At 60.7% G+C, this 69,243-nt stretch overlaps 2 protein-coding genes across 2 annotated transcripts; both read right to left on the bottom strand.

Moving 5' to 3' along the window:
* Positions 1 to 3,927: 3,927 nt before the first annotated feature.
* On the bottom strand, positions 3,928 to 4,907 carry NRARP (NOTCH regulated ankyrin repeat protein). The gene has a single exon (XM_079706145.1). The coding sequence runs from the start codon at positions 4,823 to 4,825 to the stop codon at positions 4,481 to 4,483; it is 345 nt and encodes a 114-aa protein (XP_079562271.1). The 5' UTR covers positions 4,826 to 4,907; the 3' UTR covers positions 3,928 to 4,480.
* Positions 4,908 to 10,190: 5,283 nt separating this feature from the next.
* Positions 10,191 to 63,133, bottom strand: EXD3 (exonuclease 3'-5' domain containing 3; the record flags this gene model as incomplete). Its single annotated transcript, XM_079706328.1, is given in 23 exon segments — positions 10,191 to 10,582; positions 10,881 to 10,919; positions 12,611 to 12,704; positions 26,218 to 26,349; positions 26,565 to 26,618; positions 34,573 to 34,633; positions 34,635 to 34,795; positions 36,404 to 36,559; positions 37,026 to 37,192; positions 37,272 to 37,434; positions 37,951 to 38,060; positions 38,175 to 38,385; positions 38,665 to 38,788; positions 39,186 to 39,352; positions 40,850 to 40,888; positions 40,994 to 41,067; positions 47,542 to 47,639; positions 55,498 to 55,637; positions 56,703 to 56,756; positions 61,625 to 61,792; positions 62,130 to 62,303; positions 62,725 to 62,870; positions 62,965 to 63,133. Coding segments are annotated over 23 exon segments (3,015 nt in total). The 3' UTR covers positions 10,191 to 10,268.
* Between the last annotated feature and the right edge of the window lie 6,110 nt (positions 63,134 to 69,243).

Below are 69,243 nucleotides of genomic sequence, written 5' to 3'. Positions count from 1 at the left end.
ACCCAGGCCGGGGGGCTGCGGGGGTGTCCGGCCCTCCGTCTCCGGCTCAGACCCCCCGCCCGCGCGGGGCGCACCCAAGCCCCACGCGCAGCGGCGTCTGGTGGGCGGGGGGGGGGGGGGGTGGGCGGCCTCCGGAACGAGCCGCCCTCCAGGCCGCGACCCCAGAACAGAGATGACAGCTGGTCTCTACTCCTCGCACCCCTCGCTCGGCGAGTGGGTGCGCGGGGCGGGGGCGGCGGGGGCGGCGCCCTTTCCCAGCGCCCGAGAGTGGCCCCCGCCGGTTCTGAATGCAGAGATCGGGCCTCTGTGAGCGCCCGTCCCTCCCCTCTCTCGGCCGGGCCCCCACTGCTGAGCCCCCGGCCTCCCGACGCTGGTTTCCCCTGCGGGTGCCCCCACCTCGTCCCCCCTCCCCCGCCGATCCCCCGCCGCCCCCCACCCCCTTCTCATTAGCATAGCAGCTGCTCGCCGAGCGGAACCCGCTCGCAGGAAAGGGCAGAGGCCTCGAGGATGAATGGGGCCCGCGGCTTTGGAGGGGGCGAGAGAAGAAAGACCGACAGACGGACGCGCCGAGGGACAGTCCGACGTACAGCCAAGCAGAAGAATGCGCCGGGCAGAGGGAGGGGCGTGTTGGCGGCGAGCGGGGAGCCCAGGCCTGCCGAGGCGGAGTGGTGGGGGAGGGCGGCCTCCCCGAGACCTGGGAGCTCCGGGAGGGGCTGCGCTGGAGGCCTCGGGAGGAGAGGAGCCGTCGGTGATTCCCAGACTTCCCAGGGCCTGCACCCGCAGGCTTTGTTCCCAGTTGCACGCAGCGCCGGGCCTCCTTTCCTGTCCTCAAGGCCCGGGTGGACGCCGGCCTCCTCTCCGCAGGCTCCACTGCGACGTCAGGAGGCACTTGGCCTTCCGAAGGTCAGAACTGCAGGGCCGCGTCCCTGTGCCTGTGTGCGACCCGGGCTGTGCCTCCCTGTGCTGAGCCAGGGCCTTTGAGGGACAGAACCCAGAAGGCAGCCCCTTCCCTCTCCTCCTCCTAACCCGTCTCTTTGGCCCTTCGCTCTGGCCGGCTCTGTCCTGGCTCCCACGCCTGCTGGCTTTGGACATCACTCTTTCTGGCTGACCATTTTCCTGCATTTCCTGGTCTCTCTCTGGCATCCCTTCCAACAGTAAACACTTCCTGCGTCCGGCCAGGGTCAGGTCAGAGAGATGGATAGTTGGACAGGAGCTGCCAACACTCCTGGCCGGGGGGTGGGAGGTGGGGGGAGTGGGGCGGGCCCTGCCCTTGCCCATTTGGCCTGTCTGCTTTCTCCATGGCAGCCACTCCAGGGGTTGCCAGAGGCCCAGCCCCAGAGAGGGTCAGCTGCGCCTTCTTTCTCACCCTGGCCACAAAAAGGCTTGAAGAGCTGTTCCCACCCCTGAAGGCCTGCCTGAGGCGGGGTGGTGGGGACTCCCAGGTGACAGCGTTCGCGCCCATCCCTGACTGCTGAGCACTGGGCCCCGGAGCGGGAGCCTGCACCCTCTGCTCATTTGTTCATAGCTTTGACCCGCCTCTCCTGCGCGAGTGTCTGGGGTGGGAAGTGGAGACGAGGTCCGGCCCACCTGGGGTCCAGGTAGTGCCCAGGCCTTATGCCCCAACAGCGTCCAAGTTCTAGCACCTCCTCCTTTGGGGCCAGGCACCCCCAGCACCCTCAGCCACTCCCCCGAAGGCTCAGGTCAGGCCTTCCCCTGGGGCCTCATTTGCATCAAATATTCCACTCACTTCTGTGACGTCTAACGAGGGAGCTGGTCCATCTAGTGGGCCAGCTGGGGGTCAGTAAATGCTTGTGTAACCAACTGAAAATTCACTCGGAAAATCCTCAGGGCAGAACAGAGTTGGAGATGCAATGTAGGAACAGGGTAAGGGCAATGCGTCTGTCTTCCGGTCTTGGGACAAAATGTAGCTGCACCCCAGGAGGGGAAGCTGACACCCTCAGGCTTCTCACAGGGGGCTCTGGAAGCTTTACAGGAGAAAGTTATCTTGTAACTCTTGAGTCCCAGTAAAGTTAAAACTTCCTTGGCCCACTGGCTCTCCCAGTCTCCTCTGGGCAGGCTACTCTTGCCTCCGGTGGATGTCCTCCCCTGCACCCCCTCCCATGCAAGATTCGGGGGTGGACCCAGAGTCGAACTCGGGGTTTGTGCTCTGGGGGAGTGGCTGCCTCATCTCCCAGGCACCACCAGGGACCAGAGCAGAGGAAGGGGCCCTTTACTCACCAGAAATTCCCCCCAATTTAAAAGGTACCCTTTCTGTGCAGCAGGTGGTCCAGCAGAAACCCAGTAGCCGGGAGCAGGGAGACAAGAGGGGCCTGAGCCCTCCTAAGACCCGTGGCATCTCAGGCTGGCTTTGGGAGGGGGGAGGGCGGGAAGAGCTTCAAGTAGAACTTTCCACGTGGAGGCCTTTGCCAGGGAGCAGAGGAAGTGGTTCTGGCGCCCTCAGGTGTCCCACTCCCATGGCTGGAAGAAGGCAGGCGGGCCCTCACAAGTCCTGTGCGTGGCCACTGCGGTGCCTTTGAGCTGAGCCAAGAGGCAGCTTACCAGGCTCTGTCTTCAGGTGGAAACAAGCCAAGCGCTGCACAGCCGTCACCCGCAAACAGCATGTTGCAGCCTGACCCTCGTCCCGGTGCCAAGCCCAAGAAGAACCAACAAACTTTTTTTTAATATAAAAAGATCAATGAAAAATTTATTTATAAATTTTTCACGCTGGGCTACAAGTCTATATCGTACACTCAGGAATGTGCTGCAGACTTCATCCAGTTAAAAGTGATCACACCGGGACCCATACACAGCTTCCATGTAAGCCTAGAAAGTCTTAACATTAATTAACATAATTAAAAAAGGTATTTGCATCTAGAAAAAATATACAGAAAAACTCCTTTTGGAGTAATCTGTGCCTCAGTTTCAATGTCTGCTTGTTTCACTGACATTATCAATATATTCTTCTCACACAAAGTTTTATAAAAAGCCACAGATGACTGCCCAAATCTGACCAGCCACGCACAAAGGGCCTCCACCCACCTGTGTCCTCAAGTGCTCCCCATTTTTGCACGAAGGGTCAGCAGCACTTCTACCCAGGGGAAGCCTCATTTAAATTTGAATAATTCAGCCTCCCTTTTATTTCTCAGGATCAAAACAACAAGGGGTGTGGGGTTGCATAGAAAATTGGAACCTCTGAAACCAGGAAGGGCGCCTTTCGGGACAGAAAGTGACGCAGAAGCACCGCCTCCGTCCTAGGTCCTCGCGCGGCCCCTCCCGGCGGCCCCTCCCCCGTGGCAGGATTTTCGGATTCGAATCGGGTCCTTGAAGCTCCGGGAGGCTGAAGAGGGGCAAAGCGGCCCTTCAGCTCACTCAGCAATTAGCACAAGAGATTCACAGTCTTATAGGCATTTTATAAAAATATAAATATGGGTACAGTTGCCTTCACAACGCTGGATACAACGCCCTTTAAAATTGGGTCTATAACCAAGATTCAAAAAATACACCTAAAACTTGGCTTAAAATATGTTAATATTTTATATTCTGTCATAAATGTTATGACATTTAATCGTGGCAAATCCATTTACTTTTTTTAAAAAAGTGTGCAATCGACTGTTAACTATAATAGAACTCACTAGAAAAGGCTTGATCCCCACCCCCACCCCCCCATCACCGCCACACCCGAGCACCCAGGCTCCCGCGGAAGCTTTGCAAACCGGCAGGCTTGGGGGATGGTGGCCTCTCACCGGACAAGGCGGAGGGAGGCCGGGGGCTTCCAAAACTCACGCGGAATTGTGTGTGTGAGTGTGAGAGAGAGGAGGGAAGGGAGGGCGGGGAGGAGGGGAGAGAGGTGAGGGAGAGAAGCCGGAGGGAGACGGAGCAGCATGGGGAAACCATCAGGCTGGGCGGTATTTCAGTGCAACCAAGAAATGACAGACTCAAGTTTTTAGTTTTAAGACTAGAAAAAAAAAATGCATCTTCCCCCCCATAACCACATTGACCACGCGAAATATTTTCCAAACAAAAAAATCAGGCGCACAAACATCACCCACAAATATGCACACACGTGATAAATAGTTTAGAACCCCGGGAAGAGCAGAGCGTCGTCTCCGTCGCGCATCGGCCACGGGTCCTTCCACCTTCAGGAGAACATTTTGAGCGGAGGATCCGGTGTCTCGGGATTCCGAACTTGCTGGTAGCGAGACTCAAATTTCAAAGGGGCTGGAGCCCGCGCCCTGCCCCCACCCGCGCGGCGGCGGGCGGGGCCGTGGGAAGCGCTCCGGCCGGTCCCCGGCGGCCGCGGGGGGCGCCGACCCCGGGCCGCGGGTGGGCGGGCGCAGCTCCCGTGGGCACCGACTTGCGCGCCGGACTTGTGGTGGCGCGCGGGCGCCGAGGGCCGGGCGCACACCGAGGTAGTTGGAGGGAAGGTACAGCAGGGAGGACACGCGCGGGGCCCGCGCGCGGGTCGGGGTCCGGGCCGGCATCACCGGCCGCTGCCCGCGTACTTGGCCTTGGTGATGAGATAGAGCACGATGTCCTGGTGGCCGCCGAACGCGGCGATGTGCAGCGCGCTCCAGCCGTCGCGGTTGGCCAGGCGGATGTCGGCGCCGAACTTGACCAGCAGCTTCACGAGCTCCAGGTTGCCGTCGATGACCGACTGGTGCAGCGCCGTCTGGCCCTCGGGCCCGAACGAGTTCACGTTGAACTCGCAGTTGGTCATGTTCTGCAGCAGCGACTGCAGTTCCTGCGTGTTGCCCTTGCGCACGGCCTCCTGGAAGATGCGCTGCGTCTGCGGGGCCGAGCAGGTGGACAGCTCGGCCTGGCTCATGCTGCCGCCGGGCGCTGGCCGCAGGCCGGGCCGGGGCTCAGCGCGGGCGGCGGCTTCGGCGCGGGCCCCCGGCTGCGTCGGGGCGCGCCGCGGCGCATGGAGGGCGCGGCGCCCCCGGGCCCCGCACGCCGCCGCTAGGCGCTCCGGGCAATGGGGGCCAGGGGCCGCCGCCGCGGGACCCCCGCCACATCCAGCCGCGCCCGGCGGGCGGGCGACGGGGGCGGGCGCTGCGCTCGCGGGGCCGGCCGGGCCGGGGCGGCGGCGCCGCGCGCTCCCGGTCCTTGCTCGCTCCGGCTGCGGCTCCCACGCGGCCCCCACGCGCCTCCCCACGCGCCGCTGCACTCGCCCGCCCGCCCGCCGCGCCTGGGCGACTTTTACCTCCTTTATATTTGCATAACAATAGGGCGCCCGTGACGCGCGCGCCGGCGGCCCGCCGATTGGGCGGCGCCCGCGTGGGGGCGGTGCCGGGGCGGGGCGTGTCGGGGGCGTGTCGGGGGGGGTGTGCAGCGCGGCAGGGGGCGCTGGTCGCCGGCCGCACGGGGCCGGGAGCCAGGTGGCCGTGTGTGTGTGTGTGTGTGTGGGGGGGGGGGTGTCCGCGTCTCTACCGTCGTCCCGCCCACTCTCCCTCCGGCCACCTGGGGAATTCCAAGCTCCCTGTGAGGACAGAACAGGCCCGGCCCAGGGCCGAGCGCGACCCCGAGGGGATCCGAAGGAGGCCTCCCCTGGGGGGGGGTCTTCGCGGGCATTTCAGACTCGGGGGGGCCTGGGTAGAGACCCCGGGTCTCACTCTGCTCTCCTGGAGCGCTGGCCACGGACCCTCAGCGTTCCCAGCATGCCGGGCCCTCGCGGTGACGAGACCTGCCAAGCCCGGCCCGTGGGAAGCATTTCCACGAGGCTGACACCCCCACGAAGAGCTCGGGCGTGTGGCCTCAGCCACGCAGGGCCCTCCCGCTCGAGGACGGCTCCCCTGGCGGCCCGGGTCACCCCGAGTTTGCTCCCTAACTTGACTGGCATGAGGAGCCAGACCCTGAGGCTTCCGCCCTGCCCGGAGAAGAAGCAGGTCTGTGGGTGCGGAGGCCCAGGGCTGGGGGCGGTTTGGCAGTGGGGCTCCTCAGTGGGGGCCTGCCGCGCTCTCCTGGGCCACCCCCATTAGCACGAACGGGACCGGTAAGGCCTGGCCAGGTGAGCAGCCCCAGGGCAGGTGCCAGTGCTGCTCTGAAAGAGAACTCTGAAACGACTCATTTCTAAACAGTAAACCCATCTTTTATTGACACTCTAACACTGCGGCCCCATTTCCTCGATAGGATTTAACAGTCTAGAGCTCTGCTGTGGTCGTTGGAAATTAAGGAGGAATGAATCTCGGAGCAGTAGGCCTGGGGAAGGCACTGGAATTGTTTCAGAGGCTGCTGGGAATTCCCGGGGAGGCAGCTCAGGGCCTCAGCTGGGGAGACCACCCTGTTAGGCCTTGTTTGGGGAGAGCTTGGTGGGTGTCTGCCCCATGCCCCCCAGGCCTCGAGACTCACATGGATGAGCCCTCACCTTGCTCCGTGACCTGGGAGGAGTTGCAGCCAAACCGAAGGAAACACTGGGCAAGACCTCAGGCCTGACCCTGGCTGACTCCCTTGGGGTCCTTCCAGTGGCCAGGGAGGGCCACCCGAGCCCCTTGCTTAGCTCTTCTCTTCCTGTGGCTGGTGGTCCAGCTGCTCTGCTCAGACATGCCCCCACCCCCCACCCCCAGGAGCTCTCCACTATGCAGGTGGGTAAGCCCGGGGCTGTGCTTGGCCTGGCCGTGGGTGTGACGGGGGTGCTGCTGCTATTGGGAGCCCCTCCTTTGCCCCACTCATCCTGTGGGGACGTGTCCCTGGGCGCAGTAAGGGGGCCTGGATTAGTGGCTGCTGAACTGAACACCTTGCGGGTGGGGTCCCTGACTACCTCCCCAGCACGAGTCAAGGCATGGCTCAGAGGGAGGCCCAGCCGAGGCTGTCCTGGGCTCTGTGCACCCAGGCCCACGTTCACCTCTGGGTAGGGACCCTTGGAGTGGGGAGGTGTGACCCTGTGCAAGGCCATGACCTGTTTGTTGGGCAACCCTGGAGCAGCATGGAGGGGAGGGAGCTCTGAGGACGTGTCTAGGGCAGGACCTCCTTCCAGTCACGTCTGTGGTTTTTGTGTATCTGCCAGGGCCTGGCTGTGCGCAGGGCCGTCCCCAGAAGGTGGTAGGTTCACAGAGAAGCCCCAGCCCAGGTGGGCGGAGGCCCCCTGGCCTGCAGAAGAGCATCTGGAGACCCCGCTGGGGCCGGGAGCAGAGCCTGGGAGAAAAGTCCCATCGACACCCCTGGCGGGCGTCAGACAAAGGGCCCCTGTGAGCTCAGTGTGGGAACCTCGAGCCATGAAATCGTCGGCTCGGTGCCCCTGGCAGGGACGGTGCGGCTGGAGTGGCCACAGGGGCGTAGCCTGAGGTCGCTGCCCGCCCCACCCTTGCTTCGGAGCATGGGTCAGACAGGTGTAGCCCCAGTGACCACCTGAGCCTCCCCCTCAACGCGCTGCTCGTTTGTGGGGCTGGGGTGATGGCCACCCTATCCACATGTCCATGGGGAGCTGATGGAAGGCCCATGGCTTCTGCTCCACCGCGGCCGAGGGTACTTTTTCTCGGGGTCGCTCTGGTCCACACCCCATGTGCCAGGAGCTGCCCTGTTCAAGGACAGGAGAGGGAGAGGGACACGTGGGGCATGGGCTCCGGGAAGCACTTGCTCATGTTTGCTGAAGGACACGTCCAAAAGGAGGACGTTTGTTCCAAATGCCTTGCGGGGGGCGGGGGGAGGGCAGGAGGAGGCTCAGCCCTGCCAGACCCAGTCCTGGGGCTCAGAGAAGCCCCCTCCCACGTGCGTGGCATTCCTTGGTGATGTGGACACTTCCACAAACAGGCAAGGGGTTCACTGGCTCTGAAGGAGAAGCCCTCAACCTGGATCGGGGGGGACAGACCCAACCCTGACTACAAGGCTGGACCCCTGTCCTCCTGGGAGCTGGCCCGGGGTGACACCCTGGAAGGCCATGGTGGGATGGAGTCCAGGGCTGGAGAGGGCTCCCTCCTCCTTCTGGGGACCCCCTTCCTTTAGAGGCTCAGAGCAGTGGGCGGTGGGACACACCCAGGGACCCAAGCTGGGAAGGTCTGGGAGGGGCGGCCGAGAGAGGACAGTGTGGAAGGGGCGATGGCCAGAGCTGGGCCGAGGCCCGTGGCCACCTTAAAGCGCTCGGCAGGGGTGGGAGGGTGAGCGGGCAGGCGGGCAGTGGGGGCGGGGCTTCCAGCTAATTCATTAAAATGTGTCGGGGAGCGTGGGAAAGAGGAGAGTGTTTCTTCCCAGCAGCCCAGACACCTGGTAGAAGGGCCGAGAGGATAGAGATCAAATAACAAACACTCAGCCCCGGGCCAGCGGCGGCCTGAGCGGAGGAAGGACGCCCGGGGCAGGAACTGCAGCAGACAATCGCTGCAGCGGCAGGCCTGGCACCGGGGCCACAGCCCACCCTGTCGGCCTGGCGTCTGACCCCTAGCCCAGAAAGGGGCCTGAAGCGGTCACGGGGCAAGGAAGGCACTTCCCGATGGGCCAGGACCAGGGTGGGGGCTGGGGCCTAGGATGGGCTGGCAGTGAGCAAGTGAGCCCGGAGGGTCCCCGGACAGACGCAGCCAGTCTAGGCAGCAGAGGGGTGGGGAGGCGGGAAGCCCAGCTGGATGGGGCGGGCGTGGCGTGAGGACCAGGTCCCAGTCAGCTGTCCTCTCCTCTCCCTAGAGGGCTGCGCAGGGGGAAGGGCAGAGTGGAGCTGGGGGCGGACCTGCCTGGCGGGTCTGGAAGGACACGGGCCTCGTATCCCTGAGCCTGTGGTCCTGGCCTCTCCCTGGCTCCGGCCTCTGTCTGTCCAGGGCTGGCTGCGACACCAGGGCCTCGGGTCACAGAAGAGTCTCCAGGATGCAGCTGGGCTGGGGAGTGGGGCCGGCACCCCCGGCTGCTTCCTCTTAACCCTACGGGGGGAAGGAGTGTGGACGGGGCTGCCGTCCCAGGACAGGACGTGCGGCTGGAGGTCCCGCTCTTGGAAGTAGCACCCTAGCGCAAAGGGTCCCCGCCCTGGTAGGGGCCCGCTCACCCTGGCACCCCTGCCCGCCCCTTCGGCTCAGTGGCCTCAGGGTGGAGGAAGGCTGCAGTGGCAGAGCTAGCCCTCGCACGCAGCCCACGTCCCTGGGCTGGCCTTCCTCTCTCCATCTGTGGGGCGACGCCCTGGCCCAGCAGGCCCCTGGGTTGCTGGGGAGCTGAGTGGGTCAGTGCTGGGCACCCAGCGGGGGTCTGCACCCTGGGGGGCTCAGAGGCATTGGCCACCCTCGTGTGGTCAGGAACAGAGGGACGGGGCAGAGGCCGGCATGGCACTGCCTGTGCCCCGCGGGCCTGCAGACGTGCCCCGCCCTGGGGAGAGGCGGCACCCTCCCCGGCCCCCAGGCCCCGCCACTCCGAGGCTTCCGCCTGGCTCCTCAGCAAATCTGAGCTGGTTTCCGCCCCGGGGCAGGAAGGACAGGAAAGGGATGTGAGCCGGGGTGGGTGCGCATTCCTGGGGGGGAGCCAGGAGGAGGCAGGCGAGGGCAAGACGGGTCTGCGCCCAGGCCCTCTGCTCGCAGGAGCCCCGACCCGGCTCCACCGCCCGGCCCTGTGGGCCCTCTGGGTGTTGGCACTGGCTCTGAGCCTTAGTTTCCCTTGATGGGGGGGCGGCAGCAGCTACTTCCTGCCGTTGGGAGGATGGAGGCTCAAACGCACATGTGCTCAGGGCCCTCCAACAGTGCCGACTGCTGGTCTCGCTCACGCGAGGAGGCCACCCAGCCCTGAGCCTGCGTGAAGGAAGGAGGCCCTGTGGGGACATGGCCCAGCTGGGGCCTGTTCCCTAGGGAGGGCCCCCAGGACCCCCGTCCGCGCTAACTGGAGTCTGAAGTGCCAGGAGGGTCTCAAGGGTGGCCCGGCTGGGCCCTGGGCCCACTGTGGGGAGTGAGTGGTGCGGGGGCCGGCACGTACCGCCACAGCAAAGTGGGTGGACCACGCAGCACATGGGGCCCAGCCACCCGTCCTGCACCCCTCCAGCCCCGCTGAGCGCCAGCAGACTTGGGGAGCCCCCCGGTGCGGCCCTCGGGCCTTTGCCCAGGCCGTTTCCTCCTCCAGGCATGCTTCCCGAATGCCTCCTTGCTGAGCGTTGGGCAGTTCTTGGCTCAGGGTCCAAGCCTCCTGACCACGAGGAAAGCTCCGTCTTCCCGGGATGGCTGCGAGGCGCTGAGCACGCTCGGGGGTGTGGGGTGAAATGGAAACCAGCAGGAGTCCACGGCCACCACCCGTGCAGCTTTTCCACTTTATTGCCGGCTGCCTGGGCCCCCAGGGGTGACGCAGGCCATGGGGCCATGGGGCCATGGGCCCAGTCCTCAGGAGAGGCTGCCGGCCGGGCTGGGGGCTCGGCTCGGCTCGCGGGAGCCGGGGACACCTTCCAGAACCTCTCGGAAGTTCTCGGCGACTCGGCCCAGGTGGGAGCCCTCCCAGAAGACTTTGCCACAGCCCGTGCAGCAGTAGAAATGCCGCAGCCTCGGCCTCCGCAGCACGCCTGCTGGGACCCCCGACAGCTGCAGTCGGGTGCCATTGCCCAGTGTGGCCGGCACGCGGCTCTGCAGGTCCTCCTCCTCCAGCCAGCGGCAAGAGGGCTCGTAGGTGCAGCCCCCGGGGGCCTCCTCTGGGGCTGAGCCTGGACAGGCGGAGCAGCCACCCTGAGCCCCCGCCCTTAGGCATGCGGCCCCCACCCCACTCTCTCCAGGGGCCCCTCCTTCCATTTCCCTAGCCACCCCACCCCCTACCTCTCCTACCCAGGGACCTCTGGGTCACAGGTGACTGACCCCTCTCTCTTCCCAGCCCTCCCTGACACTGCCCCCCAACCCCCCAGGGCACAGGGACCGTCCCCTCAGAGCGGTCCCCTCTGCCCCATCCTGGGGTGCGTCCAGATGCCAGGGCCCCTTGTGTCCTTGGTGGGCGGTCCCAGGGCTCACCTGTCTCCTGTTCATCCTCAATTTGGGCGGCCTCGTCACCTGTCAATGAAGGTTGTCAGGGTCTGTTCTAAGGATAGACTGGCAGCCCCAGTGCCCACAGGGCACCTTGAAGTGCCCAGCCTTTCCCCCACCCCCAGCAGAGAGGGCAAAGGGCAGGGGGCCAAGAAGCTTTGGCACCAGCCCAGTCCCCTCCCATGGGAACTCACACCTTGGGAGGTTCTTGGGGCTCAAAGGTCCCTGGGAACCATGTTCTGGGCGTAAGATCGGCCGATTAGGGCACTTGGGGGCCTGAGAACTGGCGGGCAGGGTGGGGCGGGGGTGGCCCGTGGGTGGTGATGAGCAGATAAGCCCACTGCCAAGGAGGGAGTTTCGCAACCAGCCAGCACCAGGTCGGTGGGCGGGCAGGGGCCCAAGGGACCGCTGGAGCTCAGGGTGTGGGAGAGACCCTGCGAGAGGGCCCCACCCGCACTGAGGGCACGGTGTGACGGCCAGGCCGGCAGCAGCCAAGGGTCCAGTGCGGGATGGAGGTGGCGATGGCCGAGGAGCCCTGGCCAGCAGGTGGGAGAAGCGTCCCCCAGGCCCGTTGACCCTCGTAATTTGCTTGGCAAACATTTCTTTGCAGATGGTTCCAGATTAACTGCAGCCAGATCTGAATGGATGAGGCGCCCACCCCAGCCCTGCTGCCCCCGTGGAGCCCAGAGAGGCCATGACCTCCGTCTGGCCTCCCTGCTCTGCCACAGCCTGTCTGGCCCCAGCCCTTACCTGCCAGCTCGTGAGGGTGCTGCCCAGGACAAGTGTGAGCCTCCGGGTGGGGTGTCGGGGGCTCGGTGGGGCTGGAGCCCGGGGGGGCCCCTGTGGGGTGCACTGCTTGTGCCCTGCCCCTCCCCCCAGCCTCCAGCACATCCTGGCCATGCTGTGGAGAGCTGAGAGCTGCACAGGGCCAGACACAGGCCGTCATGACAGCTCAACCACTACGTGGGTGGCCCCAAATCTCCGAGGGAGGCGGGAAGGACAGTGAGAAGACAGCACCCTGGAGGAGCACCAGCTGTGCAGAGGGGCCCGGAGGCACCCTGGCCTCAAGCTCACCCCTTCGGCTGTCCCAAGATGCCCTCTGTAGCCACCCTATCCCGCCCTCCACGGAGGGAAACTGAGGCCGGGCCCCTGAATAGGACCTGCCCTGGTGGGGGCGGACAGCAGGGCTCGACCTCCTTCCTGTGCACCCAGGCTCACCTACGTTCAGACCGCTACTTGGCGAGGCCAGCAATGCAAGTGTATGCAGGTGAACGTGTGCGTTCTGCCGGTGTGTGTTCATCTGTGTGCGCACGTGACCGAGTGTGCACGGGCACGTGTGTGAGAGCGCATGTGCCAGTGAGCGTGTGTGTCTTCATGTGCAAGATACACGTATGTGTCCGTGTGCGGGTGCGCTCCACGTATGGGGCAGGGTGATTAAGCAGGGCCCACTGCAGAGAAAGTGGGGGACACTATCCCGGGGGCCCTGAGTGCCGGAGCTTCCCGGTCTCCTGGATGAGTGAGTGGCCTGCACACCACACAGAGGGGAGCAGAGGCCGCGGCCCTCATCCCGGCCCTGGACACTGTCTGTCCACCCCCACACCCACCCCTGGCACTGGCCCCTCCCTGGCTGTCCCCAGAGATTAGCCCTGGGAGCACCCAGTAGCTGGGCCACTGCCCACAGACTCCACGGAGCCCTCTCCTGAGCGAGGCACACTCACCTGTACCGCTAGGGCCTTCTGGGTGGCCGCTGAGCCACACAAGCTGCTTCATTACATCCTTGGGGACCTTCAGGTACTGGTGACAGTTGCAAGCCTAGGGACGGAGGAGGTGCTGAGTCTGCGGAGGTGCTCTCCGTCCCTCCAGCCCCAGCCCTGTGTTCCTTGCAGCTCTGGGTCTGCCCAGGGGGTTTCACAGAGACGCACGACACCTCCCTTCCTCTTCCTGCAAGACCATGGGGCGCGCCACGTCCTAGGAGCCCTCCCTGACTGCATGGGCTCCAAGTGGGCCCTGGGCAGCCTCTTCTAATTCCTAAGATGCTAGAGGTCTCTGCCATCACCCAGCTGTCCTCCCCAAATCCAGAGCCAAGCCTAGGCCCCCTGGGATGGCTCAACATCGGTGGGGGACGCAGGCCCAGCATCAAAGGGTCAGGGTGGGCGGCCCTAGAGCTGCTCTGACCCCTCAGCCCATTTTGGGGCATGCCGGGGCCATTTCAGTGTCCACGCTTCTTAATGACGCCTGCTGCCTGCCCTGCGCCAGGAGCTGGCATGGTCTGGCAGCTACTGGGCACCGAGTGTGTGAGGGGCAGGGAGCAAAGCCATTTCCACTTCCACGCAGAGTCCGGGTCGAGGACACGGAGCGGGCTCAGCCCCACCCACCTTACTGTCCCCGAGGGTGGGGGTGGGGCTTGTGGGGCCCGTCCTGCCCTCGCAGTGTGGCCACCCCGGGGCTGCTCCATGACAACCACTGCCTGGCAGGGTGTCAGGTCTGGACATAGGATTCCCAGAGCGAGGCAGGAAGATGGGGTGGGGGGCCCGGGCGCCCGCTGAAACCCAGCTCCCAGGCGGGTGCATGCAGGTGTTCTGTCCACGGGGAGGAGGGGCCGTGACGGGTGCTCCAGCGACGGCTCCGGGCCCCTCTTCACCTGGTGAGCCCTGTCAGTGCCCTGGACGACAGCGCCTGGGGTGGGTAGTAGGCGGTGGCCATGGGCTCCTGGAGCCACGGGCTTGGGGCGGGGAGAGGGCTCCTGCCCTGCCCCCCCACACCCTCTTCCCACGGCCTTTCGTCACGGAGCCTGCTTTACCTGTGGCCTCACTGCTTGGCCTCCAGCATCACAGCCCGGGGTGGCAGGGGGGTGGGCAGGCGCCAGAGGGCAGGGCCGCCTCTGCTGGGAGGCTGGGGGTGCGAGGCTGATCCTCACGCAGGACCCTCCCCTGGGTCTCTCTGGGGGGCCTCCTCCCACTGACCCCGGCCAGACTCTGGGCTGGCCTCCGGCACAGGGAGACCGCTGTGGGCTTTGCCCTCCTGGCTGCAGGTCCAGGGGCTCTTGGGGCAGGAGTGAGGGCAGAGCCCCGGCTGCAGGTCAGGCCCGTGGTCACTCCAGGTCCAGCTGGGGAAGAAGCTGAGAAAAGGCGGGCCGTCTAGCCTCCGGCCGCTGCCCTGGGCTGCCTGCCACAGAGGCCCAGGCTCCCCCTGTCCAGGCCACCCGAGGGGACCGCACCAGCAGGTGTGGGAGGGATGGCTCAGCGGGAGGAGGGTGGGGTGGGGTCCTCTGCAAGGGGTCTGCCAGCCTTCCCAGGACCGGTGGTGTGCACGCCTGGGCGGGGCCGCCAGCTCATGCTGAGTCACTGCGCGCAGACAAACGCCCGGTGCTGTTGTCCGCGAGGGCCGGCCCCACCCTCGGGAAGCACCGGTGCTAGTTTTCCCACGGCCGCTGCCCACTGTCGGGTCTTGCTGTCACCCTGGCCCCCACCCCCACTCCCGGCTGGAAAAGCCGGTTCTGGGCCACCTGCCCACCCCCTGTCCTGTGGTCCCCATCTGTAGGAGGGCCTGGCACCCAGGGCCTCCCTGTCCATCTCCTGTCCACCTCACGGCCCAGCAACACTTGCCTGACCACCTGCTGTGGGTGGCTGCGGCCCTGCCCTTGTGGGGCTCGGAGCTGAGCACACACCTATCACCCTCCCCACGCAAAGGGGGACGGAGCCTCTGACCTCCCATTGTGGAGAAGGGGCCTCCGAGGGGCTGAGTAGCTTGCTCATGGTCACACTTTGGCTGGCCAGGACCCCACACCTGGCAGGGTCCTTACCCCGCCAGCCCCCAGCCGAGGGGATGCGTGCAGGTGGTGTCTGAGCCAGGTCCACTTCCTACAGGGGGTGTGCAGACCCCAGCCTCAGATGCCAGCAGATCTGGGCAGACGCCAGTGGGGGGCCATGGGCGCCCTGGACGGGTGGACAGTGTGGTCTTGTTGGTCCCGCTCAGTCTCCTTGCCCCCATCCAGCCTGGGAGCCTGGGGGCAGGGCGGGCCTCCACCCCCAGAGCCTGGCTGGGTGGGAGGGGCCAGGTGAGTCGGGCAGGAGGGGCTGGGAAGGTTCCTGGCTCCCCTGTCCCAGGGGTCCACCTGCATGCCTGGTTGCCACAGCTTCCAAGGGTGCTTGGGGCCAACGTCCACCGTGACGCCCAACCCCAGGGCGTGAGGCGGCCTCTCCGGGGCTGGGCTGCCAGCCGGGACTGGCCCAGGAGACTGGTGGTGGTCCGGGACCCAAAGCCAGGCGGGCCAGGCCTGGTGGCCCACCCTCTACGGCCTGTTCCCTCCCCCCAGGCCCAAGGAGGGCAGGAAAGGCCACTTCCCTGGGAGGCGCCCCCAGCCCTTCGCTGGGCTTGGCGGGTGTGCGAGCTGGCACCCTCCGTTCCTCTAAGACTGGGACTTGGGGAGGGGGAAGCTGGAGGGCTGAGGGGTCGGTTCCCAGGTGCTGGAAGCCATGCCCATGAGCAGGCCAGCTCTCAGCTCTGAGCCCAGGAATCCCACCCCCACCCATCACTCCCCCCGGGGACTGACTGCCACCAGCGCAGCCAGAGCTGAGCAGGGGCGAGGTCACGGGGTCTGTCCTGAACTGTGTGTCCCCAGGCACATCTGCTCCCACCAGCCGTGGACGCACGCTTGCCGTCGTCCGTGGCGTCTGCTGTGCCACCAGGTAGTGGACGGCTGGTGCCCCGGTGTCGGGAGTGGGGAGAGGGCTGTCACAGGCAGGCCGGACTGGGCCACAGAGTGCGGTGGGAGGGGCCTTGCACACGCTCCTGCCCAGAGCCCACCAGCCCCTCCTAGGGCTGAGAGCAGCACCGTGCAAACTGCTTATAAACACCCTTGGACCCCCATCAGCCCCGGGCCTCCCCGAGTGGGGCGCTGAGGGGGGTGCGGTGGGAGATGGGCCTCACCGGGGGCTGCCAGGGCACAGGGCGTGAGAGAGGACCAGTGGTCCCTAGGGAACAGGGCGGCAGGAAGTGGCCTTTCCAGGCTGGGAGCCTAGTGAGGGACCCAATTCTGAGGAGGACCTGGGCAAGGCTCCCTGCCCAGCCAGCAGCCGGCCTGACCATGCTCCCTGGTAGGCCAGCCGCTCTCCCTGCCCTCAGGCCCACCACCCAGTGGGATGTGAGGTACGGTCAGTCTGGTACCCAGGCCCCAGGAGACCCCACAGGCAGGGAGGAAGGGGGCTTGGGCTGAGAAGCTGTGACACGCTCTAGAGTAGTGGCCCATTTCTTGCTCATTTAGAGCAAATTTACAGCAAAGCAAAAAAGAGCAGAAGAAAATAAACATCATCCCCATACAACCACTGGGCGAGAAGAGCCAGCATGGGGTGGCGGGGTCTCTGGCACCTTCCCGCACGCACCTACACTCGGCAAGTGTCTCCTACTCGTGCCAGAGGAGCTGCAGGGCACCAGCGTCAGTTCCCAGGGCCCTATGGCCCATTTGGTCCCTGCCAAGCGCCACCCCCTGCCCCACCCCTCCCCGGCCTTGCCTGAGGTCCTGAGACCGGTGGGTCCAGAGGCCTCCCTGGGCTGGCTTGTGCACCATGAGCCCCCAGAGCTGCCCCCAACAAATGGTGCAGGGCCAGGGACAAAGGGCTGGTATGAAAGACCCCCGGCCTGGGGGCGGGCCTGACACCTCGCGGACAGGCAGACGGAGGCCATGGAGGAAGCAATTAGGCGCCGCCCTGGGTCTGCTCCACACCTCACTCTCCCACGCTGTCGGGCAGCACTTTGAGGGGTCCTGGGTCAATTGCCCCCCAAGTGCCCGGGGGGTGGGGCTGTGAGCCTCCTTCAAGACAAGCTGGCCTGGCCCAGGAAGGCCCTGCTGGCCCTGGCACTGGGCTGGGGGCTGGGAGCACTGTGGCCCCTCCCGTCACAGCTGAGATCCCAGGCCCTTGCAGGGTTCAACCCCCCACCTGCCAGCCAGGGGCACGTGCTGGGGCAGCAGGACCAGGCCCCAGGCCCCCGGGGAGGTGTGCGGTTGAGGTGGGGCTGCCTGGGAAGGTTTAAACCCCCAGCCAGTGCTCTTCTGACCCGTGAAGCAGGCTTGCGGCCCTCTGTCCCCACTGCAGGAGACCTAGGATGGCAGCCCTGCAGGGGCCCCGCTCTGTGCCCGCCCTGCCCCCAGGCCCAGGAAGGTCAGTTCCCACAGGCCCGGCCCCTCCCCCACCAGGCCATGGTCCATCCCCTTTGTGGGGCCGGGACAATGTCTCTGCAGACAGAGCGGGGGATGGGCCTCTGGCGCTGTCGGCACCCTGGGGGGTCAGGGGCCACGGGTGCTGGGGCCTGCGGTGTGTGAGAGACCCTGACAGAGCCAGGTCTGGGCACACGCGTGTGCACTGGCACTCCGCAGGCCTGGGGCTCAGAAGCACCCAGGTCCTCGGGGTGCAAGAGCACCAGCTTTGGAGCAGCTGAAGTGTGTCCACGTGTGGGTGTGAGTCAGGCGTGTGAACACGGAGCCTGTGTGACCCGGCATGTCACGTGAGGACATGGGGCCTGCGTGAGTGGATGTGCCTTTGAGCGCTCGCCCAGCAGCCTGCAGTGCCCCGCACATCCGGGGGTGGGGGTGGGGGTGGGGGTGGAGGTCCGGAGGTGTGTTCCTGGGGTGGGAGGAGTCCTGACCGGGAGAGTCCGCCTCTCCAAGCAGATGGGGAGGGGACAGTGGCATCTGGGACAATGGGAGGAAAGCCACGTGCCCCGGGCAGAAAGATAAGCATGGTGTCCAAGACGCAGTCTGGACGACACAAGGCCTGACTGAGGGGCACTGCCCGGCTAGGGTCACCCCGGTTAGGGACACAGGGGAGGGTCTGAGCCCCTTCCTCAGACTCTCTGGGGCCGGCAGGCCTATGGCCCAGGAATCGGTCACTCCCTGCCCTGTGTGCCTTGATCCTCTCAAGCCTTCACCCGCTTCTTCTTCCAACTGTGCCAGCCCCAGCCCAGGGCCCACTTAGGACCTGGACGTGCAGACCCCACTGCATGGCGACAGCCGGACTGACAGCCCCGCTTAGACCATCTAAAGCCTATCAGAATGAGACCCCACGTCCAGCTCACTTGGATGGGTCGGGGCCAGTGTCCACTGAGGCAGACAGAGGGGTGTGAGCCACTGGGCCTGGACAGGTGGCCAAGTCCTCCCCTCCTCCTCGCATCCTGGACTCTGACACACGACAGTCACAGCCCCCCTCCAGGGGGACCAGGGAGAACGCGGACAATATGTGAATTTCAGATAAAAGGTGGGATTCTGCTCTGAAGTTCGCACTTATCGGGGGTCTGTCCTTGCGTTTCCCAAGTCCGGCACCCAGCCCCCCCAGGCTCTTAGAAGGAACAGAGAGAGTGAGAGAGCTGCACGGGAGGCCCCGGACGTGCTCCCACGGCAGGGAGACCCCAACGAGGGGCAGCGCTCACTGTCCCCAGGCAGGCATGGCCAGGACCCCCTAGCTCTCCCTGTGAGGTGAGGGTGGGTGGGTAGCCACATGCCCTGGGTTAAATCAAACAGAATCTGGGCCAGAGGATGCCCTCTGGAACCAGGCCCTGGGGTGGCTCCCCATCCCCTTTGGCCCCTCAGTACCTCCCCCTAGGCAGCTCATCCCCCTTGACGCCCATCCCTGGCAAGACGCTGGGCAGCACACAGCCCCCTCCCCGTGGCCCCCCGTTATCCCCACTAGCTGTTTTTCCCCCTCTCCCCACCGTCCACACCGCCACAGCCCCGGCACCCTCCTAGGCGGCACGTACACCTCCCCTGTGGCCCCTGAGCACCCCACTGCGAGCACATAGCACCCCTCCCTCGAGCACACCCCCAGGCGGCACACAGCCCCCTCCCAGTGGTCCCGAAGCCCCCCCCCCCCCGGTGGCCATACCCCTCCACCGTCCCCGATGAGCCCGGGAGGCGCCCCCTTCCCGGGGCTCCCGGGCACCCCCAGCGCGGCAGGCGCGAGCCGTTCCCAGACGGGGGAGGGGCGCGGGCCGTGAGAACCGCCGGCGGCGGGCGCGTGGGAAAGCGGGAGGAGGGGCGGCGCGGAGGGCGGGGCGCGCCTGGGAACGGCCCCCGCCCCCGCCGGCCTTTGAAAGGGCCACTCAGGGCGCCCGGCCCAGATTCAAAAGCAAACGGCCGCCCGCCCGCCAGCCTTCCCGCGCCGGCGGGGGGCGGGGGCGGAGGACCTCGGCTGCCTAGGGCCGTGTGGGAGGGGGCGGGCGCCAGCCGGCGGAGAGAGGGGTGGCAGGCTGGGGAAGTCGGGGAGGGGCCGATGCGGTACGGGCTGGGGGCAGCCCTGGTTGTCCCCCTCCCACCGACAAGTGGAGCTGGGCCCTCAGACAGCAGGTGACAGCCCTGCAGTCACCCACTCACATCAGGCCTGCACAGGGGGCCAGGGGACAGTTCCTGCCCCCGTGCTCTCAGCCCAAGGAGAGGGGGGCTCCAGAGTACTTCTCCAAAGGGTGGTGGTATTCCCAGGATTGGGCTGGGGGCCTGGAGGACTTCCTGGAGGAGGTGACATCTAAACTGGGGCTTGGCAGGCCTGGTGGAGAGAGTGGGTGCTCAGGTGCTGCAGGAGCTGGGGTGTGATGTGGGGTCCGGTGAGGTCAGGAGGGGCCGGTGTGGACAGCAGGCTGGAACGAGTCGGGGCGCTGGCAGTGTGGAGCGGTGGCTGCGGGGCTGAGCCCAGGGGCGGGCGTCCCCTGGCCCTTCCCCCTTCCTGCACCTTCCAGGGCCACTGAGTCAGGCCAAGCAGGAGAGGGGCCCCTCTTCTACTGCCACCTGCGCCTGGTGCAGTGCGTCTGCCGAGACGGGGGGAGGAAGAAGCAGTCCCTACCCAGCCAAGCCCCCCACTTCCCGGGGGCCCCCGCAATGCACTCTCCCTTGCCACTCCCCCAGCTCCAGGGAGGACAGCACCGTTCCTTCTCCCGAGGCCCTGCCCTACCCCTGGCTGGCTGGGGGCACACCTAGGCCCCCACCTGCCCAGGTATCCACCGGCCACACTGCTCCCCTGTGGAGACCCCGTATCCCTGTGGAGACCTTCGGGGTCTGTGCTGGTCCCAGACGTACCCGACAATGGGCTCTCAGCAGAGCTCCACCCACAGTGGCCCCGCTCAGGGTGGCGGGTGGGCAGAGAGCGGGGCTGCCTGGGAGGGGCTGGGAAGGGGGTGCCCCCACACCCCAGCCGGTCTGACCCGTGCAGCTGGGGAGGGGCAGGTGGCCGGGTGGGAGTGGGGGTGACACACGCCTGCCCCTGCTGTTCCCCACCCACAGGGCACCCACTGCACTGCCCGTCGATCCAAAGGCCCCTGCCCTGTTCGGACACAGATGGAGTAGTCACTGCCGAGCAGGCCCTACCCTGTCACCCCGAGGAGCCTCCCCAGACCCAATCCACAGCTACCTGGGGCCTCCTCCATCTGCAGCCCTGAGGGGCTGGCTGCCTCTGGCCCCTGACCCCAAGGCTGGTGAGCCTGCCCTGCCTGCTGCGTCCAGGGCTGAGGGGACAGCGGGTCTGCAGAAGCTAGGCCTGCTATCCTGGGCCAGGCCCCCTGGCTTTGGAGCTGGCAGGTACTCAAAAGGAAGAAGAGACCACCTTCCCTGCTAGATGCCAGCCTGGCCCCTGGGCCCGGTCATCCCTGCCACCGACCCCAGCAGCAGCGGTGGGGGGCAGGGGCTTTCCTGGAAGGGCTGCTTGGTTTCTGCGAAAGCAGCTGTGGGCAGTGTGCGAACGAACACACAGGCGGGGCTGCTGCCAACAAAACCTTATCTACGGACCCTGAAGTCTGCATTTCAAGTGATTTAGCTCGTGGGCTGTGATGTCTGACATCTGGGGGAGGGTGCGCCTCCTGCCCTTCCGCCAGCCCCAGCCCCGGCCACAGGACCCTCGGACTGAGGTGGGTGCCCTCCCCCACCCACCCCACCGGCCTGGCTGGCATCGCCTGTCCCTCGCCCAGAAGGCAAGTCATCCGCGCCCCACCCTCCCTCCCCTTTCTTTGGAGTCCACTGAGCGGCAGGTTTAGAGCTGGCCTTTGACGCCTCTGACGCCAGTGGCTCCTGCTGGCTCCGCGGCTGGGGCTCAGAGAGTGGCACTGACGTGGGCCAGGGGGGCACAGAGCGGAGGGACGGGAGACCCCAGCCTTTGTGTCTTACTGACCTTGGGCCTGAGAGGACTGAGCCGAGGGTGCCCACGTGGTCTCTGCCCCTCCCTCCAGGTCCAAGAGGCCTGTCCTCTTTGGCCTCCACCAGCTCCCCCTGAGGCCACGTCACACCGGCCTGGCTTGGGGCCAGCGTCTTGGCCGTGGCTGTGGACTGTTCCCTCCATCCTGTGTGTCTGTGCACCAGTGTGCCCGCCGTCCCACCCTGCACTGTGACCTGTCCGGGCTACACGCCTGTCCTCTGTCAGGCGAGTCCGCGTCCTCTGAGTTCTGACTTGAAGCATCTCAGCCCTTTTAAAAAGTGAACATCCATCAACATCCAGGAGGTACACCCTGGGGGGGCCCCCAGACCGCACAGGGGAGCACCTCTTAGAAGCACACGGTGAGGACCAGGGTCCAGAGGGGAGTGGCCCTGACCGCCGGGCCCCGGGGCACCTTCCCCACAGACAGACACAAAAGGAGCAAGGAGCTGGGTGCCTGGATGGGCGCCTGGCGTGAGCTGGGCTGGGGACTCACACACCCGACCTCCCCGGGCGCTGACCAGAGGGTCCCCTGGCCCAGGCTGTTCCCAGGGACTCATCACAAATCTCGGACCGCATGGGGGCCCCTGGTAGCCCTGCGGGAGGGTGAGAGTCCCACGTGGGGCAGGCATGGTGGCAGACTACCAGACGGCTGGTGCCCGGGCAGCCCTGCGTCCGTGCGCGGGTGTGGGTACGGCTGTCACGCCAGCCCAGGATCCGCCCTAAAGAAGTGGGCCACCGGGAGCAGGGGTCCCCAGGCCAGCGCGATCCAGGTCCTCAGTTCCCCCAGAGCCATCTGGTGGGAACCAAGGCTGGGCTCTGGATGAGACCCAGAGGGGAGGGGTGGGACCGAGAGGAAGGCCCTGCAGGCCGGGGGGAGGGCCTCCTGGGGTGATCAGCTGGGCCCACCCTGCTGTCACCTCTGGGGGGCTATGCCGAGCTTGCCGATGGGGCCGACACCCCGGCTGGCATCCTGAGTCTTGGGGCATGCTGGGCCCCAACCCCTGATGAAACCTGTCTGGTAGCTCCCGCCACCCTCGAGGCCTGTGACAGGCCCCGCCTGCGGCTGCAGGAGCCAGCCGCCCGGGGCCTCTGCCTGTGCAGGGTGGGGGCCACTCCTTCTGCAGCCTCTGTGCCTGTGTGACCCTGGGGGCACCGAGTGTGGGAACGGGGCTGGGGGCCACGGAGCACAAAGGCCGGGGAGGGGCGGGGTCAGTGGCCGCTGCGCCTCTTCCTGTCTGTTCCTACGTCTGCAGTTGGCCATCAGGGTATAGGGAGGGTCTCCATGCTCGGGGACAGGCTGGGCATGGGCGCCCCGGCTGGCCCCTGGGTCTGGGAGGGCTCCGGGGCCCCCACCACTGCAGGCCCCCAAGGTGTGGGTGTGTGCGCTGGGGGGCCGCCGGCCCGGGGTCCCCCTCGCATGCTCAGGCCCCAAGAGCCCTCTGCCCACACCCGTTCCCGTGCCAGAGATCAGCCTGGGTGGCCTCCTCCTCTCTCTCAGGGCCCCTGCCCAGCCCTGGGGTCTCCCGGGGGGGTCTGAGAGCCTGTCCCCGAGGCCCAGCCTCCCGTAACTGCAGGCTCCCCCCATCACCCTCCCCCTCCTGGGGACCCCTGAGCTGGCTCTGCTGAGAGCTCCCTGAGGTGGGGTGACTGTCATCCTGCAGTGGCCTCCCCTCCTGGGGCCCACTTCTAAGGGCTGACGTCACTGGGGCCACGGCCCAATCCCCACCACAGCAGAGGGGGCCGGAGGGGCAGAAAAATAGACGTTATGCCCGGCCACGCCTGGGCTCCTGCTTAGGGTTTTTTTTAAACTCAAATTTCTTTGATAAGATCCTTTCCCATGGTGGACAGCACTGGGAATGTCCTCTTGGCGGACGTTCCCGATGGACGATCCCAGGCCCAAGTCGCCAACTTCGTGGGCCATGACCCTGCCCTCTACGAGAGACCCACTGCCCCTCACCCACTGGGCCCCGGGGTGGGCAGGCGGGCCACCTCCCTGTGACAGGGGCCTCCCCGACGTGGCCAGGCACACACTCCCTCCAGCCTCACTTGCTCTGGCCTCGCACCCCGACGAGCAGCCCCGAGAGTGGCCGGGCAGGCTCTGGGAACGCTTCGTGTGTCAAGTGGGTTTTCCCTCTGGGAACGGCACCAAAATAGCAGAAGGAAGGAAAAGAAAATGGAAACTCAGCCTGGCGGCGGGAGCTCTCCAGGGAGGCGACCAGCTCTGGCCTGGGCAGGGGCAGCAGAGGCTCTGAGCCAGCGTCCAGGGTGCTCGGGCCCTCGGGGGCGCAGGACAGGACCCTGCCGGCTGAGCACAGCACGGAGGCGCTCCCTGGGTCAGTTCTAAGCGTGTGCTCCCTGCTGGCCGGCGGCCAGTGCCCTTTGATGTCCAGATGGGCTTAGGAGCCACCCTGGCCCTGGCCGTGGCCTCTCAGTGCAGAGCAGGGTCTGCAGCCACAAGGAGCTACTGGTCACTGGGCCTCAGGCCATCACCTCGGGGCATCTGTGCAGCCCCTTTTCTGGGCTTCTTGGGGTCCACCTGCGAGAGGGCCACTGGTTCCCCTGGGCCAGCCCCGAGGACAGCACTGCTCTGGCGCTGGACTGGGTGTAGGCGTAGCCAGCGTGCAGGGCTGGGCGGGCAGCCGTTCCTGGCCGCTGCTCAGGCTGAGCTCCTGAGGGGAGGCCGCGAGCACCGTGGCCGAGGGGCTCTGGGGGCAGGTGGGGAGAGCATGGCCCGAGGGGCCCAGCCCGGCTGCAGCTGCAAGTCGGCAGTGAGACTCCTCTGCTCGCCGTGACCAGCTCCACGGCCTGAAGACCACGGTGGGAACCAGTCCACTAACCCAGAGCCAGCTGGGTCCTCCCATCCTGCCCCAGGTGCTTCTGTGGTGAGCGAGGCTGGGCTCAAATTCAGAAATCCGAGCTTCTCAGGGACCCCCTTCTCTGCCCGCCTGGCCCTGCCATGCCGGCCTTTTGGGGTCCTTGTGCACAGATGTAGATGTCCCCAAACAGCTGTCTGCCACCCAGGGAGGGTCCTGCCCTGGGGCACACCCAACCTGCCTCGCTCTGGAGCTCAGCCCCGCTGGAGGCTGCCGGACAGCCACGGGCCTCAGAGGCTCCCCGGCCCTGGGACCCCCTTCCCGACTAAGGCCCACTGGGCGCTGCTGCCCAGCCTCACACCCGGGCTCCCACCTGCCACCCGTGTGGCCGCACACACAGGTCTCTGCCTGGCGCCCCACCCCACCCCCGGCAGCCCCGTGTGGCCACTGTTGTGGCCGCCTTCTGCTTCTGGGCCGCGAGCCGTGGACCCTGCCTCTGTCCTCACCAGCTGGGCACGTGTGGAATGCACATCTACCACAGAAGGACAGCGCTGGGCAGGGCCCCAGCTGGGCAGTGAGCCCCTTCCCCCCGCCCCAAGAGCTTGCTGTACCCCGGTGCGCCCTCCAGACCAGATTCCCGAGAGCCCAGACCCTGCACCTGGCGGGCCGCCGGCCAGGGGCTCAGCCTAAAACCTAGGCTCCCAGCCACGCCCTTGAATCGTATCCGGGATCCTCTGTGCCTCGCCTTCGCGCCCCGCCCCCCAAGCTGCCGCCACCCCTTACCTGGGCGGGTGCACCACCTGCTCCAGGTCTCCTGCCTCCCCGCCCTGCGGTTAGAATGCTGCAAATCTGTCCCGCCTGCTGCGGCCTCCCTGGGCCCCGCTGGCCCCTCCGGACTGTCTCCGGTCTCCCGGGGGCACTGGCTGGCCCCGCCAGGGTGCGGCTCTGTCTCTTGCCTTTGCACCAGCTCCACGCCCCCCAACGGGGCCCACGTGAGGTGAGGGCAGCGGGGCCCTGGATGCTCTTCCCGCGAGGGGCAGTGGCTGCCCTCTGTGCCCTCACAGGTGCGAAGGCTCAGGCGCTCCCCAGCCAGTGGCCTGCGGCGCGAGTGGGGTTTTCCTCCTGGCTACCCAACTTCCGTTTTCTCAAGAAGACACCAGCAGAGGCTCTGAAAAGCTCAGGAAAATGCCCCCCCAGGCCCCGCCTGACGTCCTGGGGTCTTTACAACACTTGCAGCCTTGAGCAGGGACCCGGTACCGTCCTCCCGAGCTCCAGCCCAAGGGAAAGCACTTCCCGCCACCCAGCTTGGCCACCGTCCGTCCTGGCAGGGCAGGGGCCCAGCTTCTGCACAGACTGAACCCCAGGCCAGGCGGTGGGGGTCCAAGGACCAGAAAACAGGGGCTTCCCTCCCTCCTCCCTCCCTCCCACTCTGCTGGGCGCTGGCCCGGGGGGCTGTGCAGAAGCGCGGGGCCCGGCCGGCCTCCACGTGTACCCGGATGGGGGAAGCCAGGCTGAGCTGCCACCAAACAGCTGGGCTTGGGGAGCTGCTCCCAATGCAACATCGTCATGGCCTGAACTCCAGAATATTCTGGGAATAGCCAGCACTCTGCACGGGGACCGGCCCTGGCACTCCCTGCCCGCCGCACCCGTGCAGACCCCAACGCCGAGGGCAGCCATGCCCCAGCCTGGCAGGGCTGGGCCCAAAGGCCGCATCACCTCCCCTCAGCTGCACAGCTCAGGACAGAGCACCCAGGCCAGCAGGGGAGCAGAGGGGGGCCCCCTCCCTGGCGCCCAGGCTGCAGACTCCTCACGGACCTTAGTCCTGGGGACGGCTGCCCCGACCTGGGGATTTCCTCAGCCAGACCTTTCTAGACATCAGGGTGGACCCAGCAGCAATCCGTGGCTCTGGACCTTGCCCTCGGAAAACGGGAACCGCCCCAGACAGAGGCACTTTGGTGGGTTCCCTGTATTCCCTCCAGAAGCCCCGTGGGAGGCCAGCCCTGGGCCAGGAGGACATTCCCAACCCTGAGCGGACACCCGCCCTGAGCTGCCCTTTCACTCTCAGCTGCCCACCTTGGCCATGCGGGCCCCGACGCTCTGCCACCTCTTGGCCACAGACTACAGTGACCGCCCCCTCCCCACCCCCGCCAAGCTCCCCCGTGCCGTGGGCATGGGCGTCTGGGGGTGGCGGAGAGGAGAAAACGCACAGACCAGGCAGTGGCCACAGCTCACATGAGCAGAAATGCCAAGGCCGTCCCGCCACCGCCAGGGCCTCGCGGGCCTCACCTGTCAGAGCCTGGGGCTTCCACACTGGCCCAGGGCCGGCAAGGGGCACGCAGCACCCACCTGGCAGCGGCTGAAGATGTCCGAGTGGGTGACACGCACGTTGAAATGCCTGATTACTGCTGTGGCTTGCTGCCGGGCCTTGAGGGAGCAGTCCACCGAGAGGCAGCGCCCAGCCCCAACCTGGGCCCGGAGCTGTGGACACGTGTAGCCGTCAAGCGGTGGGCCAGAACCCAGAGCCCACCCAGGCCCCGCCTTCCCAGCTCCAGGCTGAGAGCCTCCACTCTGCCCAGGGTGGGGCAGTGGTGCCGCTCAGCCCCCCTCCCACTGGCCCCACGGCAAGCAGACCCTGAGGTGTGGGCGGCTCAGGAAGTCGAGGCTCAGATGTGAGTCATCTGTGGGGTCCTCACCTTGTGGTACGGCAGCCCTGAGGTCAGGATGATCCTTCCCTCCTGCCTGGCAACCTGGGCAGGAGGAAAAACTGGCAGGTGAGGGTGTCAGGCCAACTCCTGGGGCTGGGGCTTCTTTTGCCCCCATTTCGTCAGCCCCTGCCCCCCCCTCCATGCCCCAGAGCTGTCTCCGCCTGGCACCTGAGTGGCCACCAGATTCACGCAGCCTGAGGCCGGGCATCGCCTCCTGTTATGGATTTGGTCTCAGAATCGTGCAGACACTTCACAGAATTGCAAACAAAATTAAATTTAAAAAGCAACCTCTAAAAACCCAAAGATGGGGCTTCCCCGGTGGCACAGTGGTTGAGAGCCCGCCTGCCGATGCGGGGGATGCGGGTTCATGCCCCGGTCTGGGAAGATCCCACATGCCGCGGAGCGGCTGGGCACGTGAGCCATGGACGCTGGGCCTGCACGTCCGGAGCCTGTGCTTTGCAACAGGAGAGGCCACAGCAGTGAGAGGCCCGCGTACCACAAAAAAAAAAAAAAAAAAACAAAAAAAAACCCCAAAGATGAAACAAGTGAACCACAAAGAGAGAAACATTCCAGATGACACGAAGCCACAGTGAATCGACCATGTATCTCTAGGGCTACAGACCCCAAATGAAAAATACCCGGCAGTAATACTATTGTTGGTGATATAACATCAACATTGCTATTCTGAAATATCTGTGTGTGAATTGTAACATGAAACAGATGGGTAACGCTGGTGTGGTGAGATCACACAATAAACCCCAGATCTGAATGGAAAGCTTCAGATGTATGTTATATATATATTTGATGTATGATATATATTTAAAAGTATTTCATCACTCTGCCTACCGCAAAGGCCTAGAAACAAGAACCAACCCTGCAGCCACGGGCACCCTCACCCAGACTGGTTTCTAGACAGGGTCCATGCTAAAGGGAACCAGGCCTTTTTGGAGAAATAGCTGTTTCTAGATCTGAGGAGCTGGAGCATCTCCTTAGATCAGAAAGCAAAGAAGTTATCAAAAAGTCTACAAGCGTCATGTCAAAAGGACTCAGGATGGAAGCCCCCATATGCCACGGTGGGGTACAGTATCTATCAATGAGGTGACAACTTTGACGTGTCCAGCATGGTTCCTTAAAATTCATTAGTGATCTTTGGATAGTGTGAGGGGCCAGCTCACCAACGTGAGAGCTGAACAGTGAAACTCGAAAGGAAATGTAGGGGAAAGTCATGACGTATTTGGCAATGATTTCTTGGCAATGGCACCAAAAGCAAAGACAACACAATTAAAAATAGATAAATTGGACTTTGTGAAAATTAAAAACTTTTGTACATCATAGGACACTATCAAGGAAGTGAAGAGATAACCCGCAGGATCGGCAAAAATATCTGCAAATCATTTATCTGATCAGGGATTAACATCCAGAATATATAAAGAACTCCTACACCTCAAAAGCAGAAAGAGCAAATAATCCACTTAAAAAATGGGCAAGGAAGGGACCTGAAAAGACAGTTCTCCAAAGACACACAAATGGCCAATGTGCACATGTAAAGCTGCTCAACGTCATCAGTCATCAGGGAAATGTGAGGCAAACCACAATGAGACACCACTTCACACCCATTAGGCTCGCTTTTATTTTATTTTTATAAAGGAAAATAAGTGTTGATGAGGATGTACAGCGATTGGGAGCCCTCATGAGGTGCTGGTGGGAATGTAAAATGGCGTGGCTGCTGTGTGAAACAGTGTTGCAGTTTCTCAAAAAATTAAACACAGAATTACCATATGATCCAGCAATTCTACTTCTGGGTATAGATCCAAAAGAACTGAAAGCAGAAACCTGAACAGATACTTGTACATCAAGGTACACAGTAGTAGCGCTATTCACAATAGCCAAAAAGGTGGAAACAACCCAGTGTCCACCATCAGATGACAAAAACAAATACACACACACACACACACACACACACACACACATATGTACAATGGAATTTATTCAGCTTCAAAACAGAAGTAAATTCTGACGTGCTACAGCATGGATGGACTTTGAGGACATTATGCTCAGTGAAATAAGCCAGACACAAAAGGACAAACATTATGTGATTCCACTAATATGAGGTCCCTAGAGGAGTCAAATTCATAGAGACAGAAAGTAAAACAGTGGTTACCAGGGGCTCTGTGGGAGGGGGAAAAGGAGAATGATTGTTTAATGCATATAGAGTTTTTGTTTGAGATGATGAAAAAGTTCTGGATATAGATAGTGGTGATGGTTGCATACATTATGAATGCACTTAATGCCACTGAATTGTACACTTAAATATGGTTAAAATGATCAATTTTATGTTATGTATATTTTACCACAATTTAAAAAAAAAGCAGTAAGTAGGGCTTCCCTGGTGGCGCAGTGGTTGAGAGTCCGCCTGCCGATGCAGGGGACACGGGTTCGTGCCCCGGTCTGGGAAGATCCCACATGCCGCGGAGTGGCTGGGCCCGTGAGCCATGGCCGCTGAGCCTGCGCGTCCGGAGCCTGTGCTCCGCAACGGGAGAGGCCACAACAGTGAGAGGCCCGCATACCGCAAAAAAAAAAAAAAAAAAAAAAAAAAAAAAGCAGTAAGTGGTTACTTCGTAGTGGTAACAAATATATATCTATGTGATTAATAAAAAACAAAATTAAAAACAAACACACACAATTGAAGTAAATATGAGGAAAGACCCAAACAAAAGGGCAGTCAAGAGTAAAACCAGGAGTGACAAGAACGGAAGGCAGATGTCCCAACATCAACGACAGGTACAAGAGACAGTGGACTCTTATCAGAGTTCTGTCAAGCTATAGCTATAAATCCTGCAACATTCTTTGTCAGAAGAGAGAGGAAACAGAGTTTTCAGGGAAAAATGGCCCCAATGAAAGGTCAAAGCAAAGGAAGTTCTTTTAGTGAAAAAGAGCCTGCTTTTTCTTGGAGTGCATGTGCATGTCCATACATCATAAACTCTAAAAGGGACAGAATACATAAAACAGATTTAAAGATGTCTAATTTTTAGAACTAAGAAAAACCACAATGTGTTAAAAATACTGGAAAATAATAGCAGGTAAAATGGAAAGCAGGCAAGAAAGCTAAATTGACCTAAAATCCCTGGATTAATTTTAACTTTAGACTTTGTTAACTCAGAAATAAATGTTAAAATTTCTAGGCCAATCACTGAAAGAACAGAAATAGAATTTATAACTTTCAAACTAATAGAGGAAAAAAATAGAAACAAGGGTGAAAAAGACAAAAACATATAAGAAATAAAGGGAAAAAAGATCAGAAGTAGGAGAAATAGAAAGCACAAATTAGTATAGTACAACTAAACACAAATTATATCAGTAATTACAATAAATGTAAATGGATTAAACTAATTGGTTGAAAAGCAAAGACTGTCAGACTAGATTTTTAAAAATCCAGCTAGAAGCAGTTTATAAGTACAGTAATACACCTAATAAGAGCAAAGAAAGGTTGAAAGCAAGAGGGTGAGAAAAGGATATAGAAATACTAACCAAAGAATGCTGGAGAAATGGTATTAATATTAGTTCAAATAGACTTTACTGCAAAGAGCAGTACTAGAGCCAAAGAGGTTCACCTCATAACTGTAAAAGATTTCACTCAACAGGAAGATATAAGAATTCTAAAAGTTGTATGCATGTGCACCTAATAACAACTTTAAACATATTAAGCAAATACTGACATGACTACAAGGAGAACTTGGTGAACCCACTGTCGAGTTCTTTGATAGAAGCAGGCAGAAAAACAACCAAACAAGATACACAGGATTTGAGCAAACATTAAGTAAGCTTGACCTATTGAGCGTGTGGGAGCAAGAGAGGGAAATGAACATAGCTGGAGGAGACTGTGTCCTTTTAAAGTCCACATGGAACATTTATAAAAAGGATCATCTGCTTGACTACAAAGCAAGTCTTCACAAATATCTAAATCAGCAGTATACAGACTACAATTCAGATAGGTTAGAAATTGATTTTTAAAAGATAACTAAAAAGCTCCCAAACCCCAAGTTTTCTGAAACTGAAAAACAGCCTTTTAAAGAACTCAAGTCAAATAAGTAACTATAACAGATGCTCAAAAATTATTAGAACTAAAAAGTAATGAAAATACTACATATCAAAATGGATGGAATGCAGTGAAAACGTACTTCAAGAAAAATTTATTGCCTTGAATGTTTACATCATAAAATTTAAAAGGCTGAAAATTAAAGAGCTAAACACTCCACTTGGAAATAACCCCAAGCAAGCAAAAGGAAGGAAACTATAAAGATAAGAAGAGAAATTAATGAGACAAAAAACACAAGAATGAAATAGAAAGGATCAACAAAGCCAAATACTAGTTATTTGAAAAGACTTAGTAAGTTGACAAACCTCTGTGAGATCAGCAAAGAGGGGGAGCACAAGTGAGCCACAATCAGAATGAAGCTGACCTCCTGCAGGTACCGTGGAGCTTTCACAGAGGAGCTGGACACCACCACGTACGTGAAACACTCTGTGAAATGGGCACATCCAGAAAAAGGTACGGACTACCAAGTGACTCAAGAAGATGCAGACAACTAAGTATTCCTAAAACTATTAAATAAGAAAGAATCAGAGACTCCTGGAAACGCCTCCCCCACAAAACACCAGGCTGAGGAGGCCTTGCAGGAAGTCAGCCAATGTTTGAGAGGATAATCCAAATGTTACTCAAAGCAGCAGAAAGCAGAGAGGAGGAAAAACTCCCCAGCTTGTTTATGAGGTGGAAGAGAAGATGGTGAGGAAGAGAAGTTCTGTGTCAGACACGGGCCTGGAGGCAGACCCAGCCACGTGACAGGCTGGCTAGGCTGGGTCCAGACTGAAAAGGTTCGTCACATGCACAGGTCACAGGGACGCTCTCAATGGCTGCAGAGAAAGCATCAGGTAGAATTCAGCTTCTTTCATGATGAAACGTGCAGCGGATATGGCACCCGGGGAGCCTCCCCAGCCTGGTGTGGGGGCCTGGCAACCATCATGCTTCACGGAGAAACATTCCCTGTCAAGTCAGAACTGAGACAGACGGCCACGGTCACCACCTAGTCAACCCCACCTTGGGGGCCTCGACCACTGGGACAGGATAAGGGAAAGAAATAAGACCCATACAGACTGGAGAGGAAGGAATGAAACCATCCTGTTTGCAGAAGATATGTCCACAAAGAGAACCCCAACTGGCAGTCAGTTCAGTAGAATTTAAGAGACTTTTGCAAGGTTTCCAGATGTAAGATCAATGCTCAGGCAACTAAGAACTAAAGGTCCACTGCAGTTCTGTGTATCTGCAGAAAAGAAAGCAGCACCATGGGCTTCCCTGGTGGCACAGTGGTTGAGAGTCCGCCTGCCGATGCAGGGGACACGGGTTCGTGCCCCAGTCTGGGAGGATCCCACATGCCGCGGAGCGGCTGGGCCCGTGAGCCATGGCCACTGAGCCTGCGGGTCCGGAGCCTGTGCTCCGCAACGGGAGAGGCCACAGCAGTGAGAGGCCCGTGTACCACAAAAAAATAAAAATAAAAAAAAATTAAAAAAATAAGAAAGCAGCACCACACGTCATGGCAACAAAGCAGAAGGTTCCTGGGGTGAAACCTCATAGACGCGGCAGGGCTTCGTGAAGAGCTTACAAAACGTGCGTGGAACCCTCGGAGAAGAGCGAGACCAACACTCACGCACAGAGGACTCGACGTGATGACAGTCACTGTCTCCACCCTGGCTCACAGTGTCAGCGAGCTCCAAGCAAAGCCCACGGAGGGGCTGTTTCCAGACCATCACGGGAAGGCGGAGGCAGAGGGGGAGCGAGGTGGGGCTCCCCCTGCAGATGCCAAGGTGAACTGTGAGGCCAGAGGGAGGAGGACAGATGGCAGCAGGGTCCCCACACCACCCCTAGGCCCGGGGATTCGCTGGAAGGACTCAGCACACCATCAGGGAAGGACAGGAAGCAGAACCAGCTCACAGAAAGCACCTGGGCGAAGCGCAGAGGAAACCACTGAAGCCCCGGAGCCTGCCTGGTGGAGTCGGCCTGTGCTGAGTCCCCCCTGCACCGGCCACCGCAACACGCGTCACCGGGCAGACGCATTAGTGACTCAGCACCCACAGTGTGCGCTGCGGTTCAGTCACCCGGGCACCCTCTGCAACCCGGAAGGGAAGCAGGCGTCCACGCAGACCACACCGTCTGGACAGCTGGGGCATGATGAGCCCCTCCCACCACTCGGGGAAAGTTTTCCATCAGCTGTTTACCGGCCGGACCAACTGTGCCAGTGGGCCTTCCCAGGCCAGGGTCAGGCCTGCTGCTTTCTGCCCGGGGCACCTCACAGTACAGGGGCACAGGCAGCGAGCGAGCGTGTGGAAGGATGCTCAGCTGCACTGATGTTCGGAGGAAAGCGAGCGAAAGTGCAGCGAGATGTGACTTCCTGCCGACGAGACAGGCAAGACGACGGTGAAGCGGCGACCGCGAGTGTAACCTGTGTGTTGTCATCCAGCGGGGATGGAGCCCTGGCTGTGGTTCTGAGCTGCCTCAGCACCGCGGCCCCAGGACTGAGGGGCTTCCTCCTGGGCCCTCCCGGCCACCGGCCAGCCCCTCGGGCTCTCCTTCTGCAGGGCCTCCACGGGGAACCCCAGCCATGTTCCGAGGAGCTTGGCCGCATCACACCACGGCCCACCAGTGACCTCTTTACCCCTGGAGACCGGTCCTCAGTGCCCTGAGTCTATCAGACTAGCAGGTCAGTCCCAGAGACCCCAGAACCGCTCAGAGCTCACTTCCTGGAGACTCTTCTGGATGCACTTCCCTCCCCACGTCTGTATCCCTCGGGGAACCAGAGCAGCAGGACCGCCTGGAGGCACAGGGTCTACTGCAAGGAGCCAGCCGAGGACGAAGGCGGCGGCGGGGGGACCGTCGGGGCAGACGCTGCGCCACTGTCCGCACGTGGACTTGCTTCTCAGTCTGGCTCCTGCCAGGGTGGCTGCCCGGCCTGGCCATGTGCCCCCCAGCTTCTGCTCAGGCCGCGCCCGGGGAAGCCACCACTGAGCGTTGGCATCTTCCTCCACCCAGACGTCACGCCCTGGCTCCCCTTTGCCAGACGGCTCTTCGATCAGCGGACTCCGTCCTCTCACACTTGAGCCCAAGCAGCAGGAGGCCCAGGGTGCACCTCAGTGCGGCTTGGCTGGCGCCCCGGCTCATCCTTGAAAGGTCTCCTCCCCGCAAGCGTGGACACATCGCCCGGGCCCCTGCCCCGCGTGGCAGGACCCTCCTCCCTTCCCTCACCAGCAGTGCTGCCTTTCTTTAAAAAATGTTTATGAGTGTTAACAGCGCTCATCATAGAAGACAAAACCCACAGTACAGCCCTTTTTTACGAAACAGCCAGTGCATCCACTCGGGGGGTCTGGACAAGGAAACGCATGATTGGGAAAGATCCACAGAAGAGAAAATGTAAACGGCCAAAGGGACACAGCAGCTCCCACGCTAGAGACGTCCGCGCCCAAGACCATCACAGGTGTGAGAAGTGCGCACAGTCGCCCCTGGCCCAGAATGCTGTCGCGAGCGCCACGCGGGTGGCAGTAAACCGTCCCACCCCCGCAGGGCGGGCACTGAGAACAAGGCCCTGGGAGCTCCGACCACAAGGCTGAGGGGACAAAGCCTCACGGGAGATGTGGGTAAAGTCCGTCTGTAACGCAGGGGCTCGAGCTGCAGCTCCAACCCCGGGAATAAGCCCTTGGGAGGGCCCTGGGCCTGTGGCCTCACAGGCTGCGATGTTCCAGGTGCCGAGGTCTGAACCCCCGGCTCCAGTCCAGCCCCTGCTCGGCTCCCGCCCTGCTCCATCTGGGCCGTGGCGACCCCAGCACCTCCCCAGCCTCTCCGGCTGCTCCATCTCCCGCGTCTGAGGCATCATCACAGCAGCACTGCACTCCTGGCTCCCAGATCTACTGATTTTCTAACGTGGCCACAGCCACTTGAGCATGAACTCACACTCAGCTCTGTGGGGTGGGAGCGGGCGGGCCCCAGGGGCTCACGCACAGGACCCCCGGCGCTCTGGTGCCGGCGGCCCGGCTCTGGTGACGGACCCACTTCCAGGCTCCTTCGGTGCCGCAGGATGCGGTCCCGGGGGCTGCTGGATGGAGGTCCGTCTCCTTGCCCTGCGGCCCACACCGAATCCTTCCTGTGCTTTGAGTCCGATGATTGCCTTCCGTTTCTGCTGTCAAGGGCTCACGTGATGACACAAGCTCCACCCATATACTCCAAGGTCCTCCATCCGGGGCGGGCCCCTTTGAGGTCAGCTGACAAGTAAATCACACCTGCAACTCCCTGGGGCCACATCATGTAAAACTTCAGAGGGTAACGTGGGAGTGCGGGTGCAGACTAGGGGCCAAACCCTGCCTTCCACCTGCTGGAGACTGGGGTACTCTCGGGGCCGGTTGGGAAGGCCCCTCCTCCCTGGGTCCTGTGACCGCTGACGCCTGGTCTGCGGTCCTCGAGATGCCGGGCTGGCCCTCCTAGTCTTAGCCCCCATAAGCTAGAAACAACCCTGGTTGGGGACAGAGGGGTTTCCGACAGGGACGGCGTCCAGAGCCACCCTAGGCACGACCACATCCTCCTCCCCTGGGCACCAGGACCAGGCGTCCGGAAGAGACGGCTGTGAGGGGCCAGGGCTGGGGAGAGTGGACATCCTCGCACGGACGTGGGACTGGCACGGGAGGCTCCCGGCTTCCCCCTGCAGCCCCGGGCAGATCCCCTCTGCTCTTCCGGCCCCAGCTTCCTCATTACTGGGGGTGGGGGCTGCTGGGAGGACCCGGCTGGCAGTGCAGAGCATGGAGGGAAGGGCCACTGCTGACGACGCCCCACGGCTCTGCAGTCCCAGGGCCCCTGGCCAGCTCTGTGCTCCGGCCACCCACCTGGTGAGCCTGGGGACCCCTTCCAGAAGAATGTGTTCAAATTCGTAAAAGAAACCACATATTAAAAGTCCAGGTTATGACCTGGCCACCTCTATGCTCTTTCACAGCTGCAGGAGTCACAGCAGACGAGAGTGGAAACAGCCCGAGCGTCTATCAGCGGCCGGGTGGATGGATCCACTGCGGTCCAGCTGATGGAACGTTATTTGGTAGTAAATAGGAGTGAAGCGCTGACAGATGCTACGACATGGCTGAGCCCGGAAAACATCACACTTGTGAAAGAAGCCAGGCCCGAAAGGCCACGTGCACGAGTCCATTGACATGCAGTGTCCGCAACAGGCAGCTCCCCAGAGACCGAAGCCAGGCTGCCAGGCGCTGGGGAAGGGGCACGGGGGACAACTTCACAGGTGATGAAAGTGGTTTAAAATTGACTGTGGTGATGGCTGCACAACTCTGGGAATGTACAACTGTACACTGTAAATTGTGTGGTGCGTAAATCACATCTCAGGTAACCTGGTAAAAAACGCTTACCAGCCATGTTCTAACCCCTGGATTCTGAGCCCTGCTGGGGTTTCTGCAGGGCCCTGGGGGGTTTGTGCCTCCAGCGGTGGTGTGAGCACCTGCTTCTCAGAGGAGGGGAGGGCCTCACGGGCACACAGCGTTTCCAGGGGCCAAAAGACAGCAAGGGGGCCAGGACTACCCTGACTTTGCCTGTGTCAGGCCAACCCCCAAAGGATCCTCAAGGGCTCCACACCTGCAGACCACAGGTGCCGGACCCACAAATGTCTCCACCCCGGCAACCAGGGGGGCCCCGCCCTCTGCCCCAGTGGCGCGGGGGTCCATGCAGCTGGGGCCCTGCGGCCACCCCAGACACTGCGCCCTCTGCCAGCGGACACGGGAGGCCTGCTCACCTCGGCGGCCCTGCGGTGGTCCTCGCCGGTGGCCAGCACCAGCACGTCGATGCCCAGACAGCGGAGGCTCCGCGCCAGCCCCTGCAGCATGCTGTCACACACCACGCGGAAGGCCCTGGCCGGGACCTCGGGGGCCGCGTCCTCACCCGTGGGCACCTGCGACACAGCCCCGCTCAGCAGCTGTGGCCCGTCTGGGCCACCCTGGACCCAGTGGGGAGAGAGGGTCCCAAGGGCCGTGAGGTCAGCTCGTCCTGAGCAACGTGTACTCAGGCAGAAAACAGCAGAAAAGCAGCAAACATGGTACCAGGTCACCCACACTGGGCCCCAAGAGGGGCCGGCACACGTCTCCTGGGGGGGTGGTCGTGTGCACGCTGGAGCAGGGCCTGGGTCCCTGGGGCACACGGGGACACGGCCAGAGGCTGCCCTAGACCTCCTCCTCCCTTAGGAAGCTAACCCACGGCTCTGCTCGCCTTGCTTCCCGGTGGAGGGTCCAGCGTGCAGGACGCAAGCCCTCTGGACGGCTCTCCCCAACACCCCACACCCACCTGTAAGGTCCCAGTTCTAAGGACAGGGATCTCCCCGTAGGAAGCGTGATAAAGGAGCCCCGGGGGGCTTCGCCTACCTGCTGGGGCGAGGCCGAGGCCTTCTGAAGGGGCGGCAGCTCCCCAGCCCCCGCTCTCTCACCGCGTCCCAGCCTCAGGCTCCTGGTCAGGTCCCCCGACAGGTGGAAGCGGGCAGGCTCTCTGCACAGAGCCCAGTACACCTCCAGCAGGCAGTAGGCATCAGCGGCTGGGACAGGCAAGGTCAGCCTCAGCCTCCAGCGCGGGGACGATTGGGGGTGCGGGGTAGGGGTGCGGGGGGCGCCCACCTGCGTAGACCAGCTGCCCCTCGTCCAGCGGCCGCCGGTCCCAGTTGGAAAGCTGCTGCATCTTGTCCAGGGGCTTGCCCAGCACCTGCTGCACCAGGAGGCTGAGGCCCCGCGGCCCTGTGGCCCCGTCCACACCTGGGGCTGGCCTGTCTGCTGCCCGCATCTGCAAGACAGCACCCCCTTGGGGGTGAGGGGCCCGCCCCAGAGGGAGGATGGCCACCGCACGCGCCTTGGCCGCCCCCCGAGGAGCCCTGTGCGTCCTCCATGGCGGACGGTGCCGCAGGAGGAGAGTGCTGGCGGCCAAGGTAGGCTGTGTCAGGGTCTCGGGGCCGTGGTTACCTGCCCACGGGTCAGCTCTGAGGCCACGCCTTAAGCCCCAAGGGTGTGTGCTGAGAGCTCCTGGGTTGGGGGGTGGTAGGCAGAGCCGGGCTGGTTCTGGGGAAGCGTGGGGACGTGTGGTGACACGCCCTCCCTGGGGGACCCTGTGCCCTGGGTCCCTGGTGACCTGTGGCCAGGGAGCAGGGCCGGGGCCAGCCCAGAAGGCACAGAGAGGCCAAGGACAAGTCCCGGCCCACAGATACCCCGCCAGCCTGAGGTGAGACCCCTGCCCCGGTATCGCTGTGCAGGCGGCTCAGCACGGAAGGGAGCCCCCCGCCCTCAGCATCCCCCCGGCGCTGACCTGCCTGTGCACCTGCAGCAGGTCCACGCTGCCCTGCAGCTGCTTCTCGGCCTGGGCCAGGGCCGGGCAGGAGGCACCCAAGCTCCGCAGGTCCCCCGCCATCCCGTAACCTGTGGGCGGGGGCCGTCGCTGTGATGGGCACCCAAGGAAGGGGCCCTGGCCTCACCCTGACACCCTCCCCTGGGCAGGCAGGGCTGCGGCGCGGGGCCGGGGGCTGCGCTCACCCAGCTTGGTGATGGAGGGGTCCGCGAGCAGCCGGGACACCAGCCGGGAGAAGGCCTGGGGCGCCTGCCCTCCTGCCGGACTTGAGAGCCGGGGCAGGTCCAGCAGGAACACGCGGCCCTCCACGGCCACCTGCATGAGCGACGCCCGGGGCCGGCCCCCGGCTCCGAACGAGGGCCTCCACTCCAGGTCCATGCTGACCACCCGGCCGGGCTGCAGACAGAGGGGCTGGCGTGAACGGCACAGCCAAAGACCGGGAGGAGGACACGCCAACCTGCCTGGCCGCCTGAGGGCTGATGTCCAGGGGAGGCGGCCTCTGTGGGGAGATCTGGACCGGCCCCACGAGCGCCCACACGAGGGGTCGAGCGCCACCCCGATGCTCAGGACTCAGGCCCAGAGTCCTTAAGCCAGGGTGCCGGGGGGGGACAGAGCCTCAGGAGGCCTTGGTGAGCAGCCCCCGGAGCCGGCTGCCCACGGGAGTCAGGCACCCACCTGCAGGAGCTCGTCCTGGTGCCTGGCCAGGTCCTCCCACGAGGCCAGGAAGCAGAGCTGCTCCCTGGGGATGGGCAGCTGGTAGTACTCGTCCTTCCCGTCCTCCAGGGGGACCTCGGCCGTGCTGGGAACGAGCAGAGCTGCAGCACCGCCCCCACCAGGCACCTCACGGCACAGCCCGGCCGGGCCCCAGGGACAGGGGAGCGCTCAGGGCCCGCGCCTGGGCCGGGGTCCACGCGGTCTGCTTCCCACGCCTCTGCCCTCGCAGACTGCAGGCGGCCGGGTCCTCAGGCCCCTGGGAGTACCTGGCCGGCTGAGGGATCTGGCCCCGGGGTCTCGCTAGCACCCAAGGGGCAGACCCGCCTGCCTCCTGCTGTGTGTCTGCATTCTGCCTGCGCCCCTGCTCGGCTCTCCCGTGCTTCTAATTCCCAAACCACCAGCACGTACGACTCGTGGCCACTTTCGAGGGCAGGGGCCCAAGGGCGTCCTCCTGTGGGCCCTCCAAGCCTGGGGACGCTCACCTCTCCTGGATCCTGAGTTGGCGGAGCTCTGCAGCCACCGAGGCCGGGAATCGCTCCTCGGGTAGCAGGAGGTCCAGGGCACACTGGGCGACCAGGGCCGCGTCGTCGTGAGATGCCAGCAGCTGCAGCAGCTGCTCCTGCAGCCACTGGTCCTGCCCCACGAGGCCCTGGGGGACGGGATATGGGCTGCTCGCCTGGTCTGCCCCAAGGGGGTGGGCCCATCCAGGCAGCCCCCAGACCCAGATCTGCCCCTTAGACTGGCCCTGCATCCCCCCTCAGACCCCAACCCCCCGCCAGACCCGGCCCTGACCTTCCTGCTAAGACCTGGCCCTGACCCTGACTCAGACCTCGCCCTGACCTCCCCCCTCAGACCCGGCCCTGAGCCCTTTATAAGCAGGTGGCTGTCCTCTGAAGACCAGCAGTTCCTATGACTGAGGCTCCATGGTGACCGAGCTGGCTTGAACCAAGGTGCTGAGGGGCCTGGAAGTGTCAGAGTGAAGGGTCGCTGTCCTGAGCCCACGGCCCGTCCTGCTACCCAATCCGCCTCGGCCTTTCTCCGCACGCACGAGCCCCCGCCCAACACCGTGGCTCTGCTCGCCGGCCTGGGACCAGCACCGCCTCCCTGAGCATGGTCTGCCCCGGCCCTCACCACCAGCATCTCCCCTCTGCACCTCCTCACCCCTGCCCCTGGGTGGCCGCTGTGCCGGGGAGGGTGAGGCCACGGAACACCCTTGCACCCACTGTGCCCTTGGGGAGGCAAGGCCCGGTACGGAGCAAGAGGCCCACGTGGCCCACAGGGGTCCCAACAGGGGTGGGGTGTCCGCGTCTGCGAGGTCACAGGTCGCTGTGGGCCCCACCCTCCTGAGGAGTCCCTGCTGGCCGGCAGCGGGGCCACCTCCCCACACGGCTCTGTCCCCAGCAGCCTCAGGCCGTCCGTTTCCCGCAGGCCGCGGGTTCCCACGTGGACAATACGTGGAAGCCCCTCACATTCTTCAGGATGTCCGCTGCCCTTCCGGACGGCTCGGCCTTGGCACCCAGGAGGGACCGGCCTTCCGGGCCTTGCCTGGGGGTCCGCGTTCCTCTCCGGTGACTCACCACCCCCTGCCCGGTCACTCTGGGGGCGGCTCGGCACTGCCCTCCACTGGATGCCGCGCAGGCACCGGGCCCTGCGCGTGCGCGCAGGAGGGAGGGGACCCCCCCCCCATTCCACTGACCACTGCAGAGCTCCTGTGCACACGGCACCCGGGACCCCCAAGAGCCCACCTTCCTCCCAGGCCAATTCACCTGGGGCTGGGGACAGCTCTATACCTGCGATGACCCCCACTCCAGCTCTGGCCTGAGGACAGAGGCTGCAGGATGACACTGTCCATGCCACTATCCTCATGGGGTCACGGTCCCTAGGCCCTCCGTGTCCCCACATCACCCCAAGGGGCGCCTGCCTCTTTCTCGGGGTCTTCAGGCTCACCAGGCCTCAGGGCCCAGGGCCATGGCAAGCAGGGCGCCTGAGGATGGTCTAGAACTTCCTCTCCGTGAACCTCTCCTCATCCAGCGCCTGAGAGCTCTGTTCACAAGTGGTGAAGGAGGGTCCTGGACCCCTGGCCGCTCCGACCCTGCCCCACAGTGTGGGGGGGGTGTCCTCGCGCACTGGGACCCTCTGAACTCACCTGCACATGCTCGGCCCAGCTCTCCCGAGATACGCTTCTCTGCAAAAGTGGACACCAGTGCAAGCCTTCTTAGCGGCAGCCCCAGGAGCACAACAGCGGGCCTCGCTCAGAGCCCCTCTCCACCCTGGGCCCCAGTCCACACACCTCTACCAGCCGCTTGTAGCACAGATACCGCAGGGCGGCCAGGCGCTGCTGGGTGACGACGTTGGGACACAGGGCTGAAAGAGAGGGTGGGCTCTGGGCAGGGCTGGGACGGAGTGCGTACGGGATGGGGCAGGGGTCGGGGCTCGTGCGGCTCTGCCTGTCTTCCTCCTCCCCTCTGCCCCCCACCCGCCCCACGGGCGGCCTCCATTCCACCCGCCTCAGAGCGGCCCTCCCAGCCCTGAAGGAGGGTGCCCCGCCCCCGTGCAGCACCCCAGAGCCCTCCATGCGCCCTCCGCCCGCACCTGCCGGGCCCATCCTCCCTTTGGGTCTCCCGGACGCCCACCTCTCAGGGTCTTCCTGCCTTGTCTCCAGGCAGCTGGCGCCTTTGCTTCCTGGCCCCCCCAGAACGTGAATTTCTCGAGGAAGGGGTGGTCTTGCTCATGTGTTCACAAACTATGCTTACCTGTTGGCCTCACCTTCATATTCTGTTCAGAGCCCAAGGGGGCCTGGGAAGGGCACCCACTGTCCACTCACCCACTGTCCACCCCCTTGGCTGCTGCTCCTCCCTCCTGGGGCCGGCTGTCCTTGCAGCCTGGTGGTCTGGGGGGGATGCTGACCACAGAGCCTGCCCACCTGCACCTCCCAGTGGGGGCCCGGCCTTCCCCAGACCCTGGCCAGGACCCCATGCTCTCGAGGGGGCGCGGCGGCCCCAGCCAGGACCGCACAGCCAGCACGGGAGCACCCTTGCTACAAGGACGCCATCCGAGCACACAGAGGTCAGGGCTGCCCAGAGGCTGGGGCCTGCCAGCTGCCCCTCAGCCTTCCCTCCCGCTTCCTGCCGAGGCAGGGACACAAGACGAGAGGGCTCCAGACCCACGGACGTGCCCCACAGGCCGCTCGGGAACCTGGACGAGACTGCAGCAGGGAGGGAGGGACGGATGAACGAGTTACTCCGGGCAGGAGAGACGCTCAGGACAGAGACAAAGGTGTCGAAGCTGCTGCAGGAGCCAGGCTCACTCAGATGGAGACAGACAGACACCAGCTTTCCTGACATTTCTACAATGCTATGCATCACTTTGCCAATGAGATACTTTGTCAAAAGCCTATGGATACAGTATCGCATCGACAGAAGGCATTCAGGCCGCAGCCTGCACTGATGGTTCATCCAAACCCAACCATAAAGGAAAAGGCGCAGGTGGGTCAGGCCCAGCCACCTGCCAGAGGCTGCAAACTGGAAACAACCCAAACGTGCCCTGCTGACTCTGCCCAGCCACTGGGGGCTCCACCGGGACCCAGGCCTGGGGAGGGCGGGCTGGGGGAGCTCAGGGCTGAGGGGTGAGCGGGCCCTACCCTGCATCGTGTCTGACTCCGTCCTCCCAAGGAGGGCATGGGGTCAGTCCACGTGGAGGCTCACGCCGCAATGGTGGATGCCCAGCAAGGACCATGGGGGGCGTTGGTGCCCCTCCCTCGGGGGGGTCAGCTTTTAGGACGGTGGAAACACTGGCCTGTGTTGTCTGAAATTAGGAACTGCCAGGTCTACTGAGAAGAGGCAGCCCTGCACTGTGAGGCCTCCTGGCTGGGACAGGCCCCCGGAGCCAGCTGGGGGGCTACAGAAGAGGCCTGGCAGCGCATATACCCGGGAGGGGGCCTGGTGGCACCTATCTCCCCAGCAGGGCTGCCGGCCGAGGCCCCGCGTTAAGAACCTGCCGCTGCCCTCCTGTCCGCACGATCAGCAGGGAAGGCCCCACCTGTCCCCCGGGCTCCGGGCACTCAACTGCTCCAGCCTTGGGCCCGGCCGAGACCTGTGGGGCAGGATGGACCCTCCCCAGGCGGGCACGCCCTGTCTTGGGAGGCACGCAGCTAAGGCCAGCCTGAGGCCGCCAAAGGCTGCTCTGGCGCCAGGGCTGGCCCACCATGGCCATGATGTGGCCCCTGAAGTCAAAGAAAGGTGTGACAGGGCTGCTGGATGGTGGGCTGCCCCACACACAGCCCGCCCACCATGACTGGCTTTGTGGGCCTCCTGCCCACCTCCCTCCCCAGCCCTCGAGGTTCTGGTCCTGGTCCTGGCTGGGCGGGGCCCTGCCTCAACCAACCACCACCAGCCTAGCGGGAGGCCCTGGCAGCCGGGGCCTGGATGTCCCCACCTCACGTTCCCACTGGGCAACGCTCTCAGAGCTCCCTGACTGGGTGCCCAGGGCAGGTGTGCAGGTGAGCCTGGAGGCCCCTGTGCCTGGGTCGGGGGTCCCTCCAGCCCATTCCCTTGGCTTCAGCTCAGGGGCAGGTCCCCAGCTGCAGGGCGGTGGCGCTGCACTCCAGTCTTCCTGGCCCCTCAGAGCCCAGCACCCCCCAGCGGTCTGTGTTGTTGGGACCTTCCTCAGAGCTCCTGAGTCTAAAACTCACCCTCTGGGTTTTAATCAGCAGCCTGAGTGGGGCTGGCTCCTTCCTGCCCAGCCAGGCCTCTGAGGTGGGCTCCTGTGCCTCGGGTGGAGTGCCAACCACCCCACCCCCGCACCGCCAGCGCAGCCCGTGGCCCTGGCTCCCAGGGCCCTGATGCACCTGCGCCGCTGGCCTGGGTGGTCCCACCCCTCCTGCTTCTCCCTTCTGCGCACGTGGTGCCTCCAGAGGAGCTGAATCAAAACCTGTCAGTGGGGACTTCCCTGGTGGCGCAGTGGTTAAGAATCCACCTGCCAATGCAGGGGACATGGGTTTATGCCCTGATCCGGGAAGATCCCACATGCCGCAGAGCAACTAAGCCCGTGTGCCACAACTACTGAGCCTGTGCGCCAACTACTGAGCCCATGTGCCACAACTACTGAGCCTGCGCTCTAGAGCCTGTGTGCCACAACTACTGAAGCCCACGTGCCACAACTACTGAAGCCCGTGCACCTACAGCACCGTGCTCCGCAACAAGAGAAGCCACCGCAAGAAGCCCATGCACTGCAACGAAGAGTAGCCCCGGCTTGCTGCAACTAAGGAAAGTCTGCACGCAGCAACGAAGACCCAACGCAGCCAAAAATAAATAAATATATAAATTCCTTTCTGGGGGCAGGCAGCTTCATCAGATGATTTCTCAAGGTTGGCAGGTGCAAAGTTAGCCTGCAAGGCAGACAAACCAGACAAGGACCAGAGACAGTGCTGAAGTTTAGATACAGACCATAACACAGCCAGGAGCACGGCACGCAGAGACAGAAAAAACGAAATCAGAAATGTCTTCAGGCAACGGGAAGCCATACAAAGGGAAACAGTGGATCTGAAAAAGAACCAAACTATAAATTCTAAGGCTGAAAACATAACAATCGAAATAGAAATAGTGGATGGATTTCATAGTACATTGGATACAGATGAAGAGAGAACTAGTAAAGTGAAAAAGACAGCAGAAGCAGTTACCAGGATTAGACAACACGGAAGAAAAGGGATGAAAAGTATGTAAGAAAGGAACATGGAAGAAAAGTATGTAAGAAAGGAACATGGAAGAAAACACATGGAAGATACGGGGACTCTATATACATTCAGAGTCCCAGGAAGAGAACAGAGGGAAGACAGGGGAAGGAGGCAATATCCGAAAGAGGTAATGACTGAAAAAATTCGAGAGCAGATTGAAGACACCAATCCACAGATTCAAAAGCCCAATAAATCCCAAGCAAGACAATTAAAAAGAAATCTATAACTAGGCCCCTCACAGTGAAACCACAGAACACCAAAGACAAAGGGAAGAGTCTAAAGGTATCCAGAGAAAAAGAGAGATTACTTTCAAAGGGGAGAAGTTAGATCTCTTCCCAACAACACATTTCAACCCAAAGGACTGACATCATACCAAGCATGGTCCCTGATCACAATGAGATTAACAGACCACACCAGAAAGATAACCAAAACTGTCATAGCTTGGAAATTTAAAACACACTTCTAGGGACTTCCCTGGTGGTGCAGTGGTTAAGACTCCTCATCCCCAATGCAGGGGGCCCAGGTTCAATCTCTGGTCAGGGAACTAGATCCCACATGCACGCCACAACTAAGAGTTTGCATGCCACAACTAAGGAGTCTGCCATTCTGCAACTAAGGAGCTCTCAAGCCTCAACTAAGGAGCCCATATGCAGCAACTAAGGAGCCAGCACAACCAAAAAAACAAACAAAAAAAGAAATGAAACACACTTCTAGTTAGTTCATGGGTAAAAGAAAAAAAGTATAATAGAAATTTAAAGTGTCTTGAGCTGGACAATAATAAAAATAATACATATTGAAACTTGGGGAATATATTCAAGAAGAAAGAAGGCTTAAGATTCAGTTTAGTGGGCTGAGCAGGGCATACAACAGACAGGATCAAAAAAACCAAAAGGAGGGCAATGAAAGCAAAAATCAACATATGTGCTACATCAAACAAAACCTGCACAGCAAGGGAACAATCAACAAAATGAAAGGGCAACGTTCGGAGTAGGAGAAAATGTTTCCAAACCACGTACAGATAAGGGGTTAATATCCAAAATATATAAAGAACTCATAAAACTTAGTAGCAAAACCCCCCAAATAATCTGAATTAAAAAATAGGCAGGGGAGGGCTTCCCTGGTGGCGCAGTGGTCGAGAGTCCACCTGCCGATGCAGGGGACACGGGTTCGTGCCCTGGTCTGGGAAGATCCCACATGCCGCGGAGTGGCTGGGCGCGTGAGCCATGGCTGCTGAGCCTGTGCGTCCAGAGCCTGTACTCCGCAACGGGAGAGGCCACAACAGTGAGAGGCCCGCGTACCGCAAAAAAAAAAAAAAAAAAAAAAAAAAAAGACAGGGGAACTGAAGAGATGTTTTCCCAAAGAAGACACACAGATGGCCAACAGGCACATGAAAAGATGCTCAACATCACTAATCAGGGAAATGCGAATCAAAACCACAATGAGACATCACCTCACACCTGTCAGAATGGTCATCATCCAAAAACCAACAAATAACAAATGCTGGCGAGGGTATGGAGAAAAGGGAACCTTAGTACATTGTTGGTGGGAATGTAAATCATTGCAGCCACTCTGGAAAACACTGTAGAGGTTCCTCAAAAAATTAAAAATGGGGGCTTCCCTGGTGGCGCAGTGGTTGAGAGTCCGCCTGCCGATGCAGGGGACACGGGTTCGTGGCCCGGTCCGGGAAGATCCCACATGCCGTGGAGCGTCTAGGCCCGTGAGCCATAGCTGCTGAGCCTGCGCGTCCGGAGGCTGTGCTCCGCAATGGGAGAGGCCACAACAGTGAGAGGCCCGCGTACCACAAAAAAAAAAAAAAAAAAAAAAAAAAATTAAAAATGGAACTACCATACAATCCAGCAATTCCACTTCTGTGTATGTATTCAAAGGCTATGAAATCACTCTCTCAAAGAGATACCTGCACCCCTACATTCACTGCAGCATTATCCACAACAGCCCAGACACAGAAACAACCTGAGTGTCATCGACAGATGAGTGGACAAAGAAGCTGAGGTGTAAATATAAAACGGAACATTACTCAGCCATAAAAAAGGAGTCCTAGGGCTTCCCTGGTGGCGCAGTGGTTGAGAGTCCGCCTGCCGATGCGGGGGACACGGGTTCGTGCCCCGGTCCGGGAAGATCCCACATGCCGCGGAGCGGCTGGGCCCGTGAGCCATGGCCGCTGAGCCTGCGCGTCCGGAGCCTGTGCTCCGCAGCGGGAGAGGCCACAGCAGTGGGAGGCCCGCGTACCGCAAAAAAAAAAAAAAAAAAAAAAAAAAGGAGTCCTAGGAATACCTTATGACAGTACATTTGGAACCGTAAGTGACATAGACAAACTCCCTGAAAAAAAACCCCACAGCTGATGAATCAATAGTCATGTTTCCACAATGAAAAGCAATCCAGGTTCACAGGCCATTTCCCCTCAACTTCTCAGGAAGAAAGAATTCCAATCTTAGACAAACACCCTCAGTTTAAAGAAAGGACAGGCCGTCATCCACTGCCCGTTCAGAGGCCAGCTTAACCTCGTACACAAAGCCAGAAACAGACATTTCAGGAAGGCGAAGCCTACATCCAGCTTCAGTTGGCAAACGAGACCTAGCAGTCTACGTAAGTAGCAACACAACCCGGCAGAGACGGGGCCATGGCAGGGATCCAAGATTCATTTAATGTTATATAGTCAATCAACCTAATCCACCCCACAGACAGACCAAAGGGGGAAAAGCATAGCATCAGCCCGACAGGTGCAAAAAGAGTATTTGATAAAATTCCACATCCATTCCTGATCAACACTCTCATGGACCAGGAAGTGAGAAGAATTTCCACAGTCTCATAAAGTGAAGCTGTAAAACACTGTCAGTGAGACTGCTCCTCTGAGAGGGTGCCCGTGATCACCAAGGGGGAGGGGGCAGGGAGCACGACGTAGGCGCGGCCTCGGTGGTCCTCACCCACGGGACCCAGACTCCCAGGGGCACCCCAGGTGGGCAGATGCCGAGGGGAAGCAGGGAGGAGACGGGAAGGGAGCTGGGGGCCGGGAGACCCTGGTCCGCCTGAACCCCCCGCGGCACCAGCCTGGCACCCGCCCCAGCGCAGGGTGTGGGGGCCCCACTCACCAGGGTCCAGGCCATGCTGCTCCAGCAGTCGCAGGACCTGCCGACCCAGCGCTCTGGGGCTCAGCCTCTCCAGCCTCAAGGTCGTCTGCGGGTACCTTCTGCAGGAGAGAGACACGGCTCGTGCCCAGCACCGCTTTCTCTCGGTTAACGCATCTCAAGATTTTACCTTGGGCTTCCCTGGTGGCGCAGTGGTTGCGAGTTCGCCTGCCAATGCAGGGGACGCGGGTTCGTGCCCCGGTCCGGGAAGATCCCACATGCTGCGGAGCGGCTGGGCCCGTGAGCCATGGCCGCTGAGCCTGCGCGTCCGGAGCCTGTGCTCCGCAACGGGAGAGGCCACAGTGGTGAGAGGCCCGCGTACCGCAAAAAAAAAAAAAAAAAGAGTTTACCTTTCATCAATGTCATACACGTGCACAGTTCAAAAGCCAAGTCTTCTTACAAGGCTCAGAGAAAGGCAGCACGTCAGCACGCCCCTCCTGCCGCCAGTCACCCGCACGACAATTCTGAGGTGGTCTACATTTACCCCATGTTTCCAAGAACCACCTTGTACTGTGGCCTCTCGATGATTCAGTTCCAGGTGTTGTGTATGATGTCTCACCCCAAACAACAGCATCCACGGTTCCAGTTAATTGGGCACAAGCGGCTTCTACGATACCACAACGGTGCAAATATGACTGGCGGCCTAGCCACAGCCTCCTCTTCTCTGCGGGTTAATCCTTGCTGGTCTGATTGCTTCCTTAGCCTCCTGTCCTGCGGACAGACCCCACATCACCCTGCGCCCCTCTCCCCGCCGCTGGCTGCTCCCAGGCCCCTGTCCATCGCCGTCCCAGTGGCCCTGCGCCTCTCCTGTCCCTAGGCCAGGGCAAAGCAGCTCTGCAGGCGCCTCCCAGGGGCGAGGCGTGGACCTGGAGATGGTGCCCTAGGCCTCACACTGGACTGCATCTGGCTGGGCTGAAGCCTGCGCCGGCACTGCTCCTGGAACCGGTCTGACTCCTGCTCTTTCTGAGGGTTTAGGGTCCTGGTCCTCAGTGTGGGTCTCTCTCCATCCACCGAGGACTGGGTCTGGAGTGAATTTCTCCATGTTTTCCCTTCTTTCTTTCTGGAATTCCCATTATTTGGATGTTGGGTCTTCTTGACAGAATCTGCCATTAAAAAAAAAAAAAAAACCTTCCTCTCTGCTTTTCCTTCTTTGTTAATTTATTTTGTATGACATTGGGAAGATATCTTCAAGTTTATCTTCCAAACCTTTTATTGAGACTTTCATTCTGCCATCACATCTTTAACTGACAAGTCTGTTCTGTATTCCAAAGGCGCCCTCTGTATAGCTCTGGTGTTTATTTCAGACACAGAAACTCTCTACAGGCCTCAATTACAGCTTTCGTGTTTGTTTTTAAGTGCTTTTCTGCCTCCTCTAAGCTCCAGATAGGCTGGCCAGGGGTCTCAGAGCCCTGGCTGTGTTCCCCTGCTCAGGGGGCTTTTTGGGGGGATAGAAATTGTCAAACTGATTCTAAAATTCATATACAAATGCAAAGGGTCCAGAATAATTAAAAACAACTTTGACATAGAAGAACAGCATTGGAGGGCTAACCCTGTCTGACTCAGGACTTACTATACGGCTACGGCAGTCAAAACATGTGCCACAAACAGAGCAGTAGAAGAGAACAGAGAGACCCACACATATCTGGACACCAGACAGAGGCCCAGAGGCAGCTCTGTGGGAAAGGACAGTCGTTTACAACAAATGCTGCTGGAACAATCAGACAGCAGCTGTTAAAAAAAAAAGAACTTCAATCCACACCTAGCACCCCATATGAAAATTATCCAAAAATGGGCCATAGATCGAAATGTAAAACCTAAAATTATAAAGCTTCTAGAAGTAAACAGGAGAAAATGTTTGTGCCCTTGAGTTAGGCAAAGATTTCTTAGCTATGATACTAAAAGCATGATGCAAAGTTTTTTTTAATTTATAAACTGGACTTCAACAAATTAAGAACTTTTGTTCTTTGAAAGATCATTAAAAGAATGAGAAGATGCACCACAGGGTGAAACGTCTGCAAATAACATGTCTGATAAGGGCCTTTAACCCAGATTATATTTCTAAATCTCTCAAAACTCAGTAATGAAAACAGTCAACCTAATTAAAAAATGTGTAGGGACTTCCCTGGTGGTGCAGTGGTTAAACTGCGAGCTCCCAATGCAGGGGGCCTGGGTTTGATTCCTGGTCAGGGAACTAGATCCCACATGCATGCTGCAACTAAGAGTTTGCATGCCACAACTAAGGAGCCCGCCTGCCACAAATAAGACCGGTGCAACCAAATTAAATAAATAAATAAAATATATTTTTTTAAAGTGTAAAAGATGGAGCAGCTAATTCACCAAAGAAGACACACAGATGGCAAATAGGCAAATGAAAATACACTTTACATCCTTAGTCAGTAGGGACTGCAAATCAAAAGCACAGAAAGATACCACTGCACGCCCATTAGAACCGCGGACGTTACAGGCTGACCAGGCCGTGGGCCAGCGAGGATGTGGGGCTGGCGATTCTCGCCTGCTGCTGGAGGGAATGGGAAACGTGCAGCCGCCCTGGAAAACAGTTTGACGGTTTCTCAAAAAATTAATCCACACGTATCACATGACCCAGGCATCACACTCCAGGGTGTTCACCCAAGAGAAATGAAGGCACACGTCCTCGCAAAGCCTTGGGCACGAATGTTCACAGCAGCGGTGTGTAACAGACAAAACCTGGAAACACCCAAATATCCATCGATGAATGAATGGATAAGCAAAGCATGGTGCACCTACACATGGCAACATCACTCAGCACTAAGAAATGAAATAATGTGGATGAATCTCAGAATAATTGTGCTGGGGGACAGAAGCCATACGACATAACTCCACTTACATAATGTACTAGAAAATGAAAAGGGATCTACAGTAACACAAAGCAGATCAGCGGTCCTCAGGGGATGGCGGGGTGGGGGTGGGAGGGCGGGTGTTGTGCTCAGCACCTGGATTGTGGTGATGGTTTCGTGGACACATACATACATCAAAAGTTACAAAATTACACACTCCGAACACAGAGTTCATTATATAGTAACCATACTTTAAGAAAACTTAAGAGAAAATGACGCTTGCTGTAGTTTTTTTTAATTTTCAGTACTATCCTTTATCAGATGAAGGAAGTTTCCTTATATTTGTAGTTTGCTGAGAGTTTTTATCATAAATAAGGTTTGAATTTTACAATTTTTATATACGTTGAGATGCTTACATAGTTTTGCTATCTAATCTGTTGACAGGGTGAATGACGATGGAATTTTAAATGTTTACCAACCTCGCGTTCCTTAAATAAATCCCACTAGATCATGGTGTATTCACTTCTGAAAAAATAGATCTTACTCTTTTTAGGGCAGTTTTAGGTTCACAGCAAAGCTGAGCAGAGCATGGAGGTTCCCTGTGTGGTGACACACACCACACACACTGTCAGCATCCCCACCAGACGGTCCACTTGTCACAGTGATCAACCCACCTGGACACGTCGTCCTCACCCACACACGGTCCATGGTTTACCTTGGGGTCACTCTTGGTGTCGTACATTCTACGCGTTTTGACCCGCGATTACCGTGAAATACAGAGCAGTTTCACTGCCCTAAGAATCCTCAGTGCTCTCCTATTCATTCCTCCCTCCCCATAATCCCTGATCCTTTTACTGTCTCTATAGCTTGGCCTTTTCCAGAATGTCATGTAGCTGGAATCTCACAGCAGTAGCCTTTTCAGATTGGCTTCTCTCACTTTGTAATTTGCATCGAAGTTTCCTCCCTGTCTTTTCACGGCTTGATGGCTCATGTCTTTCTAGCTCTGAATAATATTCCATTGTCTGGATGGACCACAGTTTATTTATCCATCCAACTACTGGAGGACAGCTTGGTTCCTTCCAAGTGTCGGCAACTATAAATAGAGTTGCTATAAACACTCAAGTGCAGGTTTTTGTGTGGACAGAGGTTTTCAATGTTTTTGGGTAAATACCAAGGAGCGCGATGGCTTGGTCATACGGTAAGAATGTGTTTAGTTTTGTAAGAAAGCACTAAACTGTCCTGCAAAGTGGCCGCACCATTTTGTCTTCCCACCGGCAGCGATGAGAGTTCTTGCTGCTTCACATCCTTGCCAGCGCTTGGCGCTGTCAGTGTTCTGGATTCTGTCCATTCCAATAGGGGTGTCATGATATCTCATTGTTTTAATTTGCATTTCCCCGACGACATATGATGTAGAGCATCTTTTCATGTGCTTATTTGTCATCTGTGTATCTTCTCTGGTGAGGTATCTGGATCTTTGGTCTGTTTTTAAAATCAGGTTGTTGGTTTTCTTTCTTTTACTAAAAAATTTATTTATTTAATTTATTTATTTTTGTCTGCGTTGGGTCTTCGTTACTGCAGACGGGCTTTCTCCAGTTGCCAGGATCGGGGGCTACTCTTTGTTGCCGTGCACGGGCTTCTCACTGGGGTGGCTTCTCTTGTTGCAGAGCGCAGGCTCTAGGTGTGCAACTTCAGTAGTTGTGGCACATGGGCTCAGTAGTTGTGGCTCACGGGCTCTAGAGTGCAGGCTCAGTAGTTGTGGTGCTCCGCGGCACATGGGATCTTCCCGGACCAGGGCTCAAACCCGTGTCCCCTGCATTGGCAGGCAGATTCTTAACCACTGCGCCACCAGGGAAGCCCAAGGCTGTTTGTTTTCCTACTGCTGAGTTTTTTTTTTTTTAAATAAATTTATTTATTTATTTTGGGCTGCATTGGGTCTTCGTTGCTGCACGCGGGCTTCTCATTGTGGTGGCTTCTCTTGTTGCAGAGCACAGGCTCTAGGCACGTGGGCTTCAGTAGTTGTGGTGTGTGGGCTCAGTAGTTGTGGCTCGTGGGCTCTAGAGCTCAGGCTCAGTAGTTGTGCCTCACGGGCTTAACTACCCCGTGGCATGTGGGATCTTCCCGGACCAGGGCTTGAACCCGTGTCCCCTGCATTAGCAAGTGGATTCTTAACCACTGCGCCACCAGGGAAGCCCCCTACTGCTGAGTTTTAAGGTAACTTTCTATGTTTTGGATAACAGTCCTTTATCAGATGTGTCTTTGCTAATATTTTCTCGCACTTTGAGCTTGTCTTCTCATTTCCTTAACTCTTTAATATATTAGTTGATTTGATTGCTAATATTTTGTTTAGTATTTTTGCATCTATGTTCATGAGATAACACTTTAATTTTCCTTTCTCCTAATGTCTTTTTTGAGTTTTGGTATCAAGCCTTAAACTAGCTGAATAAAACAAGTTGGGGACTTCCCTGGTGGTCCAGTGGTTACGAATCCGCCTGCCAATGAAGGGGACATGGGTTCCATCCCTGGTCCGGGAAGATCCCACAGGCCTCGGGGCAACTAAGCCCACGTGCCACAACTATTGAGCCTGCGCCCTAGAGCCCGCAAGCTGCAACTACTAAGCCCACGTGCTGCAACCACTGAAGCCCGCGCGCTTAGAGCCCATGTGCCACAACCACTGAGCCCCTGCGCCTCAACTACTGAAGCCCGCATGCCTAGAGCCCGTGCTCTGCAATAAGAGAAGCCACCGCAACGAGAAGCCTGCGCACTGCAATGAAGAGTAGCCCCCACTCGCCGCAACTAGAGAAAGCCCCTGTGCAGCAACGAAGACCCAACGCAGCCAAAAAAAGAAAAAAAAAGTTGGGATGTGCTCTTTCTTTTTACATTCTCTGGAAGAACTTGTGTAAGATTGGTACGATCTCTTCCTTAAACGCTTGAAGGAATTCGCTAGTGAAGCCATCTGAATCCATAGTTTTCTTTGTTTTAAACTACAGATGCAATGTATTTAATAGATATAGGACTATTCAAATTTTCTATTTTTTCAATTTTGTAAATTGTGTTTTGCAAGAATTTGGTCTGTTACATCTAAACTGTTAAATATATTTGTATCAAGTTGTAAACACCATTTGTTACCATTTTAATGTCTTTAAGGTCTGTAGTGATGTTCTACTTTTCATTCCTGATATGGGTAATTTGTGTTTATCTCTTTCTTTCTTAGCATCTCTTTATGATCTGTGCCTAAATCAATTATTTTATTGGAAGTTACAAAATGGTGATTTCTAACTTTATCATTCCTTTCCATTTATTAGGTGACATACCCTATAAAAGAGTTTTCCTCCCTGCCTTTGAGCATCACTCCACACTCATGCATTTTTAAAAATATTTATTTATTTATTTATTTATGGCTGTGTTGGGTCTTCGTTGCTGCACACAGGCTTTCTTTAGTTGCAGTGAGCAGGGGCTACTCTTCATTATGGTGCACGGGCTTCTCTTGTTGCAGAGCACGGGGCTCTAGGCATGCGGGCTTCAGTATTTGTGGCACACGGGCTCAGTAGTTGTGGCTCGCGGGCTCTGGAGCACAGGCTCAGTAGTTGTGGGGCATGGGCTTAGTTGCTCTGCGGCATGTGGGATCTTCCTGGACCAGGACTCAAACCCGTGTCTCCTGCATTGGCAGGTGGATTCTTAACGACTGCGCCACCAGGGAAGTCCCACAGACTCATACATTTTTATAAATTTATTTATTTATTTTTGACTGTGTTGGGTCTTCGTTTCTGTGCGAGGGCTTTCTCCAGTTGCGGCGAGTGGGGGCCACTCTTCATCGCGGTACGCGGGCCTCTCACTGTCGTGGCCTCTCGTTGCGGAGCACAGGCTCCAGACGCGCAGGCTCAGTAGTTGTGGCTCACGGGCCCAGTTGCTCCACGGCATGTGGGATTCTCCCAAGACCAGGGCTCGAACCCGTGTCCCCTGCATTAGCAGGCGGATTCTCAACCACTGCGCCACCAGGGAAGCCCTAACTCTTGCATTTTTTTAAAATCCTAGGTATTATGCTCTATTACCATGTTTTTATGCTCTATTATTGTTTTCATTCTCAGTCTACTCCCCAAGGAGCCTTTGTTCCTTTTCATGGAGAATGGTATTTAGAACCCAAGACCTGGCTGCTAGGCGTGCTCACCGCTAGGGGATGTCATTGCTTCTGAGCCCTTTCAGAGCATAGCACGAGGACGTTTAAAAAAGCCATTAAATATGATTTAAAAAATCATTAAATATCCACGGTTAAATCTAACTCACAGGACCCTCCCACTCTCCACCCGTGTGTCTCCCCTCTTCCCCGTCTGTACACACTCTTGTTTGCTCCACCTATATTTCTCTCTCCTTTTTAATACATAATAAAAGCAATGGCAGCAACACAATGTGTGCCTGGCCTGCTGCTTTGTTCACTTCATAGGGTGTGAAGTCACAACAGCCCTTTGAGACAGAATTAGTCTCAGCTCCAGCATAGGGAGGGTCCAGGGAGGCCTGCCGCCAGAGCCCAAGGCCTGACTCTCAAGTGAGATGGTCCGGGCTGCAGGGCGCAGGGACAGGGCACCCAGCCCCGCTGCCTGCTGAGGGACAGGTGCCCAAGGAGCCTTGGCAGTCCCAGTGCACTGCCCCTCAGCCACCCCAGGGAGGTGGGAGGAAGCCCTTCTCCTTCCAGATGCCCACGCTCAGGGGACACCCTGGTGTCACACGCACACGCACACACGTGGGCTCCCTGTTGGCATGCGGCCTCTTCTCTGTAACTGCTGGGATACGGTTCACAGCAGGCTCTCCACAAAGATTTATTACATGAAGGAAGAAACGAAGGAACCAGTGAATGGATAAGAGATATGACTTCTAGGACTGCGTAAGGAAGGAGTCCCCGTGGAGAATTATTTGCGTTCACCTCAGAGCATTAAACTCTCTCACCCGGTTGCTGCCAGCCCAGCCTCTTGGCTCCCGAAGCAGGCCCCTTGCCGACCTGGCCAGGGCTCACCTGGCGAGGCGGTGTGGGGTGTGGGGTGACTTTCCCACGTGCCTGCTGCCCCTGCCAAGTCCCTGCCCCCACCCCACCCCGGGGCCCCGTGGGGCTCACCTGGCGACGACTCTGATGTCAAAGCCGGGCTGGCACCAGGAGTCCATGAGGGCCAGCAGCCTCCGCTGGAGGTCGGGAAAGCCATCCACGTAGCGTTCCACAAGGTCTGCCTTGTCCTGGAGGAGCAGGGGGATGCACATCTACGGGGAAACACACCTTCAGGCCGCAGCTCCACCACACCCAAGACCCCAGACTCACTTCCAACCCAGTGCAGGGAGTGGCCAGAGCATCAGAACCAAGGGGCCTGGAGGCTGGTCCATGCAACTTGCCTCCCCGGGGAGCTTGGGGGCCCAACCGAGTGTCTGAGGACCTTGCGAAGCCCCACGGCCGGCTCATGGCCTGCGCCCCATGCTTGGGCCCCTGCACACCCACACAGGCCCCACTGCTCCCTGGGCCCTGTCCCTGGGGAGCTCTGTGGTCACCCAATCTCCATCGGGAAGGGTGAGAGGCTCCAAGAGACAAGGGGGTTCCTAGAGGGGCCCCACCGTCCCCTTGTCGTCACCGAGCGGGGTGGGGTGGGCAGGATGGAGACCAACTACCGGCCATGGCCCTGCTGGCCCAGAAATGCCCGTCACGGGCAAGATGGCATCAGCACGTGGCCTGGCGCAAGCTTACAAGAACCCCAAGCTGCCTGAGCCCTCAGGGAGGCCCCGAGGGAGCCCCTGGCCGTGGTATTGGGCGCTGGGACATACTGGCCCCTCCCCTTGAAAGAACCAGGTCTCGACAAAGTCCCCTTCCAGTGGCCCCTGCAGAAGACTCCTCCTCACCTGCCTTCCCCTCCCCCATGTGGTCACATAGGTCAGGCTGTCTGGAGCCCACATCGGACGGAGGCCCATCTGCCAAACCAGGGCCCCAGGTGGGCGGTCCTTGTGGGAGCCCCCATTCCTGAGAACCCTTCCAGCCACCCCAGAGCAGAGAAGGAACGCCTGGTGGGCTCCTGGCGATCGACCACTTTCTGAGCATGTTACACCAATGCCTGCTGACCACACACAGGCCCTTGCTGGCCCCTCCCTTCCCCTAGTCCTGGATCCTCCTCACATGAGCAGGTAGTCACATGTGACCCCTGCCCTCCAGCGCCCTGGCCCCGCCGTGTGGGGAGCAAAGCTCAGGGCTCAGTGGGAGGGACCCTCCCTACACCATGTTTCTGGAGCCCCGGACCTTATTCGAGCTGGAAGCTACGCAGTTTGCATGAGAATGACCCTTACCTTCTCAACATCAAGATCCGCCTGCAGCCGCAGCTTTGTGCCCAGCACGATGGCCTGGGAAACACAGAGGGACAGGATGACACTGGGCCTGGGAGGACAGGCGGTGCCACAGGTGGGGGCTCCCGCCCTTCTGCAGCCCCCACTCCCACCCCGTCACCGCCCAGTCGCTGCAGGCACAGCCACGGGGCCGGTCCAGTTCCAGCCATGTGGCCCCCGGCCAAGCGGCCAGAAATCAGGCAGTGCTCCAGCCCACAAGCCCCCCTGTGCTGAGCCAGGCCCCGCACGCGGTGGGGCGGGTGGAACGACCCCTGTGCCCTCCAGACTGGGGTGCGGCCTGGTCGGGGCCGCAAAGTGCGTGCTGAGCCAGGTGGCCTGGGTCCTGGCTTGCCGATGAGACGGTGGAGGACGCAGAGGGAGGGACAGAAACCCCATCCCCTCGCCATGGGGCCTGGACACGGTGCACCCCGCTCTCCCCACGTCCGCTCTTGCCACCCCACTCCTCCCGGGAGCATCCCCTCCCACCGTTCACGGTGCCCACAGCGAGGGCGGGTGGGACTCTGTGCGCCCGGGAGGCCCGAGGGGCTGCGGCGGCCCTGACACGCGGGGCTCCTTCAGGCCTCTGAACCCTTTCCACAAGCCACACCGCGTGCCCCAGTGACTAGGAGTCGTCGGACGGGGCAGGCTCGCTCCAGGTCCACGGCAGTGGGACCGGCGTGGTCCTGCATTGGGGGCATGCAGAGAGCTGCCCCAGGAGCCATAGAGCAAGAGGCTCTGAACACCCCCACCCCCCCAGGCAGCCCCTCAGATGGGGCAGTGGGCACGCTGAGCGTCCTGCCCTGCGCGGGGCGCGTGACCCTCCCCCGACTCAGCAGAGGAAACGGCGCGGCCCTGGGCGCCCGCACGTAGCGCAGGCCGCTCTGCTATTAATAATTTCCATACATCGTGCTCCCATTATGAGCAAAAATAACTAGCCGGGCAGCCCAGCCCCGCCCCCTGCAGCTCACAGAAGGCCCAAAATAGCGGCCTGGGAAAGGCTGCTCCGGTGGAGGCCTGGACTGCGCGGCGGGGGCGCGGGGCTGGGGGCCTCTCCCTGCGCGGCACTGACCCGGCGCCCCGCGGCCTGGCCGGTGTCCAGGAGCTCAGCCTCGGCCAGGCCCCAGGGGGCCCAGGGCCAGGGGAAGGGGGGTAAAGCAGAAATGGGGGAGGGGCTGGGGCGGGGCCAGGGAAGGAGCCAGGGTTGAGGAGAGGGTGCAGGGCTTGGGGGAGGGGCCCAGGGCTGTGGGCAGGGTGCAGGTCCCACCACGTGGGGGCCTTCCTGGGCACCACTCCAGCCTCACAGGATGGCACTGACCTCTTCTGGACAGGAAACCCCCGAGAAGTTGAGGGAGATCCGGACCCTCATCCAAGAAGGCCAGAGTGCACACACTGGCTGCCTCACACACTTTATTCAGAACCTGGGGTGGTCAGAACCCCGTCCCCAGTGTCCTGCATCTGCTGGACCCTTGCCTGGCTTCCAGGCTACTGAAGGGCCAACATCTGGACCTGGGCTTGGTCGTGCCATGCCACGGTTGGAGGAGGGGCTGTGGGAGGGACGACTGGGCACCTGGGACCCTCCCACCCTCCAGATCAGGCCCTGGGCAGTGACCTGGGAGAGGCGAGGTGAGCCCCTTGCTTCTCACCACTCTGCTGGGCTGTCGGCCTCCATCGTCTGAGGATCCAGCTCCTCAACAGGCCCCCCCCGCCCCCTCCCCGTGAGGGGTGCACAGCCCTGGCCACAGGATGACGCTGTCAGAGGGTTTGGGTCCCCTTCTCTTCTGCCTGCTTCCTCCAGGGCAGCCAGCCTCTATCCAGGCCAGGCTGGAGCCTCTGTGCACCCAGGCTGCCCTCTTTTGGCCAGGCAGCCTGTGTGGACACTGAGGGGTGTGGCCAGAGCATCCAGGGTTGGAAGGCCATGGACACCCCCAGGGACAATCTGGGAAGTGCCCTCATCCTGCCCCCGCAGCCCTGGGGGGCTCTGTGGCCTGGAGGCTGGGGGGCACAAGACGAGGAGGGGGACCGTTTGGCCTCACCCGGCCACGGGAGGGCGCCCTGACTCCATTAGGGGCGGCCACGGTTACCTGGTAGCAGAACCTCCTCTAGGAAGCCCCCGGCCTGTACTCCACCTTGGATCTACTGGGCCTGGCTGAGAACTGGATTCTGGTCACTTCTCAGTCTGAGCTTCTGCTGAGGGGCCAGCAGGCCAGTCTGCCCACGGCTCACCACCGGACACGCGGCCACGTCGGGGGGCCCCGCGGATGCAGGAAGATTGCCTGCTGGCCCAGGTGCCTGCAACTGGCTCCAGACCCAGGCCGGGGAGCAGGCCCAATGGGAGGAGGGTAGTGGCCGGGACCTACAGATGGACACTGCCCAGGGCTGGGCCCACCTGGCACCTGTGGGCCTCCCTGACCTCCGCTCAGGAGGCTGAGAGCCGCCACCGAGAAGAGGGCTGCCCTGCGGCCGGGTCAGGGCGGGGCTGCAGGGACCTCTGACCAGACGGACCCCAGAGCTGCCGCTTCGGGGGAAAGTAACTAAGAAGACCAGAGGGGCTGGGGCGGTGACAGCGGGAAGAGCCCTGCACGGACGCCCGACTGCCCGCTCGGCCAGCAGGGGGGCTGGGCAGGTGCCCAGACCCGGCGGCCGGGCCCCGGGACGGGCCTTCCATCCTCGGCGGCTCAGCGCGGGCCTGGAGCCAAGGGGCTTTTTTTTTTTTTTTTTTTAAAGCAAAGCTATCTTTTTACCTTGATAAGCTGTTTAAAAAATGTAAATAAAATAATGCAGCAGACAAAAGCAGGCATTCACGCGGCTGGGGCCAGCCGCCGCCCTCGACATGAAATATCGCAGCGCATTAAGTCGTGAGTCCCCGCTAATCCGAGCGGACAGGCCTGAAGGCGGCCCCTCGGCGGCGCGGCGGTGGGCACTGGAGCGTGCACTGCCTGCCGGGCCGCCCCGCTCGGGGACAATGGCCTTTCTTCGCACGAGGGGCCTGTGCGGGACAAGAGCCCCCTTTGTGTGCAAGTCTTGCCTCAGAGCGCGAGGGAGGCGCATTCGGCCGCCCAGACGCTCTTTGAAAGGCCTGAGCGTAACAGGAGACGCGACACACCAGCCCGCCTTCTGCCTCGGCACCCGTTCAGCCCCGGCCGAGCCCCGAGCAGCCGGGCGCCCAGTCCCTGCACCGCCATCGTGGCCGCGCGGCACATCCTCCACCTGGGCCTGGGCCGCACACCTCCGTTCCGACAGGCCTCCTCACCGGGAAGAGGGCCCTGTGTGGGGTGGGCCTGGGACCTGCCTGGGTGCCGGCCGCACCCCACACCTGTTGGCACCCTGGCGCCAGAATCTTTGGGCTCCACGAGGCAGCGGGGGAGGTGAGCCTGGAGTAAGCCTCTGGTCCCTGGGCGCTGGACTCATCACCCAGGGAGAGGGCACCTCTGAGCCGGGTGCCCGGGGCTGCCCCACCTCCCCTGCCCTGTGAGGTCATCGCGTATCTCGCACCTTGGGGCGCGCGGAGCCCCGGGCCCCCTGCGCCTGCAGCACAGCTCAGAGCTTCGCTGACAGCGCCCCCTCACTGCTCACCCGTGGGCCCCGCCGCTCCCGACCTCACCCGCAGACGGGTCATCCCCGGTGAACACTGGGCCATGACCTCAGAGCTCCCTCTGCATCTCAGAACCTTCTGGGCTTAAATGAGAACCAGTGCTGCTCACAAAGGAGACTGAGCAAACCCACCGAGCTTCCAAAAGCCCCCAAATTCCCACCCAGAGACCTGCAGCCGCTAAGCCCCACGTTCGCCCTCCTGGCCCAGCCCTTCCCACGACAAAGGAGCAAAACGCCCTCCCCCTCGGGCGGCCCCCAACCCACACGCGTCGCACACACTGGGGACTCCTGACTGACGTGGCTGAGAATCTGCGCCCCAAGCCAGCACGATACCCCACAACTGATCTTCTGAAAACCACAGGTGGGCCAGGGCCTGTCCCCGGGGTGAGAGCCAGCAGGGCCCTCAGGATGCAGACCCTCACAGGGTCACCACCACTGGCCCGACCCAGTCCGAGGGACCCAGCAAACAGGCAGGGGTGGGCACCACCCAGAGTACAGCCCCCGGCTCTGGGGCAGGGCCGCACGACAGGTCCGGGAGGCCGAGGGCAGCCTACAGATGCCCGGACACATGCTCTGTTACGGACCAGGACTAGAGCACAGTGGCCAGTCCCCCGGCCTGGCGTGGTCGTGGCTTCAAGGCCCCCCACGCAGGGAGGGTCTGTCCTCATGGAGCAGCAGCTGGGCCCCAAGGGGCCTCGGCTCCCCCGCCCCCAGGCCAGGCCAACATGGGACCAAGTGACCTTTGGGTGAGTCTGGGCAGGGGCGGGAGAAGACAGAAGCGGGCCCCGGGTCTGATCTGGGCCCGGAGCACAGAGACTGCGGCTAGCTTCTCCCACACCCGCACTCCTCAGCCCACCGAGAGCAATTCTGGGAGTTAACAAAGGAAGCTGGGCCATAGCCACGTGGGCTTCTGGGCCAGAGCTGGGCGTCTCCACGCCGCTGACCGAAGGGGAGAGGCTGGCAGGCACCTGGGGAGGAAGGGCCCTGAGCACGTGGTGCAGACCAGGCAGGGTGTGGAGGGCTGTACCCAGCCTCTTTCTCAGTCGGTCAGCGCGAGGGGCTCCCAGGGCCTCCACGCCAGGCACGAACCTGACATGGTCCCCAGGGCAGCTGGTCCCCAAAACCCTGCATACCAGACCTGAGGAGCCCTGCAAGGCCCCCCACGCTGGAGGGCAGAGGGGATACTTCTGGGCTAGGCGCCTCGAGCCCCAGCCTGGCTCCTGCCCACCCCGCTGACCCACGTGGAGGCCCGGCCCGTGGACGAGGCCCAGAGCCACAGGGAGGGTCTCACTTACTTCTTTGAACTTGCCCTCCTGGTGCAGCCGGTGGACATGAGCCAGCAGGGGGCTCCGGTCTGTGTCCTGCAGCTGGAAGATGCTGACCAGCGGCTCCACGAGGCCAGGGGGGCTCTCGGCGAGGAGCTTGACCGCACGGGCCTGCAGCTGCTTCAGCCCTGGGCTGCCCTGGGGGTCCCAGACCCAGCTTCAGTGGAGGCGGCAACCGGAGTCGTGGGGCCTGATGCGGGTGGGGGGTTGGTGCTTGGGCAGGCCCAGTGCGGCCAGCACCTGCAGCCCAGAGCCAGTGGGTGGACGCTGTGGGTGAGCAGGGGCTGGCGGGCAGGGGCACAGGCAAGGGAGCCGAGGTCGGCCCGGCGTGTGGCTCTCGGGAGGCCGAGAGCCCCCGACCGCCGTGGGCGACCTCCACAGGCCGCAGGGGCCCGGCCAGGTACGCGTGGGAACCCCGTGCCGAGGCCGGGACGGGCTGGGAAGGGGCAGGCTGTGGGCCGCGGGCAGGGCTCACCCGGGCCGGCCCCGGGCACGTCTGTGCCTGCAAGCAGCGCTTCAGCTCGCGGGCGACCCAGGCCTCCAGGGAGGGGCCCTTCCCCCGCCAGCCCCGGCTGCTGTCCAGCATGTCCAGGAGGGCGGCAAGCGGGTCCTCCAGGGCGGCGAACCCCCTCTGGGCTTCCTCCCGGAGCTGTGGAGACACAAGGCCTCGCTGTGATGAGGCCTCCGCCGGCCTCCCCCACCCGCACGGAGCCGCCCACACCTTCCTGGTCCGCCGCACCCAGGCCAGGCACAGGGACTGTCCAGGCCAATGGTCCTGCAAAGGCTGGGGCTTGCTCCCCAGGCCAGACCCTGGGCGGAGCTCCTCTGTGCCCTGACCACCCGCGTGGCACGCATGGCGCTGGCCCTTCAGAGACAGTGACAGGTCAGCAGGGCCCAGCAAGCAACAGGAGACAGAAAAAAGAAAAAAAAACCAACAGAAAAATGCCTTTTGTTTACTTTTCTACCTCCTGTGTTGAGAAGCTCTGGGAGACACATAAGAGCCGAAAGACAGAGACAAGAACAGGTGTGCTCCCCGACACCCATGTCCAGGGGCACAACGTGCATTTCACCACCGTCTCTAGAGCAGCTGGGCGTCCTCTGCGTGACCAGCGGGGCCCTGTGCACGGCCAGCCCGCCACGCCCTGCCCGCTCCAGTGGTTCAGGTCACTGCAGTTCCCTTGACTGAGGACCTGCTGGGGTCCGGTCCAGGGTGGAGCTGCAGGTGTCAGGTGTGAGCTCAGGGGGCCAAAGCCCTCGCACCCAAGGGCCCTCTGGAAGGGGCTGCCCTCGCTGTGGCTGTTGGAACTCACCTGAGATGGCCTCAAACAGACCCTGAGGACAGCTGTCACCCTCCAGGATGGATGGGCAAGGCCACACACACCTCTCAGGGGTCTGAAGAGCACCAGCAGGGGGCCGCGGTTCCCACAGAGCCTGGGGGCCACCGTCCAGCACTGCCCGAGGAGGGGGTGGGGTCTCCATCAGCACCACACCCCTTGCTTGGGAAAAGGAAAGGTCTAGAAGGACCCAGCTCTGGCCTTTGGATTTGGATTTATTTCCACGTGTGCTCAGGAGGTTGGTCCTGGGGACGCCCCTGGGGACCTGGCCCTCAGCCACCAGAGGGAAAAAGCTGCACTAAGGTGAGCTCACAACGAAAAACGACAGGACACACAAGGAACAAGTGACCGTGAGTGACGACCACAAGCAGGGCGATCAAAGCTCTAAGGATAAAGAATAATAAGGTATCGGTTTGGGAATGAAAACAGAATATAAATACGTCTAAAATTATAAAAGAAAAAAATAATCAAAACTAAGTAAAGAATAAGACGCAAGTGGCCCTGAGCGGTAGCTGCAGCCCTGGGGTGGACCTCACGCACCAGGGTTGGGCCCCAGGGGTTTACGTCTGGCCCCGTGTCACCCTCCCGTGCTATACCCCTGCCCTTGGCGTGGTGGGCTCAGCGTCCATGTCGACGATCCTCCGGACCCCTGGCTCTGAGACCCTGGCTCACCTCCTCTCTCCCTCCCTCCTGCCCTCTGGCCTCCCCTCCATCTCCAGATTCCCTGTCCTGTCCGGTCCCCGAAAACTCCACGTGCTCTGCTGGGCTCCAGCTGCTCTCATGCGGCCGCCCCCTGGGTCCCTCTGCTGCTCCCTTGGCCCCCGGGACACCCTGGCCCATCTGCACCCTTGTCCTCAGGGCTCGAGCCACCGCATCTCCAGCTGCTGGGCCCTTCCTTGGTTATCACAAATGTCCGAGCTTGGACACTGCACAGCGTGGTGCCGGCTGCTCACAGGAACCCAGGACAAGCTCTGGTGAGCAAACGTGTGTCCCCTCCAGGCAGGAGCTTTCGCCAAGTAGGGAACTCAGAGCATTTATATAACTAACCACAAAACAAGCCTGTCCAGTGCAAAAATCAAAACAGATGGACCGGGCTCCTTCACAGCCAGAAACAAACAGCTAACCGACATCAAGACACAGCCTTGTGCTTCTTTGGAAATGAACAACAGGTTAGTCGAAGGAGACACGTGAAAATCAGAAAACAAGAAGGACGATGCACTCCTACACATCAAACCAGTGACGAACAGAACTCGGGGGGAAGGTGCGGCGTTAAATGCAGCAGCGGAAACCAAGACTCCTGGAAACCGATGACTTGAGCGTCCGGCTACCTGAAGGCTGAGATCAGCCCCGGGAAAGAGGCACAAGGCCGGGGCTCAGGAACCGGGAGGGACCTCCGGCCGAAAGCGTGGTGACGTGGAGGAAGCGGACGCTTCCCAGAGAAATAAGTCCAGAGACAGACACTCTGCCCAGGCACAACCATTAGTGAGACCGCCCCCAGGCTTCATTTGCAGGCCCCCCCACCCTGCGCCCTGCTGTCCCCGGGGCAGCGCCCGGCTCATCCTCAGGCTCTGCGGGCCTCTGGCTCCTGCCTTCAGTGAACAGGGATGGAGGGTCCTCTCCAGCCGAGCTCACAAGCCGGCTCACCACGACACCAGGGCAGAGAATACAACCTCCCAACGAGCCCGCTCCCAACAGGAAGTCTGAACAGCACCACAGCCCTGTTTCCTGGGTCTCATCCTCAAACCACAGGGCATGAAACTGGAAAATCAAAAAACGTTTGGCTTTTGCAAAGACTGGATTCTCCAGCTGATGGCTAGAGACGGCTGCTCTCAGGCCTAAGTGCAGGCAGTGGATGGGCCGCTAACTGCCCAAGGCCCCGCAGCTCAGCCGTGCGGGGAGCCCAGGCCTGTCCAGAGAGGAGGCCGGCTGCCGGCCCTCCTCCACCACGAAGCGCTGTGGAAGCCTGGAGCTTACCTGCTCCGGACGCCTGCCCGAGCAGCCTGCCCCAGGTCTGGGCGCTCTGCCCACCCTCGGCAGGCAGCTGGAGGACAGGCTGGCACGAGAGGATGGGGCCCTCTCCCTCCAGCCACACGTGGGCCCGTCCCCCCAGGAGCCAGGACAGCCTCCCTCGCCCTTTCGCTGCCTCAAGGGAGCAAAGTGCAGGGAAGGAGCGGCCGAGGGCCAGTAACTGCACCACCCCTGGGGGCTGCGAGGCAGAGATGCCCTCCTGGCACAGGTCACGGTGGGACACGGTCTGGGCAGTGGCGGCTGCCACTGCAGGACCCCCAAGTGGCCGTGGAAGAGCCTGGCAGCCTCCCCGCCAGAGCTCCTCCCGCCGGACCACACGCATCCCCCCCGCTGTCCAGACGGGCTGTCCTGCTGCCCCTCTGGGAGAGGGGCAGTGGGCGAGGCCCGGCAGGTGCCCCGTGCTGCCCGGAAGCTGGTGGTGGGCACAGGCCCTCCCTGCCTGCTCTGAGCGTCCAGCAGGCCTCGCCCCACGGCTCCAATCCATGCATCCCCCAGGGCATTCGGACACGGCAGCCTGCCGAGGCGGGCGGCCAGGTGCCCACACCCTGAGCGCTCACCTGACCCAGCTCCCGAGTGCACCACAGCGTCCGCAGGGTCTGCAGGAACAGCAGCGGGTCCCGGCCTGAGGGGACAAGACAAGGGCCGAGGAGGGGCTGAGAGGCAGGCGGGGGCCGAGGCCTGGGGGCTCCCGCAGACGCCGCCCAGTGCCCACGGCCCCTTGTGCCCTCTCTGCCCCTTCCCCAGGACCATGGCCCGGCCACCCAGCAGGGCTGCTTCCCACAGTGCCCACCGGGGTGGGCTTCCCCTGACAGCTCAGGGAGCCTGGCCTCAGAGTGGCCGTGTGAGCGGGGAAGGGGCGTCGACTGCCCAGGCTAAGTCGGCAGTACTGACCTGGCCCCCCACGGGCAAGGCCCGCCCAGCGGGGTACGCCGCCCACACACCCGTCCACTGCCCACCGTGTCTGGCCTTTGGCCCCTGCCGAGGCCCCGAAGTGGTTCCGGCCTCTGTCTCCCCCCGTCTCCCCTCCGCCCTGTCCCGGCCCCGGTGAGCCCCATGCAGGCTGGCCACTCCCCAAACCGTCCCCACCCCCATGGCAGCTGCTCCCTGAAGCCGCTGTCCCTGCTGCAGAACGGGGCGTGGAGTCATGACACAGGTGACACTCAGCCCAGTGCTGGCCGGGACAGGGGAGGTCGGGGTCACCCTCCTGCTGGAAAAGGGTCAGCGCCCTCAGGCCAGATCCAAGGTCAGTGCCAAGGAGAGCTGGCTGGCCTGGAAAGGTCGCTGCTGCCAGCTCTTGGCTTGGGAAAGAACGCTGTTTCTGAGGCCAGGGGACCGGGGACCCAGCTCCGAGGTGCCCATGGCCACCAGCGCCCCCTGGCTGCGGGCCCGCCCCTGGGCCTCATGCTCCCTACACTCCAGGCGGGGCTCCCGTCTCCCCAGGGCCTCACTGCAGCCCTGCCAGCCTCAGCAGCACCTCCCGGCCTAACCCACTCCCCCACCCCCGCTCCCTGGGACTTGAGGCCCAGCCCCTCCTTGCCTTCCGAGTTCTGCTTCAAAGGCCCGGGCGCTGTAACCTTTCCAGCCCCGCTGAGAAATTACAGACAAACCTTCCGGTTCTTTTTTTTTTTTTTTAACTGAATGACCGCACTGTATGTATGTATTTATTTACCTGGCTGCGCCGGGTCTTAGTTGCGGCACGCATGCGGGATCTAGTTCCCTGACCAGGGATCGAACCTGGGCCCCCTGCATTGGGAGTGCGGAGTCTCAGCCTTCTGGTCCTTTTGTTCAGAACCGGCAGGCGCCAAGGCCCAGAGCCCAGGGAGGACGGAAGGAAAGCAGCCAAGGGGGGGGTCTGGGCTCCCGGCGTGTCCCCGACCCCAGCCCAGGAGGTGGGAGACGCCCCTGGCACTTAGCCAGGACCTCGGCCACACCTCGCATGTGGTGGGGGTCAGGGTCAGGGGTCAGGACCCCAGCCATGCCCTCACGTGGTGTGGGTCGGGGTCAGGGGTCAGAGTCAGGACCTGATCATCAGTGCACACACTGGGGCAGGCGAGGCCACTAACAGACTCTCCCGGCCAAACCTGGGGGATCAGGAGTCCAGGTGGCTTCACCTGCGAATCTACCCAAGAATCAGGGAGACGACAGCAACCTGCTGGCTCCACGCAGGAGGCGGGACGGAGGGAAAGGCTGGGGACCGGAGCCACACCCTGGAGGACAGCCCCCGAGGACACGGGCTCAGGGACCCGGACAAGACACCCGTGTACACCACAGGAGGGTCCATCCCAGAAAGCAAGGCTGGTTGGACAACTGAAGGTCCATCAGCCTGGTTCGCTAGTGAAATAAAGGACGGAAGTCACATGATGCTCTCAACAGATGCACAACAAGCATCTCTTAAGGGAGAGTTCTAGTTATAATTTAAGAAATAACTCAGCAAACTAGAAGAGAAGGAACTTCCCTAACCAGACAAAAGGCATCTACAAAAAACCCTCAGCGAACACAGAACTCAATGCTGAAAGCTTTCCCCTAAGACGGAAACACCAGGAGGATGCCCACTGTGCATTCGATGCCAGTGCAGCGTAGCAAGAAGGAAAAATTAAGGCCATAGAACTTAGAAAGGAAAAAATAAAAGCATCAGCACTGTGATCAGTAAACTCTGGTCCCTCCAGACAATGGAATATTATTCAGCACTAAAAAGACATGAGCCATCAAGCCGTGAAAAGACAGGGAGGAAACTTAAATGCAAATTACTAAGTGAGAGAAGCCAATCTGAAAAGGCTGCAGACTACGTACACGGTATGATTCCAACTCTATGACGTTCTGGAAAAGGCAGAACTATGGAGTCGGTATAAAGATCAGGAGCTGCCGGGGGCTGGGGGGAGGGAGGCTGAACGGGAGAGCACAGGGGGGTTTAGGGCAGTGAAACTGCTCTGTGAACCTTCAATAGTAGATACCATGTCACTCTGCACTGTCCAAACCCACAGAACGGACACCACCAAGAGTGAGCCCCAAGGTAGACTATGGACTTTGGGTGATGATGGCGTGTCCAGGCAGGTCCCTCACTTGTCACAAGTGTTCCATCTGGTGGGGATGGTGATAACGGGGGAGGTGGTGCGTGTGGGAGGGGCAGGGGTAGATGGGAAATCTCCACGTTCTTCTCCATTTTGCTGTGAACCGAAACTGCTCCAAAAAATAAAGTCTTTAAAAATAAAAACAATACCCAAAAACGTCGTTACGCACTGAACAAATGATTCATTTTTTTAGAAAGCAATGAAGAATCTAAAGACAAGTATTAGAATTAATCAATGGACTTATTTCAGCATGGATGGTGAACACAAGGCCAGTATTAAGAAATCCATTGTTGGGACTTCCCTGGCGGTCCAGTGGTTAGGGCTCCGCACTTCATTGCAGGGGGCCAGGGTTCAATCCCTGGTTGGGGAACTAGGATCCCTCAAGCCACTTTGGTGCGGCCAAAAAAAAAAAAAAAAAAAAGAAAGAAGTCCACTGTTCCCTCCATACTAGCAACAGACAGAAATGAACATTTAAAAAATATCAGGGGGCTTCCCTGGTGGCGCACTGGTTGGGAGTCCACCTGCCGATGCAGGGGACATGGGTTCGTGCCCCGGTCCGGGAAGATCCCACATGCCGTGGAGTGGCTGGGCCCATGAGCCATGGCCGCTGAGCCTGCGCGTCCGGAGCCTGTGCTCCGCAACGGGAGAGGCCTGAGTACCGCAAAAAAAAAACAAAAAAAAACCAGGTACAGTAACATAAAAAATTTCAAATTTCTTGAGATAAATGTAACAAAAGAAGTTCATGCAAAAAATATAAAATGTCACTGAGAGGGGCTTCCCTGGTGGTGCAGTAGTTAAGAATCCGCCTGCCAGTGCAGGGGACATGGGTTCGAGCCCTGGTCTGGGAAGATCCCACATGCCGCGGAGCAGCTAAGCCTGTGCGCCTCAACTACTGAGCCTGAGCTCTAGAGCCCGCGAGCCACAACTGCTGAGCCCGCGTGCCACAACTACTGAAGCCCGCGCGCCTAGAGCCCGTGCTCCGCAACAAAGAGGAGCCCCTGCTCGCTGCAACTAGAGAAAGCCCGCGTGTAGCAACGAAGACCCAACGCAGCCAAAAATAAATAAATTTTAAAAAAAGTCACTGAGAAAAAAATTAAAAGACCTTATTAAGGACGGGCTGTACCATATAATCAGTAATGCAAAGTTGTCAATTCTGCCC

Source organism: Hyperoodon ampullatus (genome assembly GCF_949752795.1).
Source record: "Hyperoodon ampullatus genome assembly, chromosome: 6".
Classification (NCBI taxonomy): domain Eukaryota; kingdom Metazoa; phylum Chordata; class Mammalia; order Artiodactyla; family Ziphiidae; genus Hyperoodon; species Hyperoodon ampullatus.
This window is presented reverse-complemented; position numbering and strand designations above follow the sequence as displayed.

What these genes read in the sequence shown, in the direction of transcription:
- NRARP (XM_079706145.1), bottom strand. Translation starts at nt 4,825, where the DNA reads ATGAGCCAGGCCGAGCTGTCCACCTGCTCGGCCCCGCAGACGCAGCGC.